We start from the raw sequence: 72089 nt of genomic DNA on the forward strand, positions 1-72089 counted from the left end.
AGCACAAATCTTTCTCAGTGAAAGAAGATGATACCCTAAATCCCAGCACATAGAGAACCTCTAATGTGTGGGCACCACCTTGCCCATCCAAAATCAACTATATATCACATTTGCCTTTGATCGAGATAAAAGGGCTTGTCACCTATGAGAAATTGCCCATGCATTGAACACATATGAGCAATACCATGTGAAGGAGTCATTTGGCAAGAAGCGCCACTATCCACTATCCACTCATGAGACTATAGGGCTAACATTGCTCCATCACTTTTGGCCATCAAAGGAACATCCTCTATCAATTCCAAATGGAGGAAGGCCATAGACGAAGGAGCAACCACCACTCATAAGTCCTTTGTACCCTTCTTCTTCTTGGTGTCCTTGTCCTTGTCAGGGAAATCCTTCTTCCAATGACCTATCTTACCACAAATGTGGAAACTAGACTTCTTAGCTTTGTCTTACTTGTTCTTTTCATCCTTCTTCTTCTAGTTGGTGTTCTTCCCTTCAGTTGGAAGACTAATTGGTCAAATCCTCCGACTTGGGAGAATTCTAACATTCGAGTTGTTCCTCTTGGTCCAAGACCATCCAAACCAACTCCTCTCATTTAAGGGACTTGGTCCTCCCCTTGAAGCAATCAAGGGAGAATAGAATGCACTAAATCAAGGCACTAAATAAGGAAGAAGAGTTATCACTATGTCCTATGAGGTAATCACCTTACCTAAATTTTGGACATGCATCTGTTGGCATGCTCCCACATAGAGGAAGCCTTGTTGTTGAGACTCAAATTCCTCATCTAAACCTCCACACGCACCGACTTCATCATGATCATCTGATTATACATTTGATCTAACTCCAGCCATATCTCTAGAGCCACGATCAAGTGCTGGATGTGAGCAATAATAGTTGGAGTGCAAGAGAGAAACTAGAAAGAAAATATGCATGCATTCAATTTGTCCCAATGTGCCTATACCTTCATCAACTTGGCTTTCTCATCAAAAAAAATCTTGGCAAAATCACGAGCTATAGAATGGTTTATAGCCTCGATCACCAGATGCAGTAATGCTTCCCATCAAGCTTTTGATATGAAGGAAGAGTCAGTAACATGAGGACCTTACGGTTCATAATAGCCAAAAACTCCACATCAAGTTCAATAGACATTGTCAATGGAATAACTTGCAAAAAAACAAGGGTAGTCCCCCTCTGACTTCCCACATGGTGCTAATGCCTGCTAGGGCTTCCTCCACTCATTGTCAATGAGTTCCAATTTGTTGGAGGCAATGAAAACTCAAAATCTGCTCTAAAAGGCTAGAAATGTAGCCTTTTCTCCTTCATTAATAGCAGAAACCTACAAAAAACAATTTTCCTCCTTCCCTCCGCTTCACCTATTTGCCTCATCCTCTCGAAATGCTAAAAACACAAACTTTTTGTCCACGATCGATTAGCCCTTCTACATAGATTTGATACCATGTTAGAGTGCAATGAATGTGGAAGTGTAGGGATAATACTAAAAGACAATGAACATGAGAGAAGGGAGAGAGAGAAAAGAGGCAGAAGAATGTAGAAATATGTAGTCAATGAGTGCTAAAATGATGACAGCATATATACAAACAAGCTATCAAAGTATCTCCTCAAGCCGATCTCTCTCACCACCTAAAAACAACAAGGGAGATGGGCAATGCTAAATGCTAGCTATAAATAGCAAGAAAAATAGCTATAAAATGATCAAGGCAGCCATACAAATTTGGCCAACTAATAGCCAGATTTGGCCGAGTGGTTGCAATAAGTGCCCAAACTAGCAATCAACTATCGTACTACCACATGCCACTGTTGTCCTTGTCCGACCTACCTACAAGTGCTCACTCCCAGTGAGTGCTAAATGCCCAAAACTAACAGCAAATGTGTAACTGTGCTCGAAAGAACTAACTATGCCAACTATAGCCTTACATACCAATCCAGGGGTTGTTGACCAAATCTCTAATAGATCTTCCTTCTCACTTGGCACCAAGTAGGACAATGACTCAATCTCCCTCTTTGTATTTTGTAAATCCCTTTGGGAGATTGTACTTTTTTTTAAACTCTTGGTTTCAGATTCATTGTCTGCTAGGATGTGTCCATCTAGATTTACTCTATTGATCAACCATTGGTGTCGTAGTCAATGGAGTCAATACCAAATTACTCTTCATTTCCATTTCATGTTGGTTATTCCTCATCTAGTTTGCTTTCCTCCTTGACATCGACATATTGCTCTCGCATTAGGGAGACTAAAAGGTCATTATGGTAACCAAACAAGACTTGGTGGATTTTATCCATTGCCAATTGGGTTCATTAAGCAATTCATCAAAAATTTGGATGCTTGCTTTGGGCTTACCACACAAGCATAGTCTCCATTAGCTCATTATCTTACATACTTCAAGTCTATTCATGGAATGGGATAGCCCTTAGTGCAATTTGGTAGTGTTGAGTCAATGACAATCATGAAGAGAGACACTAAGACACAATCCATTTGAGGATTGGTCATCTATACTGTGGGTTCTCATGCTCCCTACTAACTATGCATTCATATGGCTCTTGATACTCTGACTCCTCCATGAATAGAAATTCAAGGGTAGTGAGTATATGCATCCAATCTTGCTTGTCCTTGGGGCATAAGACATATCTAGTGCAAGGTTGTTGGGTAGAAGGGTAGGTGGTATCTCCATGCAACACGCTAGAGATTGCATCAAGATTGAATGGAAAGGCTCTCCAAGTCTCCATTTCAACTTATATTGCTTCTTTCTTGTTCCCAAGGAAAACTAGACCATTTCCCCAATCCTCAATTAAGATGCCATTTCACATCCGGGAAAATCTAAGATGGTAGTCCACTCCTTTCATAACAACAAAGTTATCTAAAAATTGCGCTCCCAAAATCTTGACTAGCTAGTTCTTGAGCATATCCTATGGATAGACCTTGAATCCATTAGCAGCAATCAATTTTGAAATGTATTGATTCCCCGCGCAACACATAGCACATCCTCGTTAACTATGCTTACTCTAGCTTCTGTATCAAAAATTCTGTCTCTTATGGATTCATGGAAGACCTCCACTAGGAGGATAGCATAACGCTCTACTAGTTCCCCAAGTTGCTCAATCTATGGCTTCTAGAGTTGAAGATGCTAAGAAGCTAGGTTTTTTTTTGTGTGGTATTCTTGGGAGTTCTATTTTATCCATCGAATGTTTGAACACTTGCCATATGGAATTGCTTTGCTTCAAGAATATTCCTAGGGGATAGAGATGTTCGTGGATGCAAGGCTAGGTTCAATCTCATGATACTAAAATTATGAATGCCTTGCATCGTGCTTAGTCATATTTTCCTATTCCTATGGGTGTTGGCCAAAGAAACGCAACTCAATGGTGGATTCTCCAAGGCTTGGGGGTCTAATAGGAGTAGGTGCATGCAATGTACGAGAGGCTCTAGAAAGGCTAATATTCATAGCCAACTCTAGAGATAGTTCCTCTTACGTTGCCTTAACCCATTCCTTGACCTTATCGCATTGCAGGCTAATTATTGCTAGGAATTCGAATACTCTCCCATTTTTGTTGTAGCAGCTTTCTCACTTGGCATGTTGTGGTGGCACTTCTCTACACTAGAAATAGGTGAGTACATTGAAGGGAAGTAAAGTCTTTGCTTTTTAGCTTAATGTTAGCACTCTTCCACCTTTTCTTAGCATTCTTTTTGTCTACCATCAATCCTTCATCATTATTGGTCCCTCAATGTTAATCCCACCTTTCTTGCTTTGTGCTTAGGTAATAGTATTGACTAGACTTGGAATGACATCTTCGTTCTTAATCGTTTCAACAATAAAGAGACTTAAGTTGATCAAGAGTACAATTTCCTTGCGCTAATAGTGGCCTTCCATCTTGGGTGATCCTAATAGATGTGAATGATTCACTCTTAGGGAACCATTGGTCCAGTTTGTTTTCTTTAGGTTGCTTTTGTTTTAAGGACAAGGTGAGGATACTTATCATGGTTGTCCATAGTTCAAGCAAGCTATTGTCTCCTATGGTTAGATCATTCCACACCCTCATCCTCGTCCCAACATGATTGGCATTGTTTGATAATCCATTAGGATAAGATGGATTTCTTCATCATAGCAAACAAAGTGATTTGTATACTCCTCATCCACTATTGCTAGTTCTTCAACATAACATAATGAATAGGACCATCACTAGAAGGGTGACTAACAATCAGGTCTAGGGGTCTAGGGATTCTTGAGGGATTGATTTCAACTCTTTGCACTATTTATCTTTGCTCCTATGGAGTTGTAAAGGCTAATGGTGGTGCTAGTTATGGCTCTCTTGGTGGATAGTTGAGACCACAATTAAATTGATAATAGTTGTGCTTTGGGTTAGGGCCTATGAGCCTTTAAGAAGCTCTACAATAACTAGCTTCATGCCCAATGTGTCCATAATATTAGTAGAAGTGCATGTTGGCCATGAGCACTCCGAGGGGAGATGGTCTCTACTACAATATATGCATTGTATGTTCCAACAATAAGATCGCAGCGGCTTCAAGGTTTCGATCATCTTCAAGAGCTCTCATTGTTACTTCTTTACATCTAGCATAAGGTCTTGTGTCATTCGTCTCAACCTTGCAACTCAATTGAGGCTCTTGTTAGTTACTTATGGATTTTTGTCCCTTCTTCTCTCCTTATATAGATCATTAATGCAAATAATCTCATCTAGTATATCATTGATGTTGGAGAAATTAAGACATGAATTTCCTACCATGGGCTCTTAAATCATTTCATCACAAATGCCCTTTATAAATGCATTAGTCAAAGCCTTGTTAGTGGGTCGTTTTGTTGAATTTGCTTAAAAAGTATTGCCACTTTTGAGACATAATCTCACATACTTTCCTCTTCTTGTTGCTCAATATTCATTTACTAGATGATGAGGTGTCTTCTCCAAAGTGCTTAACAAAAATATCTTTGAGCGATGTGAATGAGCCTTTTTTAAGTGACATCAAGCCTAGTAAACCAATTTCGTCTCTTTTCACTCCAGCATAATCCAAATGTTTGCACCTATCTAGCATCAATCTCATAAGATTGTTCATTCAGAAACCTTCTCAAACAGTTCAAGAAGCCATATATATGGTCTCTCCTCGACCCTATACTTTTCCAATTGCTTGGCTCGGAGAGGGATCTTTGCTTGGTCCTAAGTCCCTAGTATATTCCCCATCCTAATCAAGAGGGTTTAAGCGATGTGAGTTCCTACTTAAAGCATGTCAATAATATGAGACAGGCATCATTGCATGAGATTTGATAACAAATCTTGCAAGAAACTTGCAGCTCCAACATACAATAGCATTGTTCGGATGCTCTCCATCTCTACTTGCATATTCCTAAGATATTGTATGGCATCATTGTCGATTTTCATCAAGCTAAAGAGTGTTTGCACCCTAGACTTGGAGCTCTATGAGCTTCCTTTCCATGGTTTCAAGGATTATATTTGACACATCGAAGTTGACAGTGCATTGAAAGGTGTTAATGATAGCCTGCAAATCATCTGAGGCTCCTCCAGAATTTTCAATTCTATCCATTGTGTTAGGTATAGTCCCCTTGGTCTCTATGTTGACTAATTCAATGACTTGCTTTATGAGATCTCAAACAAGAGTGTTCTCAATGTTAGTCAACCTACTAGGACTAGGGTCTCTCCTTGTGGGAGACAAAAGCTCAAGTCCACTTTTCAAATAGATGCATCCATACCAAGGTTTTTTAAGTCTTAGGTCCTTCCCTTGATGATTTATGGTTTTCTAGAGTGGCAATCTTTTCTCTAGGTTTCATCTTGCCATGTGATCAAGTTCTTATGGTTTCACCCAATGTTTTTCTATTGACTATTTACGCAAAGAATGCATGTCTTCTTAATTTCAAGTTGTGTTCAAGTGAATTTAAGTGCATGATGCATAAGCAAGCTCTCTCTTTCTAAACAATTTGTGCATTCATTGAACCACTACCTTGAAATGCTTTTGGACAATGAATATTCAAGTTAATGACATTTCAATTTTGGCTTCAATGGATTTGGTTGATTTATCAATAGCGAGTTCCCTTCTGATTCTCATGTTTAATGTGATCCACCTCTTTGGTTTATGCTCAATCTCCAAGGCTTTACCCGCTTGGGTTAGATGTGCCCCTTCCAAAGTAGTTTGTACCAAGAGGTGGTGTGGTTTTGGGCTCTCCTACACTAACTGTGCACACAAAAGTGTGCATGCGCATGTGTGCATGAGGATGTGCATAAGCCGTATGCATTAGGGTTGCAACAAATTAGAGGTCCATGGAGCCTATGATAGTGTAATAATGCATGTGCAAATGCACGTGTGGTGCTTGTCTTAAAAATGTGCACAAGGAAGATGCACTAGTGCATGTACATGTGTGCTAGTCCACATAAACTAGAATAGATGGCATTGGATTCTCAATCAAATTTAAGAGTCATAAAAATGACTACATTGAACACAAAATAATCAAACTTCACACGTTTACCACCATTGGCAACTATAGGTCTCAATGCATGGCAAGAAGTTTTATCTTCTCGTCAATTTAAACATTCCCACTCTCACCAAGTCAATTGTAAATATGAGTATTTCAAAATCACACAAGATACGACTAAACCAATATTTTATGGAGTACCATAAAGCGATGAGGAACCAAATCCGTACATGGCAAGTTGTCACAAGTGCTCTACCAATTTAAACCCTCTCACATTGGCCAACCTAAATGAACTGGAGCTTAAGCTTTACTAACCTAGACCAAAAGCCCAACCATAGAGCTCTTTGACACCAATAACTAGTTTGTACATGTTAAACCAAACTCAAAACAATAGCTTCCACAATCAAATGCCAATTAAAAAACTGATGAGAACCATGCTATGCAAATTTTTCTAGTCAAATGTTGCCTTAACTTCCTACATGCAAACAAGATAGTTCACATGCCAAATGAACAAACCTTGTTGGACTAGGACCCCCATCCCTAACAATCCTACCAAAGACTACGTGTCCAATAGCTTCTAGTGTGAAAAGTGATTTTAAAAACTAATGATAAACAAGATTTGTGACTATCTATTGTTATCTCAAGCCAACCTCCTTTTATTTTCAAAAGACAAGATACACACCCAAACACTCACAATAGTCTCCCCATTGATTATTAGTCAAGAGAGTAGAAAAAAAGCTAAATTGGCTTTTCTTCCCATGTGAAACAAGATGGCTCACATGCCAAATGAATAGACTTGGTCACACTAGGACCCTCACCCCTAACGATGCTACCAAGGAGGTCCAAGTGTCTAAAGCCAAGACAAACACACCATGCAAGCATAGGTGTCAACCACAAGGTGCCCAACAAGACGTGAACCCACAACCTCATGATTGAGAGCTCACATGCTATTTACTCGGCCATCTGCCTTTGGGACTTCAAGTCAACCTCCTTGACTACATTTTTTTACAAACAATAATCATTATTCAATGTATTAAATTCCTTGAAAAGCTTGATAGAGTTGGCTATACTCCACATCATTTAAAAGCCAAGTGTCAACCTGATGATTTTCAAAGTACAAATAATTCTTAGAAACCTTAAAACATATGATGCGACAACTTGTAAGCACTTGTAGTCAATAGCATATACCCACTATCAATACAGAGATATGCATATGTAACACATCCATAAATAATGAACTGATACAATGCCTATTAATATCCAGTTTTTGATTATGTTAATGCCTCAAATAATGAATGCATTGCCTAGAACATATAAGGCAGTAAACTAGGACATGCACTGGTAGACCCACACCTTAATACATATCCATGTAGGCAACTGATAAGGGACCTGAGGGCCATGAATGTTGCTCCCATGGCCACCATTGAGTTTAACCAGGGGCTTATTATCTGAAGTTGGAGTAGCAGCAACTGTTTCCAACCCATTTCTTTGACCGTACAACAGGAACCAGGCCCATGGCAGAGGCTGAGAAAACGCAAAACATAGGGATCAAACCGCTAAATGTGCTCAAGGAAGATAAGCTGAAGGCAGTGGAATCAGGCACAAGGTAGAGCCATGGAAGGTTAGATCCATGAGGGAGGACTGCCAAAGCCGCTCAAGGAATATTCAGGGAGCCCAAGGATGCATTCATTTCATGCCACACTGATCTGAAAGATATCGACCCAATGGTCTGCCAAACAAAGTTCTCCGAAAACTTGGATGGATTAAAGGTGAAGAAGAAGTGTTTTAAGCCTAGTAAAGATGCAAAACAAACAAGGATGCAATGCAGGCGGCAAGAGTATGAAGTGTCCAAAATTGAATAGAGAAGGCTTACCCACTATTAATTTCTTCTGAAACATGGAAGATGCCTAGAAGATCTTTTAATTCAAAATCTTTCAATGTCCAAGATTTTGATTAGGGTAGCACATAGAGAACAATGGCCTTTCTTTAGTTGAATATTTCACATCCTCCTATTCAACTCCCCTGCAAGGGAGTAACATCAAGCACTTTAAACACAACATAGAGTTACACTAGCATGAGACTATTTCTAATCAGGAGACCCTTAGGTCTAACCATATCATAGAGTCACATGAGGATGCAGATCGACTGTAAATCATCACACCTATTTCTACTCAAGAGACCCTCCAATCTAAGCAATGATGAATCATACCTACAAAGGTAGATGGGATAGGCTGCATACATTATGCAGAGGAATTAAAGGCCTCCTTGAGCAGCCTTGGATTCCAGTATCTTCTTCCATACATTTCCTTACATGCCTCCACAGTTTACTTGCAGATATTGGATCCTTACTGAACCCTGTACAGGACCTCTCTTGAGAGGGGAAAGCCTCGGAGGTTATCTTATCCTTTACTTGCGGAGGCTATCTTATCCTTTCACATTCATTTTTTTGGTCGCATTCTGCATCAAAGATACTGATTTTTTACTCGAGATAATCTTATTACAATTTTCTTTTGTTGGAATGAAGAGTTTGGTATGCTTTAAGAACAGGGATATCTACAAATAGTGTCTGCTTTGCTAATTTAGACATGCAGGACACTACATTGTGTATTGAGATTGCAAACTTACATGATACATGCAGGGCCTTCGAATCAAAATACAGGAGCTCAGGCCCAACAAATTAACAAGGTTCTCCCATTGTCTTACATGTCTCAAAATGCAAGTTTATTCACCAATGGAATGGAGAAAAATCGAATCTAAGAATTTGACCTCTTACTCTTGCCTGGAAGACTTATTGGTAATGACAATCGCATAATACATGCTTTGAAAACGCAAAGCCATTTGAGAATGGCAGGATTTGCTCACTTGATATGTATATATATAGCATACTTCATACTCATCTATCCTGCAAGGTTGATAGTCAGAGAAACATAGGGATATATATCTACATCAGCACCAGGTATTGCCACCATCCCAATGTCATCGTCACCTTTCCAGTAAGAGCTGTATAACAAATCCTCAGGTTATCAAATGCAAATCACCTCTGCCATGCTGCATGTATCTTCATTCAATGTTAAAAAAAGAAGAGAGGAAAAGCACCTGTTTTTCTCTCCCATAAGAGTCTCTAGAATAGCGCGCACCTTTTTCTCACTTTTTGGAGGTGGAGCCAAAACCACAGCCTGTATTTATAACAATTTATACAAACAGTAAAATATGCTGGCATAGAGCAAGAGGGTTGAAGGAGAGGAAATACAAACAAAGCAGTTGAAGATACCACAAAACAAGGAGGCAGTCCATATCTCAGAATACTCTCTGTGAATATCCGAACAGCACAGATATGTGTCCAAGCGCTAAAAACCTGGACAAGCACAAAAAGTTATGTGATAAATTAAGTTTTGGAGGGGATTTAAGTCATAAAAATGAGATTTTATACACACTAAGTAACCAGAACAAGCTCTAATAAAAGTTCAACTCTTGCAAAAGCACATGATCCTGGTTGTCTCGATCCTGACCCTTTCGAAATAATTCATCACTTCATATTAGCAGATTCTGGGGGATTTTGCGGCAGGCAAGAGGTGGGTCACTTGCGGAACAAAGATTTTGTAATACATGACATGCATGAAGGCCAGATAATCAGATCAGATGACATCAAATAAAGACACAAAATTTCCATTCAATGTAAGGGTAACCAACTCCACTTGACCATTCATGAATGGCAGATGGAACACTTGCTGAAAAAAGATTTTGTAAGACAAGACAAGCATGAAGGCCAGATATTTAGATCACATAACATCAACTAAAGATGTGTACAAACTTGCCATTCAATGTAGGGTAGCCAATTTCTCTTGACCATTCATGAATGGCTTGCTATTTCTGGTCCAACATATTTCTAATCCTCCATCCAACAAGAGACTGACAACGTTATAAATAAATAATAACCACTTTTTCCATCCCCTTATTGACACAAAACACAATTTTTGCCACAAACCTCATGGCCTAGAGATACACCAATTCAAAGTAGCCTAATTACACTGTCAGTGATAAAGTACTAAGACAAACGAAAACATCACCAATACCTCTCCATAGCTGGCATAGCACCACTGTAGCAGTGCATTGCGCATGTTCTCTTGATCAGTTGTTAGCCGTCTGAGGTCTTCAGCTATTCTTTGTTGGGCTTCAGGATCATACTCAACTTCACGAACCTGTGTATGATTTGTTTTTGACAAACATTTCAAACAAAAGGCAAGACAGATTAGAAGTCTCACAGAAAAAAACTAGCACTTAGAGATTTCACACAGTGCTTAACTCAGATATACCACAATGAAAAATGAGAGTAATGACTAAATGGCATATAGACACCTTCCCTCCCTTTCTCAGTCCATCCTCTTCCTCCTCTCCTCAACTCTCTCTGTCTCTGCAACCTTGAAGAGGTTAAAAAGCCTCAAAAGAGGATGTAGGTTGTGAAGATTTATTATCAACAAACAGCCAAAAGTCCATCTCTGCCACTGGTGACCAGTGGACCGACAGTTTACCTTTGCAAAACACATGCAAAGTCCAGAGGTTACCTTTTGTCAAAGCACAAGGAGTGGGGAAAGACCCCAATGGAAGGGCACCTCACCTTGAAATTTTGACACTAATTATCAAAGGTGGACTTTTAGAAAAAATGATCCCAACCAAAAGACAAAGAAATAGATAATTGTTTCAACATGCATGTGGAGGCCTAAAGTTGCAAACATCAAAGCCAAGAACACCCTTACATAAGGATAATCAAGTAACCTTGAGGGAGAGAGGACCCCCCATGCTAGAGGTGTTGAGCTAAAAACGAATTAGCTTGATTTAAACAGCCTCAAAACATGCATAATTAATGAGGGAAACCTCTCATTTTAAAAAGAAACACAATCCTAGAGAGTTACTGTGTCCCACATGCAAAACCCTAATTTTGGTGCCCCAAACTTTCTACAAATATGCATGCAGTCCTATCTGGAGCCTAACTCTAGTCTTCCTCACATGTTTGCAGCTGTTGCCTACAGTTGGGTGCTGTATTTTCATCTCTCGATCTTCACATTTTCTTTTTGCACTCTCTCTTAATGATATTTCTTTTTTTTACCTCTCTTTCCCCCAACATTTCCTCCCGCCTCCCTTTCTCTCTAAATAGATTCACATGCCACAAATATTTTGTGCTTTGGGTTGCAAGCTTTTCTTCAAAATACACAGCTAGATTATTGGTGGTTGGGAAACCCCCTACCTTATTCACCAATGGGTACATGCATCCCCAAGGATAAGACACTAATGAGCCTCTCCATTGTGGATTTTGAACCCACAATAGGACTCACACTCAATGACAACCTTTGTAGGTTGCTAGCATTGCCGAAATTTGAAGCTTTCACTAGGGAGCTGTTCTCATGAGGGGGTTTTCTAGAAACCAAATTTTTGATTGGTTTCTGGTTTCCAAGAAACCTCTTTTGGTAATGGGGAACTCTCTTGAAAATGGTTTCCTATTGAAAATCCACGTGTGAATAGCTCCCTTTTGTTCACATGAGAGATAGTTTGGAAAACTTGTACATTCAAATATACAAGAAAGTGAGATCTTAACCTAAAATAATGTTTAACTAAGGTTTTATTTTAGGACCTTTCGTAAAGCAAGATGTGGTTTTCTAGTTAGAAACCACCCAAGCTAGGTTCTCTTTTGCCTACAGTCAACGTTGTCGCCATCAGCTGGCAATTGTTGCCATCATCTTCTCTCTCCTCTGAATGCTGCGCTTTGGGTTTCTGGCTGCCACCCTCACATTCTCTCACCACTATCCGATGCATTTGTACCTAACAGCTGTTGTGCAGATTTTCTCTCTCCTCACATACCTACATTTTTACTCTCTCTCTCTCTCTCTCTCTCTCTCTCTCTCTCTCTCTCTCTCTCTCTGCCGTCTGCATCAAATCTAGCCTTCCTTGGCTGCATTTGCTGGTGTTCGACACTCAAAGGCTACCTTTGCTCCAATTCGGAATCCGTTCAGAGTACGACACACTCTACAGCTCATAATCTCTAGCTTGATTCCAAAGATACAAGAGTTCGAGGTTCAATATTCACTACATAGTGTGTTTGCTACATGAGCACTGTATATTAATTATTCATTCACTTTATTATTCATTGTGTTCATTGTCTCTAAGTTACCCTGACCCTAACCCTAACTATGTTCTAAGTTTATCAATCTATGCTTTGTCATTCAATTGGTTTTGTACTTTTTGTGTTTAGAGCATTTCTCCACAAGAGGTACTCTCAAATGTCAATCCCAATCCTCTCCTTAGATGCATAGTAAGCTGTGGAGACCACACCGGCTATGCAAGAAAAGATGGACAGTGAGCCCCTCTCGTAGCACACTGCAGACTAGCCCCCCAACTGATACCCCCTGCCTCTCATTGCTAGAGTCTAGCTGCCCTAATCATCGCCGCATCATGCCCCTCCCCCACCTCCACCCCCGCTTTGCCCTGCAGCTGCTTTGTGCAGCACCTCAGCCTTGTCACCACCTCCTGTTCACACCACTGCCCAATCTTTCAATCTTGTCCATACACTTCCATATTCGCTACACTCTGATAGCTTGATTCGTAATGCCATGCTCAAGCAAAAATGTTTCAAATGCACGAGACATATACTCCCCCCTGTCAAAAGATGACGTATCAGCGAGACAGTAGGGTTTGCGGGGAGAAACACAGAGTGAACTCAACAAACATGGAGAAAATAAGAGAAGAGAGAAGAAACTCTGATGAATGGAATGATATCCTGTAGACCTTCTCACGAAGGGTCTTCCAACAGAGCAGTTTGCTCATTGCCGATAGATGATGGGAGTTGGATAGATATATGTATTTCAGCTTTGTACATACCTAAACTTAGCTGATTCTTTTCTCCTCTTAAGGCACATTTCCTTTAGGTGGGAGGTTGTTGGGAATAAAGGCCCTCATGCCTTTTAATGTGCCCGGGTGTGAACACACCCTTAGCACTTGTACTTTCATATATATATATATATCTAAAAACCTAAAGTGGTACACTCGTCATTGTACCCAAAAAGATCGTGCTCACTCTCTCTTTCTCTGTCTCTCTCTCTGCTGCTAACAATCCCTTCATGTCTCGATCCTCACGCTTGCCCGTCACTACATGATGAAGACAGCCACGAACCACGAATAGCAATGTCCTCCTGAAGGGGTGTGAGGGTAGTGGAGAGACTGGAGAGAAGAGGTAACGGACTGAATGAATCAGCCGTGAGGAATGAATGAGAGAGTGGCCTGTAAATAGGCACAGTCAATCTAGAATGATGCCCCTTTTTGGGGCTGCAAACCCTAAATGCAAAAACACAAACTGCGGGTGAAGAGCTTCTCAACACCCCCCTCTCAAGCCCAAAAAGGGAAACAAGTGAACAGTGAGGTGGAGATACAATGCTACATGCTGAAGAATGCTCGTGTGGCACCTTTGGACAGTGTTCCTCGTGGGGAAATTGTTCACTTGCCCAAGTGCCCTAGTACAAAGATGAAAACATACAATGCATGGGAGGAATGTCGAACTTTGTGTGGTGCCAAAAACCATAAGGATATGCTCATACTCGATCTCGAGAGGTGGCTCCATGCTGACCAAGGGACGAAGATTCACCCTATAATCTGAGAATACCACCTGAAAGGAGACCTTCGAAGACAATTAGGAGACTGGATGAGGTGTAGAACCCGAAATTCAACCTCAGGAGAGAAGCCACTAGCTCCGTGAATCCACGTTGAAAGGAATACGAAGGCCTAGCCACCAAGTCACTATTGAAGACCCAACGGCCCCAATCTAGGTAGATCCTCTAGATCATAGCTATGAGCAGAGGAAATGATTGCTCAAAGGAGAGACACTCCTCAAAAGTGAAAGGTGGTGGTGTGTGAAGAACTTCATGGCACATAGGGTCCCTCTCTGAATATGAAGGAGTAGAAATAGGAGCCCCCTCTAAAGCCGAAGAATAACTAGAAGCCCCCTCTGAGGGCGAAGTAAGAAAATCCCCTCTGAATCCTAGTCTGAAAGAGAAAGGAAATCCAACCACTCATGGCTCACGGATTACAAAGCATCTGATGACGAAGGAAGTGCCACCGGTTATGCCGAAGAAGGTATCTGGGACTTGGAAGAAGAAGCCGGAAAGCACCCAGAAGTGGCCTCTCAAACCTTAGTGAAAAAGGGTGGGGAAGAAGGAGGCTCAAGATGAGCCAAGGGTGGGGAACAGTCATGGGCTCTCAAGAGAGTGGACTATGGAGGAGATATGAGTCGTGGAAGCCACTATACTCGGAAGTAGGTGGGGGAAGTAAGTTTTGGCTAGATGTGATTCATATAGATCTCTGTGGCCTAGAAAGGAGAGGTGGCACAAGGAGTGCTTGGTGGAAGACGCATATACTCCGCAGGGGTGGGGATCAAAGGTCGATGTCAACAGTCTTTGATCGTGGAGATATGGGTCGTGGAAGCCACTGTACCCGGAAGTAAGTGGGTCGTGGAAGCCACAGAGATCTATATGAATCACATCTAGCCAAAACTTATCTCATAAAGACTTTCCTTTAAGCATAGATCTCACCATCTCCATAAGATATCTACTCTTGTGCTCAACAAGACCATTCTATTAAAGTGCATAATGCATAATGCACTAATGAATAATGCCCCTAGAACAAAGAAATGCTATAAATTCCTTTGACATGTACTCCCCTCTTCTACTAATGCAGAGAGTAACCAATTTGCAGCCACTACAGCTTTCAAACATGGCAATAAAATATTGGAAGCATAAGAGTAACTAATTTGCAGCCACTAGAGTTTTCAACCATGGCAATAAAATGCTAAAAGCATTAGATACCTCTGACTTGACCTTAAAGCCAACTATCCAAGTGTGACGTATATTTATATAGTTCTTACAATCCTCTCTTCATAGATTACATACAAGAATTGAACTTCAAGAGGACCTTTTTCATGGTCAACAAACTAAACTCTATCTTCTTCATGATCTTTACCAAAATGTTGTGGAGAAGTTTTTTTTTTTTTTTTTTTTTTTTTAAGAGACAAAAGTTGAAACTTGTGTATCTTGCATTGAAGTACTAAGAGAGTCTAAAAAAAAGAGGCATATTCCAGATCTCTTTCTCCAACAATGGAACCCATTCTTGATGGAGGTCTCAACATCCCTACAACACCATTAGATTTATACACAACATCTAAAAAGAAAGAATTATAGATACCTTCATTTAGTAACTGTTATCAAACTACTATTTTTTAGTTAAGCTCTTTGATCTTCTTTGCTCTACAAGCAATGATTAGCTTCAGTTCCTCGTTTGTTATAGTATGAGATATTGTTTCTCCTAGATAGTCAAAAGTATCTCTACCAATGTTAGAACCTTGCAGGGTAGGTTGTAGAACCCACTCCTACTCAATTCTTGGCATAGGCTCCTTTGGAGACTAAGTTGATGTACAAGTGCTCAATGTCATCTTATCCCTATAATTCTTGTTTCTAAAGAAAAGCTTTCCAATCAAGGGCCTATGTTTCTTCAATGAGTACCTAGCTCCAATAGCATGTAAAAAAAAAAGCTCGACTCCGATACAAAGACAATCATACGATAAATACACAAACGAATAAGAAACACAATTAGGATTAGTAGGGCATAGAGACAATGAACAAGAAAGATGAATAAATTTAAATAATCAATAAATATCATGCTCAATGCAACAGACACACTATGTAAGATGAATATTAACCTTGGCTTTCATGTCTCAAGGACCAAGGTAGAGAATATGAGTTGAAGAGTGTGTCACTACTCTAACAAACCCCGAAATATAGCAAGCAACCTCCAAGAATGTCTAGTAGAAGCAAACACAAGTTTATGATAGCCAGATCAGTGTCAAGCGGGCAAGAAATGTAGGGAACACCAAAAAGCAACAGTTATTGATAACATACCACAAAGTTGAGTGAGTTGAACAGCAAAATGCAACTCTCACAATAACATGCAGCACAAATGATGTTGCAAACAGCAAAATGCATCCTTTCAGCTGGTCATACGGCATAAACACAGCAGATTGTGGCACGTGGCAGCAAGCAACATGTCTTGCCAGAGGTATAGGCAGTAGCATGAACAAGCCAAAAACTAATTGCCAACAGCAACAAAGGGTTGGATAGCAAGTGTCTAATGGTTTACAGCAGTGGACAATAGCTCGAAATGAAATATCCTTTGTGTACAAGGTGTGATCAGCAAAGATAAGACACTTGCAAGCTGCAAAAACGAGATTAACGCTGAGAGGTGGGCAGCCTATTGATTTATGGATGGTTGGGTCCTCCCAAATTAGGGTTTGGCTTATGGGACACATACACTCTCTAAGAATGCATTTCTTTTAATCAAATTTTTGTAATTTAATTAATTCAGTTTGTTTTGGGGCTGTTTGATATGGCTAACCAGCATGTAATGCATTTTTAGCTCAACAGAGTAGAGCCCAGTCTCAAATGCATTACCTAGGCACCTTTTACTAATAGTTAGTCAATCAAGAACCCCACCCACTCTATGAAGCAAAGAGATATGCCACAATTTCCATCATTAACGCTCGCCTATGTGCAATGATGGTTGCTCAACCAAAAAATACTAAACTACAACGTTACATTTAAAGGTGTGGAGCTACTTAGGAAGCTCATAAGTAGTGTATTTGAAAGGCTTGCTAGCACCTAGATTTGGCAGAGAGTATTTTGGTATATTGGCGCTCTATTGAATATTTGGTTATCCATCATTCATTTGCCAGAAGTGGAGCAGTCAATGGAAACATAAACATATGCTGTAATAAACTGCTGAAACAAAAGACAAAAGAGAAAGGGAAAGAAAGAACACTAAAGAACACAATACACATGAGAACTCAGATGTATGCTCAGGAAATGGAATCCATATATCCAACACAAGACAGTCGTATACAACAGTGAGTCACTGGCTGCGTGGATACCAACATTGGCTCCTCTCCCCAATAGAAAATCCACAAGTGATGATGAGTGACTGACTAACTGACTAAGAAGGAACAGCCTGAATAAGTAAGACAAAAATATGTCCACAAGTCCAATAAGATGAGCCTCTAGAAGGGCAAACTACATTTGCCGAAGCCGGTCTTGGATTTGGGTCACATGAAGTAGAAAAGAGTGGATAGTATCTTTGGCCTCAAACGAACTTTGCTGGAGCTGTCCATAAAGAGTAACTGCCCTTATGGTGAAAGGCACCACGTATATCAACTACAACTTCGTCCATACTTCAGAAGATGTCCTGCAAGAGGTAACTGCTGATAGAACAACTTTGGAAATACACCAAAGCAAGACCGAGTAAGCGCGTGCATCGTCTGAATCCCATATAAGCACTGCTTCCTCATGGTTGTCTTCATCAAAATCAGCTAGAACAGGAGAATGCTGTTGAGGACGTTCAATAGCTCCACAAACCACGTACCATAACCGCTTCTATATAAACCAAGCCTTCATCACAACACTCCATGTGAGATAATCAAGTCCATGTAACTTATCACCAATGGATGTGCACAAAGGAGCCATATGAGAAGATTTAGAAGAGAAGTAGAGAAAAGAAGGTATTTGGAGAGGGAACACAATCAAACCACAAGTATAGATTGCAAGAAATGAGAGTTCACATGCAGTATTCACCAAAATCCGACCAAAACAAGAAGGAAATTGCTGCGAGAAGTCAAAAAATCAGCCAAAAACTGCCTGAAATAGCAAAAACGGCCTTATAATGCAATCGCCCAACCAAGAGAAGTGAACTGACATACAGGCAGTAGAAAGGCTGACACAGGCTATCACCGATGAGAAATGGTCAAAACAGTCTTGAAATCAGCAAAGAAAAAACAATAAGAGCATAGAACCTAAAATCTAATATCATATCAAAAGTGGAGCAGTCAATGGAAGCGTAAACATATGCTGTAATAAACTGTTGAAACACAAGACAAAAGAGAAAGGGAAAGACAGAACATTGAAGAACACAATACAGATGAGAACTCAAATGTATGCTAGGGAAATGGAATCTATATATCCAACAGGAGATAGTCGCATACAATAGTGAGTCACTGGCTAAGTGGGCACCGGCACTGGCTCCTCTCCCTAGCAGAAGATCCACAAGTGATGATGAGTAACTAACTAACTGAGTAGGAAAAACCTAAATAAATAGGACAAAAATATGTCCTCAAAATGATCAAGTCGGCCAGCATTTAATGCTGGTCGGCCAGCAATAAATGCTCAATATAACCATAAAATGACACAAATAAAAATGCCTAAATATCTTAAATAATGTCCCCAGAATCTGCATGCACAGACTCACATGAGCTGACACGTCTGCTAACAACATTTCCTTCAAGGCCAATGGGAGTAGCTTTAGGGCAACTCATGGTATCGATGGGAATTTTCTTTCACACTTGAGGCGTCCATAGCCCTTTTTGACCTTACAGGGATGGCCCTTACTGGTGTTATACACTTCCATTATCATTCTCTTGTCAAAGTGCAGCGGTGCGGAAGCGTAGGACTGAGAGAGAGAGAACGCAGAGAAAGAGAAGAGAGAGAAAGACACTGGAAGATGAAGATCTGTTGTATAAAGTGTGTTGTATACAAAGATATGCAGATATATACACGGGCGCCATGCGCTGGACTGCGTGTCTCCATCTCGACGATGCAATCTGTTGTTCACCTCGAAGTCCGCTGCAATCTACACAGTCTCCTGTTTGAAATCTGCGAACAGAGACGGAATCTACGCGAGCCTCCAGCCTATAATCTGCGAGCAAAAGAATGTGGGCAGAAGACTGAAAACTCGGCTATAAATAGCCAAAAACCTGGGCGCCAAAATATGCAGGTCGGTCGGCTGCATTAAATGCAGCCGACTGTACTGCAGCAGGTCGAGTGGCAGTCCGACTGGCTGCAGTCCTGGCTCTAATCGCTAACACCCCCTCTCAGAGCCTGGGCGGGGCAGAAGCCTAAGGGATCTGGAATGTCTCTGAAGTAGGGCCTGGGAAAGCGCCTTTGTAAACAAATCTGCAAGATTGTCCTCCGTCTTGCAGTACTCCACAGTGATGGTCTCATCCAGAAGCTTCTCTCTGATGAAGTGGTACTGGATCTCTATGTGCTTCGTCCGGGCATGAAAAACAGGATTCCGTGCCAAGGCAATGCAAATCTCATTGCCGCATTGCAGTAAAGTAGGACAAGTCTGGGGGCAACCAAGCTCCTCCAACAATCTCCGAAGCCACACAGCCTCACATGTGGTGGAAGATGCGGCCCAATACTCCGACTTAGTAGACGAAAGGGCTATCGTGGGCTGCTTCTTGCTACTCCATGAGATAACACCTGCACCCAAGGTAAAATAGTAGCCTGTAGTAGACCGCCTGTGGTCCACATCACCGGCCCAATCCGAGTCGCTCCAATCTGCAAGAAGAAGATCTAAACCACCTGTGCCTACTGGATAATAAATCCCTAAATCAGACGTCCCCCTCAAATACCGAAGTATCCTCTGGGCAGGCTGCCAATGCACCGTCTAAGGTTCACTCATGAACCCTGCCAAAAGCCAACAGCAAAACAAAGATCAGCACGAGTGTTGAGGAGCCAAATCAATGATCCAATCAACTGACGATAGCGGGAAGTATCCGCCATGGGAGAAGCTGAATGGGAAGTGGCCTTCCAGTTCGGATCCATAGGAGTTGAAAGGGTCCGACAATCCTCCATCGCAAAAGAAACCAAGAGCTCCTGTACATATCTCTACTGAGAGATGAAAATCCCCCTCTGAGACTGATAAATCTCATGGCCCAAGAAGAAATGGAGTAGACCCAAATCCGTCATCTCGAACGTCTAATGTAAAGCTGCCTTCGTCTCTTTGACCTTCTGTGCACGATCACCTGTGACAATCAAATCATCAACATACAACACAAAAAGCACACAACCATCCTCGGAAGTGTGGACATAAAGTTGCGGATCGGCCTTAGAACGCCGATATCCCAACTGTGACTGAAGGAACAAATCAATCTTCTCATTCCATGCACGTGGAACCTGCTTGAGGCCATACAAGGCCTTCTTCAACCTGTAGACTTTCCCATCTGAAGAGCCAAAGCCAGGAGGCTGCTCTACATAGATCTCCTCCTTCAGATCACCATTGAGGAAGGCTGACTTTACATCCAACTGGTAGACAGGCCATCTCCTATGGCCAGCCAAGGCAAGAACAGCTCGAATAGTCGCCATACGAGCAGTGGGGGCAAAAGTATCATGACAATCAATCCCTGGGCGCTATGCAAAACCTTTAGCAACAAGGCGAGCCTTGTACTTGCCCAAAGAACCATCGCTAAGGTACTTGGTCTTGAAGACCCATTTGACGCCAATCGCCTTCTTATTCAGGGGGCGAGGCACGAGTGACCAAGTGCCATTCCTCTCAATAGCCTCCAACTTGGCTTCCATAGCTTTCTTCCATGGTGCGGACTCTAAAGCCTCCTTCACAGAGGTGGGCTCTCGATCCTGCATAACACGGATCATCAAACAATAGTTAGAGCAAACAAGCTCCGTAGAATGTGTCTGGTGCCTCTGTGACTGCCGCGGACCATCCTGCGGTCCCCACTCCTCAGGGACCTCCTCGATCCATGAGTCACGGAGTGTGTCACGGGCCCAACGAGGAGGAGGCCAGACCTCTCCTCGTCTCTCTCCATCAGCTGAAGACTCTGGGATATCCACCGGTGGTAACTCCTCGGGAATGACCGGTGGAACAGTAGACTTTGTATCAGAGACAGAATCTGAATCAAAAGGCGCGGGCTCCAAAGAAACTGTCGCGGGAGCCCAACTCTCCCCTGGATCTCCAAGAACGGGATGCTCCTCACCCGCTGCTATGGCCGGAACCTCCACAAACTGCACATCTCGACTCGTGTACACATCCCACTTGACGGGATCATACAAACGATAGCCTTGGGACTGGGAGGTGTAGCCAACAAATACCTGTTTTCGGGAAGCTGCTTCAAATTTATCACGATGAGCCTTGGGAATGAGAACATAGGCATCACACCCAAAGACCCTGAAATAAGAAACATCGGGCTTCGTCCCAAATTAAGCCTTAAAAGGTGTCATCCCATCAACGGCCGAAGTGGGGGATCGGTTAAGGATGTGGACTACAGTAGCCACAGCCTTGGCCCACAGAAATTGAGGTGTCTGTCGGTGCTCCATCATGGTGCGCGCCATCTCGATCACACTTCGCTTCTTCCGTTCAAGAATTCCATTTTCTTGAGGAGTGTTGGTATTAGCAAACTCCTGGTCAATACCTTTATATGCACAAAAACGAGCAAACTCATTAAAAACAAATTCACCACCCTTGTCGGATCGCAAGGTCTTCAATCTCCGGCCCGATCGGTTCTCCTCAAAGAGAAGCCAATCCTTGAAGAGGGAGAAAGCTTCTGACTTCAACGCCAAGAAATAGGCCCATGTCATCCTGCTGTAGTCATCTACGATCAACATGAAGTACGAGCTTCCTCTCAAGGACTCGTTCCTCATAGGGCCACATAGATCCGTAGATACAAGCTCCATCGGTAAAATAGACCGCCGCGAAGCTTTGTGGGGAATGGCATCTCTATGCTGCTTCCCACGAATGCAAGAGACACATGGCTGCTGGCTCACCACTATATCCGGCAACCCTCGAACAAGCTGTCCACGTGACGCCCTCCAAAGATAATCATAATTAAGGTGACCAAACCGAGCATGCCATAGTTCTGACTGTGTCTGAGAGGTAACAAGAAGAGTAGAGAGGGCGGTAGAAGACTTCAGTTTGTAGATGCCGTTCTCCTCATATCCTGATGAGAGAACCTTCCTTGACCCACGATCAAGGACGCGCACCGAATCACTGTCAAACTCCACCATAAGGCCAAGGGAACAAATCTTATGAACTGACAGAAGATGATACCCTAAACCTGGTACATGCAAGACCTCTAAGGTATAGGTACCACCACGTCCATCTGGAATAAGCTGCATCTCACCCCGTCCTGCAATAAACACCGAAGAGCTATCTCCAATGAGAATCTGCCCACACGAAAGTCGCAACTGGGCAACACCATCTGATGAGGGAGTCATGTGTCGGGAGGCACCACTGTCAACGATCCACTCTCGAGCCTAGGAAGCTGTCATCGCAGCATCGAAAGCATTCGGTATAGAGTCCTCAATGACAGCTAGATGAAGAAACGCAGCTGATGAGGGTGCAGCCACCGCTCCAAAATCCTTCGTGTCCTTATTGGTGTCCTTCTTGTCTTTGTCAGGGCAATCCTTTTTCCAATGGCCAGTCTTTCCACAAATATGGCATGTGGATTCTTTGTCCTTGTCCTTGTCCTTCTTTGACTTGTTATCCCCCTTCTTCTTCTTTTGGTCCTTCCCCTTCTTCTGAGAGACTTGACCTGTCAGTGCCTCCGACTTGGAAGCATTATGTCCCTTTAGTTGTTCCTCTTGGTCCAAGACCATAGGAACCAACTCTTCCCACCGAAGAGTGGACTCTTGCCCTGAAGCAATAAGGGCGGAGTAGAAAGCACCGAATCGTGGCGGCAACTGGGACAAGAGTGTAATCGCCATGTCTTCGGAGGAAATCGGCTTCCTCGCATTCTGAACCTGCATCTGAAGCTGTCTAAGCTTGTTTATGTGCTCCCGCAACGAAGAAGACTTGTTCACGGACAAGATCCGCATCTGCACCTCCAAAGAAACCCGCTTCATAAGGGTCATCCGGTTATACATCTAGTCAAGCTCCAGCCATATCTCCCGAGCCACCTTCAAGTGCTCGATGTGAGCTATCACGGCTGTAGTACAAGACAGAAAAAGAAAGGAACGAATCCTGGCATTCAGTTTGTCCCAGTGAGACTGTGCCTTGGCCAACTCCGCACAAGCATCGGAAGAGAGTTTGGACTCATCTCTCACCGAGGGCAAGTCGATCTCCTCCTATACAAGCTCCGCCAAATCATAGGACTCTAGGATGGCTAACATCATCACGCACCAGATGCGGTAGTTGTCGCCATTGAGCTTCTGATCTGCGGGAAGAGCCGGTAAGACAGGCATCTTCCGGTCCATAATCGTCTGGAACTCCAAGTCAATCTCTGTAGACATCTTCACATGTAATGCCTTCACAAAAGCAAAAGCAGCCCCCTCTGACTGTGAAAACGCAGCCTGCTAGGGCTCTTCCGCGTCCCGAAACTTCTTCATCCGCCGGAGGCGATGAAAAAGCAAAACCTGCACTTGAAAGCTGAAAACTCAAACTTCCTCCTCGTCAAATAGCAGCAAATCCACCACCTGGACTCCTTTCCTGCGGGCCCACACTCACTTCAGCCTTGTTCCGAGGCGCAGCCCTCCTACCTGCTCTCAAACACTGAAAACGCAGCCTTGTGTCGCGATAGAAACTCCTCTTCAGGTTGGTTCTGCACTCAATCAGCCCTTCTACACTGCTCTGATACCATGTCAGAGTGCAGCGGTGCGGAAGCGTAGGACTGAGAGAGAGAACGCAGAGAAAGAGAAGAGAGAGAAAGAGACAGTGCAAGATGAAGATCTGCTGTATAAAGTGTGTTGTATACAAAGATATGCAGATATATATCACGGGCGCAGTGCGCTGGCCTGCGTGTCTCCACCTCGACGATGCAACCTGCTGTTCACCTCGAAGTCCGCTACAGTCTGCACGGTCTCCTGTCTGAAATCTGCAAACAGAGACGGAATCTGCGCGAGCCTCCAGCCTGTAATCTGTGAGCAGAAGAATGTGGGCAGAAGACGTAAAACTCGGCTATAAATAGCCAAAAACCTGGGTGCCAAAATATGCAGGTCGGCTGCATTAAATGCAGCCGACTGTACTGCAGCAGGTCGGACTGCCACGTGGCAGTCCGACTGGCTGCAGTCCTGGCTCTGATCGCTAACATCTCTCCCATTCCCCACAAACCACCATGAGAGGTCTCGTACAATTTTGATTTGTTTGGCATTCAACTAAATTACTGAGTACTTATATTTCGTTGTATTTTTTGTCCAAGTAATATAATTACCCATACATTTACACACCCACACACACACACATGAAAGCCTTGCACAATGCATACATTTGTTGCCACATATGCCAATCCTGGATAAGTGTCACACTCAACAACATCCACTTTAGTAACATCCTCTATGAATTGTTCCCACTACTACGAAACTTACAACAGTGGTTGTGCACACATATGAAAACCACTTTGTGAAAGCTACTTAAATTATGCAGCCATTATTATCATTAATGCATACTAACTCCCTATGCTGCTTCTCACACCAATTCATAGCAATAATAGTAAGACAAGAAAAGACCTTCTAACCTCTTAACAAAATCATTAGGGGGCCATTACCACAATTGCATATTGAATCCCTACAATGCTTACCTCAGCTATTTTGTAGCAATAACAATAGAGAAAAACAGAGGCAAGATGAACATCAAGGCAAAACCAATCACCAGCATACCTGAAATCCTCGCTCTCGAGCAGTTGTTCTAAATGTATCAGCTACTTTTTTGAAAAGAACAACTGTGTACAATGCGTACTCATTATCCTCAATCAATTTCTTGGAAGATCGCGGCACCTGCACCAAAATACACAAAACAAACTTACACCAACAGACATCTAACTACTAGCACAAACTCACTTAAAAGCATCAATGACTAATCCATATTAGGCAGCTGCAACTAATATTTATTAACAATAAAGCAAGATTTTGTTACTAACATAAACTCACTCAAAGGAGAGCTGAACAAGAATTGCTCTAGCACAAACACAATATAAGATCATACACACAAAAAAATGTATTTAATGCTAGAGTGACCTAACAGCAATGCCAATTATCAAAACAGCATTCTAAACTACATAATAGGAATACCAGGTGATACCACAATTCATCAACAAGGAAGGTGGTAGTGGCTAACAATGTGTACCATGTGGCATATTACCTCTTGATGGGCATAGAATGTTATTATTCAGCCCAAATCTTTGGTTGCATTGATAAAACACAGAATGTACAAACACAACTAAAACACTAACTCAAATAGTAACGCAATAAATGCAAACCCTACACGCAAAGCACAAACTCAAAACTCGAGGAGAACTCTAAAGTGATCAATGCAATAAATGAATATAAGAGTGTACAGAATGCTCAAGGGCAAAGCAATGAATGATGTTGGAGGGTGACATCCACTGAAGACGGATCTCGAGTATTGTAACCAATAATTGGAGCTAAAAGAGTGTTGATTAATGAAGGGCAGTAAGCTGGTCACCAAAACACAATAGTCTAGAAGCTGAAATCTGGTAAATCCAATAGTGTACCACTGATCGGAAGCTGAAAAGTGCACCCAAGACTGTAAATGGTAGGGCAACAATTGGAGGAGGGTGTACTAATGAAAGGCACCCTGCTAGATAGCCAAACACAGCTGCAGCAAGTGTTAAGAGAGAAGTAGCAACCAATCGACCAACAATAGGAGGTGTAAACACAAGCTACAAAGAGAGGAAAGCAATTGGCGATGGCAGCAAGAATACAAATGCAACTAAGAGGAAGGTCCATACAACAAGGCAACAACTGGAATCAAGGCATCGAGTGCTAGAGAGGGTCATGTGTTGAGAAACCCTTCACTTGCAATTTGCGTTTTTGCATTTCTGTGTTTTGTGTTTTGCATTTAGGGTTTGCAGCCCCAAAAAGAGGCGCCATCCTAGACTGACTACGCTTATTTATGGGCCACTCTCTCATTCATTCCTCAGACCCTCACACCCCTTCAGGAGGACATTGTGGTTCGTGGTTCGTGGTTCGTGACTGTCTTCATCATCTTCCTTGTGCTACGATACCCTTGTTCCCTTGTATCACATTCACTCCATGATTCAGACTTTCATCATTCCATTCATCAGAGTTTCTTCTCTCATCTCTTCTCTTCTCTTCTCCATGTTTGCCAAGTTCACTCCATGTTCCTCCCTGCAAACCCTACCGTCTCACTAGTATGTCATCTTTTGACATGGTATCAGAGCTGGATCTGCTCAAACAGCAGAAAAGATCCTCCACTCTAGTGACGGCAAAGATTAGTGTGGCGGGTTTGGCACCCACTTCTCTTCTTCTTCTGCTGCATCAAAACCTTGTTTTTACAGGTTTCAGGTGTTTTCAGCTTGCTACCCACACCCCTTTTGTAGAGGACATCGTAGTCTTAGCGGTCCCTTGCTATTATCTACAGTCTGGCGCTTGCTTCCAGCCTTCCACCCGCAGTTTGCAACTGTTTACAGCAGAGCGACTGTTGTTGATCACTCTCCATTAAGAAAACAGTCTCGTTTTTGCAGATTTCAAGTATTTCAGCTTGCTGCCCACACCCCGAACACAGAGGACACCGCAGTCCAAGCTGGCCATTGCTGTCTACAACAATCTAGCACCTATTTCCAACCTATCGCAGACTATTCGAAGCTGATTTTAGCATGTTGACTGCTACTATTGGTTTTTCCCGCGTTTTAAGTCTTTCTCTCTCTTGCAGCTGCATTTTTAATCTTTCTCTCTCCTCACTTGCATTTTTCTACTAGTTGCAACCTCTTACTACTAGTAGCATCCTTCTCCCACTAGCAACTCGCTTCTAGCCCTTTCACTACCCTCCTACCCCTTGCGGCAGACATTGCAATTCTTTTCACACTACCCTCACACCCCTTGAGGCGAATATTGCGGTTTGTGGTTCGTGGTTGACCTCTTCCTTCTTCAGCAAGGCACTCTGGTACCCACAGCTTCTTTACCAACAGATGACCAGACTACTGGGTGCTTCTACTGTGGCATCACCGAACACACCACCGATGCTTGCAGACTTCAACCTTTGCTCCCCACCCCCCGGAGTATATGCGTCTTCCACTAAGCACTTCTTGTGCCACCTCTCCTTTTTGAGCCACAAAGATAATTTTGCGTCAGCTATCGAAGTATTATGCTCAAGGCAATAAGCCGCAACCGACGCACACTAAGTCCTTTCGAGCACACGGAGGCTCTAAGACATTCCGAGGCAATAAGCCCTCCTGGAGACCACCCCACTGCGCAGAGGTTTCCCCCATCCACTTCCAGATACAGTGGCTTCCACGGCCCACATCTCCTCCACAATCCACTCTCCTGAGAGCCCATGACTGTTTCCCACCCTTGGCTCATCCTGAGCCTCCTTCTTCCCCACCCTCTTTCACTCGGGTTCGAGAGGCCATTTCTGGGTGCTTTTCAGCTTATTCTTCCAAGCCCCAGATACCTTCATCTATACGATCGGCAGCACTTCCTTCGTCATCAAATGTTTCATAGTCCGTAAGCCATGAGTGGTTGGATTCCCTCTCTCTCTCTTAGATTGGGATTCAGAGGGGGATTTTCTTACTTCGCCCTCAAAGGGGTTCCAGTTCTTCTTCAGTTTCAAAGAGGGCTCCTACTTCTACTCCTTCAAATTCAAAAAGGGATCCTATGTGCCATGAAGTTCTTCACACACCACCACTTTTCACTTTCGAGGAGTGGCTCTCCTTTGAGCAGTCATTTCCTCTCCTCATACCCAGGATCTATCCAACATGGAGTCACGAGCTAATGGCTTCTGTCCCAAGGTTGAGTTTTGGGTTCTACAACTCATCCTGTCTCTTGATTATCTTTAAAGATCTCCTTTCAGGTGGTATTGTCAAATTACAAGGTGGATCTTCTTCATCCTTTGGTCAGCATGGAGCCACCTCCCGAGATCGAGTACAAGCATATCCTTATGGTTCTTGGCACCACCCAAAGTCCGACATTCCTATTACGCATTGCATGTTTTCATCATCTTTATTCTAGGGCGCTTGGGCAAGTGAACAATTTCTCCACAAGGGACACTGTCTAAGTGGCACCTGTTGCATGAGCATTCTTCAACATGTAGAATTCCATCTCCACCTCACTCTTCTCTTCTTTCCCTTTTTAGGCCTGAGAGGAGGTGTTGAGAAACCCTTCACCCGCAATTTGCGTTTTTGCATTTCTACGTTTTGCATTTTGCATTTAGGGTTTGCAGCCCCAAAAAGGGGCGCCATCCTAGACTAATTATGCCTAATTATAGGCCACTCTCTCATTCATTCCTCACGGCTGATTCATTAAATCCATCACCTTTTCTCTCCAACCTCTCCACCCCCCTCATACCCCTTCAGGAGGACATTGTGGTTTGTGGTTCGTGGCTGTCTTCATCATCTTCCTTGTGCTCCAGCACCCTTGTTCCCTTGTATCACATTCACTCCATGATTTAGACTTTCATCATTCCATTCATCAAAGATTCTTCTCTCCTCTCTTCTCTTCTCTTCTCCATGTTTGCCAAGTTCACTCTGTGTTCCTCCCCGCAAACCCTATCGTCTCGCTAGTACATCATCTTTTGACATCATGCTACAATCAATAAGACCTGGATAACAGATGATAGGTGGCTGATGGCTGAAATATACACAATAGGGTGAGAAATCTGCACACAACGATGGGGTTGAATGGTGGACAATCTATCTACTTTCTAGATGCAGAAGGTGTGAAGTTATGCTAGGTTTTGCATTGAGGAAACACGGCATGTAGACCAAGATTGAAACACAAAGACTCAGACAAAGCAAGAAAAACTCTAACCCTAAACGCAAAACACAAAAACTCAAACACAAAGACAAACACAAAGAGAAGAAACTCTGAAGTGAATGAATGTTGTAAATGAATGTAAGAGTGCAAAGAATGCCCAAGGGCAAAGCAATGCAGTGTTGGAGAAAGACCTCCACCGAAGATGGATCCCAAGTGTTGTGACTACCAGTTGAAGTGTCGGAGAGAGGAAGACTATCAAATGCAGATCCCAACAAATGTTGGAGATGCTAGCGACAGCTATGGATGATGCCTAATGATGTGGGCGGCAGCAGAAAGCTGCAAACACAGCAGTAGAAGGGCCGCTTGGAGAAAGAGGAAGGTCACCAGCTCTGCCGCTATATAGGGTGAAAGCCAAACACAAGCAGCAAGAGGTCATCGGAAGGTGTGGGAGATCACTACCAATTGTCGTCTGGTGGAGAAGTGTCCAAATGCGAGCTGGAGGAGGCAAACTATATGCTAGTGATAGCAAAAAAGTCCAAATGCAATAGGGAGAAGGGCGCCAGACAATGGGCAACAGCCAAGGACTTTAGAGGAAGGCGCCAAAGGCACTACAAGAGCTGATGGAGGAGTGGCAACAATCATGAAGGATAGACCGCCACATGGGTGAAGGTTGATGGCTAAAATCTGCACTAAAAGAATAAGATTGAATGGTGGACAACCTATCTATTTATAGATGTTGAAGGGTGTCCCAAAAAATTAGGGTTTTTGGGGACCACTGAACCACGCACCAAATTTGTGTTTTCATTAATAAAGCATGTTTTGGGACTGTTTAAATATGCTAATCAGCTATAAAACATGTTTTAGCTCAATCGAAGGATCCTCCCAAATTAGGGCTTTGCATATGGGGCACAGAAACGTATTATTGGTCATGATTGTCATGCCTTGTCATCTCCTACATCTAAGCCTCAATCTAAGTGAAACAAGGACTTGGAGCTCTGACTTGTCTGTCACTTATTTTGACGGAGGAGGTAGCTCATTCTAGAGCAGCCATTTCATTGCAAGTATATGCATTTTCTCTTCTAGTTGGATTTTTGTGTACATTTCCCATGCAGTTTCTACATTTACCAATCTACCATCAACTACCAGATTTTATATATCCCTGTTGGGACTTTTTTCTACCACATCATCATTTGCAACTGCATTTAATGCAATCGTACTAGCATTAAATGTTATTCGGCCCATATTTAGGGGTCTCAAGTATAGATCAACTAGTTTTCGAGGTGTTTAGCTATATATAGCTCCCAATTGGCTAGTCCTTGGCATTCTTCTATCTTCCACTTGGCAAGTGCACACTCCAACTTCGGTCTCTCCTTCGTCTCTAGTGTTGCCATCATCATCAACCTCATCTAGCACCTTCACTGATGTTGTGGGCTACATGCAGGGACTAATTAATCCTCCTTCTATATTCAACATATATTCCTTATTCAATGTAGATTTATTTTCTTCTTTTCTCACAAACTCTATGTGTGTGTATGTGTGTGTGTCACAAGGACGTGAAATTATGCGATGCTTTAATCTTGTTGATAATATTTGATTAAGTTATTAATCAAATGTGCAAGATTATTTAGCACATGTGATGCACATGGCAATCATTTCATGGTAATAAGTCAAGGACCCCAACTCGAGGATGTAGTGGGTGTCAAAGGCAAAAGTTGTGATAAGTTATGTTGATTGGGTTCTATTGGTCAGTTAGTATCAGATTGGGCCCTAGAGCTGTGGTTTGGCTAATAAGTGTTAGTGGTGATATTAGGAACTAGCATTAATTAATTAATTAATGTCAGTCTAAGGGTAAACAGAGGTTGGGAACCACTCCAGGTTGGAAATGGCCTAGCCAATTTAATTATGGATGGGCACATTTAATTTTGGGCACAGTCTCAAGGGCTGAAATTAATTTTTAAGATTATTTAATTCTGAAAATTAATTAAATGACTGGATGATGCTAAAAAATGGGTTTAGAAGGCTGCCACTTGGCAAAAATGCCCATGCAAACTAAAAAAACGTTTTTGGGGGCTGGGTCTCAACCATTCAATCATTTTACAACTTTAGATGGGGGGGTGTCATAAGGACATGTATTTTTGAAACCTCAATTAACACGTGGATTAATTTTTAATCACATGATTAAGTAAATGATGCACATGTGAGGTGCAACTAGGATTAAAGTAAATTTACGAGCCCGCGATCCAAAGAAATCACGGGATGTCAAAGGGAAAAGTTATTATAAGTTATGTTGTACGGGTACTTGGTGGTATCTGGTGCCAGTTGGCCTAGGTCATCCATTTGGCCATAAGCATCAGTTGGTGACACTAGAGAAGTGACGTTTAATGGTACCTAACGCCCATTTGATGGTCAAAGATGGCGCAAAGACACTCAAGAATGGAAGTTGCCTAGCCAATTTAATTATTGGTCAGTTAGATTATTTTTCAGGACACTAAAAAATTTATTAGATTAATTTTCAGTATTTTAAGGCTGAAAATTAATATTTAATTATAAAAAATGCTGAAAAAACCATTTGGGAAGACTGCCACTTATCCAAAATGCCCGTGCAAGACTGAAAACGTCTTTAGAGACTGGAGAGAAGCATTTCTATAAATTCAGCCTGCAATCTTTCCTCTTTATGAGCTAACAAGATTCTATCCTAGTGCATGTGTACAGGTTGTGAAAAGCACTAGAGGTGTGGACAAAGCTTGCTTCTTTGTACCATTAGAAGATGTTTACCCACCAAATTACTCTTGAGAAGAAATTACGAATGTTGATTATTGATGACTTGCTTTCTCCGCCATGATTCTTTTCACTCACTTGCCATCTCCCTGATTTAATATCTTCTACACTAGCCTTCTTACCTAGAGGACCCGTGAGACACTTCTATGGGAGGAGCTTGCCCCACTAGTTTTGGAGCATGATGAGCGCACCCAAGAGACAACTAGTAGATCCACCTCCATCAAGCTTTTGTTGCAAGTTTGGAGGGAAAAATAAGAAGAAAGGGAAGTCAAAGACTAAACAATAGGAGAGTTCTTTAGGCTTTGACTCTGACTCACGGAACCCTAAATGCCCATACTATTGGAGGGAGACACATCCAGAGGAGAAATGTTGGAAGAAGAACCCTCACCTTCGTCCGAGAGAGAAGGCTAGAGCTAAAGCCTAAAACATTCAAGCCTTCCATCTGTACTCCAACGGTTACCCATGAGTTAGTGTTCCTTCATATTGTCTAGTTGGAGAAGCCTTCTTTAATGGTTATCTCGTCTTCAAAGAGGCCTTGGCTAGTTGATGGTGGAGTTTCTAGTCATATGACTTCACAAGGTGATTTGTTGCAAGACTTATGTCGTTCTAAGGGTTCAATCACAGTAGGTGACATTGTACCGATGCCTATTAGTGGTGTTGGCACTTTGCCTCTATTTCCCAATTGCGCATCACAAGCTCTTTATGTTCCAGACTTGGCATGCCACTCCTCTCCGTTTATGCCTTACTAGGCTTGGTACATGGGTTGTCTTCATTAAGCAAGCAGTTTATATCAAGGATTCTTCTACAAGAGTTGTACAAGAGTTGTTATCGCGACAGATTCGCAGGAGACCAGGCTTTACAAGCTTCATTCCCCTTCTCTTATGCAGGGTCCTCCAAGGGAATTTTCTATTGCTACAGTCGTTCCTTCTTGTGCATAATTTATGCCACATATTCCTTCCCATCTCCCACCATCTGGTGATTCCCTCGCACTCCCCATCCCTTTCAAAGAAGGACAATCTTGGTGATGCGGTTGTGGATTTCTTGGCCCCTAATGTTTCAAAGGGGGTTTCCTAAGATGGTGAGGAGCTTCTTTATCAACAGTCTTCATTGACGAACTTCATCATGTTGGGAATAAAGGATCCTCGTCCCTTTTATATGTGCTCGGGTATGAACGCACCCTTAGCACACTTATACTTATATATATATATATATATATATGTGTGTGTGTGTGTGTGTGTGTGTGTGTGTGTGTGTGTGTGTGTGTAAACCTAAAGAGGTGCACTCTTGTTATTGTACCCACAAGTCCAGCTCTCTCTCTCTCTCTCTCTCTCTCTCTCTCTCTCTCTCTCTCTCTCTCTCTCTCATGTTATCAAGCACTGCGTGTCTTAATCCTTGCGCCACCTCTGAGCTCAACAAATTGATATTAGAGCTTTGGCTAAGGTGTTCGAGCTCCTCAGAGTCTGTGCAAGACATCTCTAGTGTTTCACTCACGCGAAATCATTGGGTCGCCACTAATTTCAAGCACATGTGTGTGCTGCACTGTCAGCCGACAATCCAAAAACCCTAAATCTCCACAAGCGACATGTCGTTTTTGACCGGGCAAGTAGGCGATAAGTTGTTGTGAACCAAGCGACATCAGACGATAGGTTTTTCAGGAGGGATTGGTCACGACTGAAAGCGATTGGCTGGAGAAAGCTTCCATGGCATCACGCGGCAATTTTCTACAAGGCAACAAGTCACGACAGCAAGCGGTTGGTCAACGGGAGTAGATTCATCACTTTCCATGCATTTTTTAGTCAATCTTGTAAAATTTCTGGAATTTTTTCGGTCCCCTTGTTGGGCATTCGCATGCGCATAAGCATAGTTTTCAGATTTGTGCAATCTTGGCTCGAAAATTTGGGGCTTTTCCCGGAATTGGGGATTGTGATATAGAGCAAGACCATTTGTCTCAAAAATTGCAGGAATTTCTGACATTTTGCATCCGACATTTGGGGCTTTTCATCTACATGCGAAAATTGGGCTGAAATTTACCCAATTTCTCGACATTGATGCACATTGGATCCTGTGCAATAAGGGACTTTTGCTGTTTGGGCAAAATTTGTGCGCCATTTGGTCATTTTATGTACATGCGTGTTTAACTCCGTGCAATTTGGACACCTAGCACTTGGAAAATTTTGGGGGTTTTGCTGAAATTGCTCTATTTTGGCAAAATTTGTTTGTTCTATGCATGTTAGAGACAATGCAAATGTATGGTTGATGCTTTGAGCACAAAAATTTTGGGACTTTTGACCGTGCGTGTCAAATTTTATGCCCGTGGGTACATTTACAACAGAAATTGTAGCTAAAATTTGGGACTTCTCATGTAATGTGATGCATTTGCCCTTGGAACAGCTGTAATCAGTTGTGGAGTGCTGTAGCACATAGTTTCGTGCTTTGAAAATTTACTTACAGATCTGAAATTTCTGCTTCTACGTGGTCATTTATTGCTGGTTGGTACTTGTTTGTACCTTGGTCACTTGTGTGACAGTTTGGGCCTGTATTTGCTGAATTTTTTGGTCACATTTGGGCTGAAAATCATGGCTGGCAACAGTGACAGCAGTAATCTCATGCACATTAAGAAGCTTGAAGGATAACATAACTTTGCAGTCTGGCAAAAACAGTGCTACAATATCCTGTTGCAGAAGAAGCAAGCAAAGCCTATTAAGACCAAAGGGGAAAAGCCCACAAACATGGAACGGGAAGATTGGGATAAGTTAAATGAGCTTGCACGCTCAACCATGGAGCTATCGATTTCTGATGCCTTGCTATTTAACATTGAAGGTTTGGATTTTGCATATGCTATTTGGACTCAATTGGAAGCACTATATGCACAAAAGAGTGCCGCAAGCAAGTGTATTGGCTGAAAAAGCTTATGGATTTGCATATCAAAGAGGGTACAACAATGTCTACTCACTTGAATGAGTTTAACTACATTTTCATCCAGTTGGTTGCCTTGAAATCCTTGATTGATGAAGAATTTAAGGCTACGTTCTTGCTTTGCACTCTGCTAGAGAGTTGGGATACAGAAATGAATCGGCAGAACAATGCATCCAGTAAGTCTTCCAGTGCTTTGTATACTAGGGGCAGATCACAGTAGAAAGGCAAATCTGATAGCAAGGGACGCAGTAAATCACGTGGTAAGGATGTTGAATGCCATCGTTGTGGCAAGAAGGGTCACTTTAAAAGTGACTACTACAAATGGAAGAAAGAGAAAGGAAAGGGCAAGAAGACAGATGATAGCAAGAAAGAGAAAAAAGAGAGTCAGCCTAAGAAGAGAAGTGTCAAAATTGAAGAGGTGAATGTAGTCACTCTTGACAGTGACAGTGGGAATGACGTACTCTTGGTCTCTTCACACTTTAGTGCACATGCTTTACTTGCAGATACAGATGATGACATGCATACTTGGATTCTCGATTCAGGTGCTTTCTTTCATGTCACCCCTTATCATGAGTGGTTCTCTAACTATACAAGGGGTCGACATGGTGTTGTCCATCTTGGGGACAACTATGCATGTGACATTGCAAGTATTGGCAGTGTGCAATTGCAGTTTCAGCATGGTTCTGTCTTCACACTTCAACATGTACGGCATGTACCTCAGCTCAAGAAGAGCTTGATTAGCGTAGGGCAGCTAAATGACGATGGATTACATACCACCTTTGGAGATGGAAAATGGAAGATCTGTAAGGGATCTAGAGTAATTGCCAGAAGTTGTAAAAGTGATACCTTGTATCCTCTCCATGTTTCTAGTGTGCGTGACCATGTTGTTGCAGTGACCGAGTAGCCAAGTGTTTCTTTGTGGCATGGCCAGTTGGGACACATGAGTCAAACTGGAATGAAAGTGCTTTCTCGTTTGAGTTACTTGTCTTGTCTTCATTATACTGATTTTGAGCATTGTGATTATTGTGTTTACGGTAAACATGCACAGACATCTCATAAGAAGTCACTTTCGCTAAAATCTTCTCCTCTAGAGTTAGTACATTCCGATGTATATCAAATGCTAGGGTTATCTTTAGGGGAAAAGAAATACTTTGTCACCTTTGTCGATGATGCTACACGGAAGGTATGGGTTTACCCTATTCGTAGCAAGGATGAAATGCTTGACAAGTTTAAAAAATTCTTGGCATTGGTTGAGAATTAAACTGATAAGATACTTAAGTATCTTCGCTCTGACAATGGTGGGGAATATGTGTCCAAGGACTTTTCGGGCATTCTGTGACAGCAAAGGAATAAAGTGGGAGCTCACTGCCCCTCATAATCCACCCCAAGATGGCGTTGCACAGCTTATGAATCGGACCATACAGGATAAGGTCTGTACGATGTTGTCTCATGCTGCATTACCCCATGGTTTTTGGGCAGAGGCTGTTATGACAACCGTCCACTTGATTAATCGGTCACCAAATAGGTCTTTGGGGAGGGGGAGTTCCCCAACAAGTGTTGTCGCGCAAGCCACCTTCATATGCACACTTGAAAGTGTTTGGCTCCGAAGCATTTATGCACATTCGTAATGAAAAATGCAGCAAACTTGAGCCAAAGTCCTGTAAATGCATTTTCCTAGGATATGGTGACAAGGATGAAATGGGGTATAGATTATGGGATCCTGAGAAAAGGAATGTAGTACACAGCAATAATGTAATCTTCCGGGAAGATCGCATGCATAAACAGCCCAAAAAGACTGAGGAGGTCCGTAGGGTTGTACTCGGGAAGAAATACCTTTTGGGCAGCAAAATGTACCCGCTGTACAACCGCAAATACCTGCTGTAAATGAACATATAAATGCAGAAAATAATGCTGGAAATGATCAGCCAGCTATTGCCCATGATAATGAGCCACTACATGTGCAAGAACAGCCAGGACAACAAGCTGTTAATGCTGATTTGCAGGCTGAAATGCCAGGATAGCAAGCTGAAAATGCTCAACGGCCAACAAACAATGATCATTGGTTTAGGAGATCATCTAGGGCTACTAGACAACCTGGTAGATTCATTTCTCGTGTAAACAATGTTGCTGATTATGTCATGTTGACAGACTGTGGCGAACCGTCTTGCTTAAGGAAGCAATGGATAGACAGGATGGTAAGAAATGGTATAAAGCCATGTTGTCAAAGATGGAATCTCTTGAGAAAAATGGCACTTGGGACTTTGTGTAGTTGCCTAAAGGGCAGAAAACCCTTCCATGTAAATGGGTTAACAAGATGAAGGTCACTTCAGGTTTCTCGCCAAAGTACAAAGCACGATTGATTGCGAAGGGGTACAAGCAGGAACATGGAGTTGACTTCGATGAAATCTTCTCTCCTGTAGTCGAGATGACTACATTGAGAACCATTTTGGGCTTGGTTGCAGCTGAAGATATGGAGCTCGTACAGATGGATATAAAGACTATTTTCTTACATGGTGATTTACATAAAGACATATATATGCAGCAACCTAAAGGGTTTGTGAAAAAAGAAAAAGAGAAGATGATATGTAACCTCAAAAGGAGTTTGTATGGGTTGAAACAAGCACCAAGAGAATGGTATTATAAGTTTGATACATTTATGCAGTCTCAAGGTTTTCTTAGAAGTCAAGTGGATCACTGCTTGTACACCAAGAAGACAACAGATGGCAGCCTAATTATCTTGGTTCTGTATGTTGATGACATGCTGATTGTTGGCAGGGATACTCATGCCTTGGACTGACTAAAGCAAAGCCTTCATGGCAGCTTTGGCATGACGGATCTTGGTGATACAAATCACATTCTTGGCATGAGAATACTCAGAGATAGGTCAAAAGGATTACTCTATCTATCTCAGCAAGAGTATATCTGCAAGGTTTTGCAATGTTTCAATATGGAGGGGGGCAAAACAATTGGGGTTCCATTGCCTCCATATGTGAAACTCAATGCAGAGGACAGCCCTACATCTGATGATAAGAAGGCTGAAATGGCCAAGTTACCATATGCTTCAGCTGTTGGCAATTTGATGTATGCTATGGTTGCTACACGTCCTAACATTGCCTTTGCGGTTGGGGTGGTTAGCGGATACATGGAAAACCCTGATAAAAAGCATTGGGAAGTAGTGAAAGGTATTATGAGATATCTCAAAGGCACAAAGGAGTTGTACATCTGCTTTGGAAAGCAGAAGGCATCTGTTGTTGGCTTTACGGATGCAGACTATACTGGTCATGCGGATTGCAGAAAGTCCACTTCTGGGTATGTGTTTACCTTCACAAGAGGAGCAGTCTCTTGGATCTCCAAGTTACAAAAGTGTGTTGCATTGTCTACTACAGAGGTAGAGTATGTGGTTGCCACTAAGGCATGCAAAGGCATGCAATGAGGCTTCATGGCTCTCACGTCTGGTGGGAGAGCTTGGAATTACAAAGTTACATGTTCTCCATTGTGATAGTCAGAGTACTATCATGCTAGCATGGAATCCCGTCTTTCATGCAAAGACGAAGCACATACAGGTGAAGTACCACTTCATTAGAGATATACTTGACAACAAGAGCATTGAGCTTGTCAAAGTGCATACAGATGATAATCCTGCAAACCTTCTCACAAAGGGTCTTCCAACAGAGCGGTTTATTCATTGCCGACACATGATGGGAGTTGGATAGATATATGTATTTCAGCTTTGTACATACCTAGACTTAGCTGAGTCTTTTCTCCTCTTAAGGCACATTTCCTTTAGGTGGGAGGTTGTTGAGAATAAAGGGCCCTCGTACCTTTTATATATGCTTAGAAAGAAATGGAAAGCAATGTCTCCCTCCTCTCTTTATCTCACACTTTCCCTCCATCTATTTTTCCCTCTCCCTCCCCCTCTTTCTCTCGTTATTTTTTTTCTCTCCATCTCTCTATAACTCGCTCTCCCCCTTCTCTCTCTATTTTTCTCTTTCCCTCTATCTCTCTATTTGTCACTCCCTCCCTCTCCCTTCCTTTCTCTCCCTCTTTGTTCTCTTTCTGTTCCTTTCTCTCTCCCTTCCTTTCCCTCTCTTTCTCTCTCATTGTTTATCTCTCTACCTCATTGTTTCTCTCCCTCTCTCTACCTTTGAGCTCAACACATCAATATTGGCGTTCCTCTTGTCGCCCCAGGATTTATTTCTTCCTTGGCCTTCTGCCACATCCAAGATCTGAGAGGGGGTATTAGTAGTCATGATTGTCATGCCTTCTCATCTCCTACCTCTGAGCCTCAGTTTGAGTTAGACGAGGACTTTTGGAGCCATGACCTGTCTACCACTTGTTTTAAAGGAGCAATAGCTCATTCTAGAGCAGTCATTTCAGTCCTTATCTGTGAATTTTCTCCCCCAATCCGATTTTTGGGTGCATTTTCCAAGCCACTTCTGCATTTACCAATTTGCCATCACCTGCTAGATGGGGATTTTTTTCCTGCCATGTCATCATTTGTGACTACATTTAATGCAGTCAGACCAGCATCAAATGCTGGAACATATTTTGGTCCCTCGAGTGCAGGTCAGCCAGTTTTTTAGGTGTTTGGCTATATATAGCCCCTAATTGGCTGGTGCTTGGCATTCTTTTGTCTTCCACTTGATAGGTGCACGCTCCAACTTCGATCTTCTCCTCCATCTCTAGTGTTGCCATCATCATTAGCCTAACCTAGTGCCCTCACTAATACTGTGGGCTATGTGCAAGAACTGATCAATCCTCCTGTATTCAGCATTTGTTCCTTGTTCAGTGCAGATTTAGATTCTCTCTCTCTCTCTCTCTCTCTCTCTCTCTCTCTCTCTCTCTCTCTCTCTCTCTCTCTCTCTGTGTATGTTCCTTGTTTCGTTGCGCTCTCACACAACTCTTTAGAACCGTGTCAAGAAACGATTGAGCAACCAAAGATAAAGTAGGTTTTGTGCAAAGAAACATAGAGTGTATACAGCAACACTGAGAAGAGAAGAGAAAAACTCATGTGAACAAGATGAAGGAGGACTGAAATAATGAATTGAATCTGATACAAGGGTGCCATAGCATGAAAGATACCCTAGAGCAGGCAGAATGCTGAAGAAGCCTCTGAATTTGCAAACACAAGGAGGATGAGGTGTCACCTAAAGCAGGGAGACTACTGAAGAAGAGGCACCTCTAAATCTTTAACGTAAAGATAAAGACTGGTACCTAAAGCAAGGAGACAGCCGAAGAAGCCTCTGAGTCTCCAAACATAGGCTTGATGAGTTGATGCTAGCTGTTGCATGTGATCCCAGGTGGTAAGGATGAGCAAGAAGCTGAAAACGCAAGTGTCAACAGCCTCTGATACTAATGCCTGGTGGAGGAGGGGGTTGCCAACTAAAGTGAAGATCCGAAAGCAACAAATGCAAATGGGTGGAGCCTCCTGATGTCAGAGTGAAGCAATGCGGAAGCAACTAACCAAAACAAAGAGTGAACAGAGAGAGAAGAGAGAGAGTGGTGAAACGCAAAAAATCTACAGTGAAGAATGTTGTATAAGGATGCAGAAATATACACGGGTGAAGAGAGAATATATGTCTATGTCTCCACCTCAAAGATCTCAATCTCCATCAGCCTAGAGAATAGTCTCCACGGTCTGCAACCTAAAATCTGTGAAAACAGCTGTTGAAGACTGTTGAAATCAAGGCCAATAAATAGGCCAAGAAAAATGCCAAAAATAATGCAAGTCGGCTGCATATATTGCAACCGACTGGACAGCAACCGTCCAATCTGCATTGTCTGACTGCAAGAAACCTGACCGACTGTGCAGTGACCTATTTTGCCACAAATGTGACAAGTAGACTCCTTTTCTTTGTCCTTCTTAGATTCGTCCTCCTTCTTCTTCTTTTGGTCCTTTCCCTTCTTCGACCAACCAAGGCCTCAGATTTAAAAGCATCGGTCCCTTTCAATTGCTCCTCTTAGTCAAGGGCCATAGGAACCAACTCTTCCCAACAAAGAGTCTTAGACCGCCCTAAAGCAATCAAGGTTAAATAAAAACCACTGAAATGGGGCGGTAACTATGAAAGAAGAGTTATCGCCATGTCTTCAGAAGTAATCGCCTTCCTTGTGTTTTGAACTTGCATTTGAAGCTGCCTCAGCTTGTTGATATGCTCCCGCATAGAAGATGACTTATTGACACTCATGGTCCACATCTATACTTTCAAAGAAACTCGCTTCATGACAATCATCCGATTGTACATCTAATCAACCTCCAACCATATCTCCCTGGCCACCGTCAAATGCTCAATATGAGAGATAACAACTATAGTACATGAGAGAAATAAAAAGGAGCGAATGCGAGCATTGAGTTTATCCCAATATGCCTAAGCCTTTACAAACTCCACCTTATCACTGGAAGAGAGTCTGGACTTGTCTTGTGAAGAAGGACGATAAATAACCTCTGTAACAAACTCCGCCAAATCATAGGACTCTAGAATGGCAAGCATCGTGACCCGCCAAATGCGGTAAATCTCGCCATCGAGCTTTTGATCTAATGGAAGAGCATGTAAGACGGGCACCTTTCAGTCCATGATTGCCTGAAACTCTGTCTCAACCTCAAAAGACATCTTCACCTACAATGCCTGCACAAAACATAGAGCAGCCCCCTCTAACTATGAGAATACAGCCCACTAGGGCTCTTGTTCACTCGTCTCACTCCCCTTTCACCCGCCAAAGGCGATGAAAAGGTAAAATCTGCACTTGAAGGCCCAAAACGCAGCCTCCTTCCTTCTCTAATAGCAAAAACCAACAACAACTTCAGCAAATCTTCTCCTTTCTCGCACGCCCACACTCATCTCGGCCTAGTTCTGATGCACAGCCCTCTTTGCTCGCACTTGAACGCTGAAAACATAGCCTTGTGTCGCGCTGAAATCTCCTCTTCAGATGGGTCCAATCCTTCAATGCTCTGATACCATGTCACAATGAAGCAATGCGGAAGTGAATGACCAAGACAAAGTGAACAAAGAGAGGAGAAATGAAATGAAATGAAATGATATATTGACGTCTACAAAAGGTCAAAATGACCTATGAGACCATGAGTTACAATCATGTTCTGATGGTACAACTGTCTGGGCAAAATATGTATGTAGCACGAAGCAAAATAAGAAAGGAAACTAACTATGGCTATGTGTAAAACATAGAGCTCTATCTAGTAACAATGAGCTCCAAATGGTACAATCTCATGTGGGTATGGAGGACCTAGCTCTAGCCCGAGCAATAATCCCCTGTATCCGCCTATGAAGGTGTCGTCGATGTCTGTGCCAAGGCCTAGGACGTCTGGATTGGCTAAGCTGAACGGCTCGATCAATCAGTACTCCTTGTATGTGTGTGGACTGTGGTGGTGAGAGAGACTCTCATGTAGACTGTGGCTGTAACTGTACTCCTGAGGCGCATGTCACAAAGCTGTCATATCTCAAGAAGAAAGAGGCCAAGGCACCACTGATCCGTAAAATCCATGACTCTGGATAATGGTCCAAATCCGTCTCTAAAGAGACAGTGGAAATGACCACAAACCTCATAATACACTGGGCAGCGGCAAATATAATGCTCCTATCTCTAGCTCTAATTGGCATATCTAGCATATGCGCTCCTTTGGCGGGATGGATCTATATTTGCCAGTCTCAATCTCTAGCTGATGTGAGGAGGTGGGCAATTGGCCAATAGTACATTTGATCCCATGGGAAAGGTGGGTGTCCATGTATCTCGGAGAGATAATGGGTGACTAACAGAATGAGTCAACCGGAGGTGCAATGAATGACAGAAGAAGCCTATAAATAGGCAAAATCAATCTAGGGTGGTGTCTAAGATGAGGGTGCTATCTAGGGTAGCGCCTAAAAATGGGCCCTACGCCCCTTTTTGGGGTTGTCCACTATGCGAAACCCTAAAATGCAGAGGGAAAAGTGAACTATGTGAACTGAGAAAATGGGTTTCTCAACACCCCCTCTCAGGCCAAAAAGGAGCACAAAAAGAGGTGTGAGGTGAAGAGAAGAAGATCCACCCTGTAATCTAAGATTACCACCTAAAAGGAGACCTATTAAGATAGTCAAGAGACCTATTGAGCAGTAGAACCTGAAACACAACCTTATGTGAGAAGCCACTGGCTCCATTACACCATGCTACAAGGAATATGAAGACCTAGTGCTGGTGAAGTTCCAAGGGCCCCAATCGAAGATAGGTCCTCTAGATGTTGGGCTTTAGTGGAGGTAAAACTGGTTGAAAGAGAGCCAAACCTCAAAAGTAAAAGATTTTGTGTAAGGAACTTCAAGAGTAGTAGGATCCCCCTTTGAAACTAGAGTAGGAGCCCCCTCTAAAGCTGAAGAAGGATTCCCCTCTGTATCCCCCTTTGTGAGAGAGAGGGACACCAACTCATGGATCACAGACTCCAAAACATTAGATGACAAAGGAAGTGCCATCGGTCATGCTGAAGAAGGTATCTGGGGCTCCGAAGGAGAAGAAGCTAGAGGGTACCCAAAGGTGTCTTCTCAAACCTCAGTAGAAGAAACTGGGGAACAAGCACGGACTCTCAATAGAGTGGAATGTGAAGGAGAGGTGGGCCCTGGTAGCCATTGAACCTGAAAATGGGTGGGGGGAAACCTCTGCACAATGTGGTGGTCTCCAGGAGGACTTATTGCCTTGTGAGGTCTTAGGGCCTCTGTTTTCTTGTGAAGCACTTAGTGCACGCCAAACGCTTCTTATTGCCTAGAGCATAGTAAGCTAAGAGCCGAGACAAAACGATCTCTATGGCCTAGAAAGAAGAGGTAGCACAAGGAGTACCTGGTGGAAGACGCATATACCCCGGTGGAGTAGGGAGCAAAGGTCAATGTCAACAATCTACGGCGGGGTGACCGATCTTGCCGTAATAGGAACACCTAGTAAACAAGCAATCTATCAATGGAGAGATCATGGTACCAAAGTGGCAACATGTAAAAAAAGGATATCTCCGAGTGACGCAACAGAAGTAGAGTAATAATAAGATGTCGATACTAAAACCGCAATCTGTATTTGCCTACTCTAATTCAGAGAATCTTCGCAGCTCACTCAGCACCTCTGGCTTTGATACCATGTCAACAAATGACTCAGCACCTCTGGCTTTGATCAAGCCACCACTAAGGTGGCTCAGAGAAAACCTAATGTCGAGGTCGATCGTACTAGCACCGAAAAATAGAGAAGATCATAGCATATCTTTGTGTTTGTCCCAATGTCTCTCAATAGCATACATGACCATCCTGTCAAAAATGCCTCTGGAACATATGTGACCATGGATTCCTTACCTTTGGCCAAACCGCCAAAGTGTCCCTCATGTGAGCTCAAGACTAGGAACCAATCCTGCTCTCTGTCGAATAAACAACCCATCATCAACCGGAGTGTCAATCCTAACTCCAGGATTTGAACCTGCCAGACTTCAATCGATGTATTAGGAAAGTCCCTCTCTGGATCCTATGCATGTGTATAGATCTATAGATGAGGTATAGTTGCCCCATCTCACCACCCCCTCACACTCCCTCTTTGGCATTGGAGAGTCATGAGGGATGCCATCATCACCATCACTAGAAAGCAACTGAGGAAGGGGCCATTAATCCCTTCCCGTGATCCTAAGATGACCCTTTCCGCACCTCAGACTTCTCCTTGGTCGGAGGATCAGAGTTGGAGTCTGAGGCAGATGATGACTTGTCAAAGAAGTTCACATGCAGTATTCACCAAAATCTGACCAAATCAAAAAGAAATCTGCTGCGAAAAGTCAAAAAATCAGCCAAAAACTACCTAAAACAGCAAAAACGGCTTGATAATGTAGTTGCCTAGCTAGAAGGAGATGCAAAGACACCAAAACGCAGGCTCGAACTAGCACACAAGCAGTAGAGGGGCTGATGCAAGCAATACGGATGCTGATGTCAGCAAAAAATGCGAGAAAAACAGGTCGCCTGCTTGGAGCAGCAGCCGCCCAATTAGCTATGGTGGTTAGGTAATCTACATGTTTTGGGGCTATTTAAAAAGCTAATCAGTATGTAATGAATCTTTAACTCAGCGTATGGGGATCAGTGACCTAGAAGGTGTTACAACCTCCTAGAGACCACCACAATGCGTTACAAAGGTTTTCCCTACCCACTTTCAGATGTAATGGCTTTCCTGACCATTGGTTCTACGCTTTGCTCCACCAAGAGACTGTGGCTGTTGGGTACTATCTCATCAATCTGCTCCTTTGAGAGACAAAGGCTGTTCGACTCCTTCGGCTCCACAATCCACTCCATTGAGAGACACTGTGGTTGTTATCTACCCATGGCTCCACAGAAGCTACCTATTTCCTCACCTCCCCTATCTTGCTCCATAGACACCAACTCCGATGCGGGCGTCGAGGAGACTTTGTATGATACCCCTCCCTCCACTCCCTCCTACTCATGTTCAAGAGGCCACCTCTAGGAGCTACCTTGCTACCATTTTGCTTCCCTCTCTCTCTCTCAGCAAGATTCCAAGGGGGCTCCTCTTTCTTCTTCTTCCAAGGGGGATCCCATTCCTTTGGCTTCAAAGGGGAACCCTTCTCATCCTACAATTTTTCACACCTTGTCAACAACCCTTTACCTTGGGGTGGTTGACATCTCCATGCTATTTTACCCATTGATTCCCAGCGATACCTAGGATATACAAGTTCTTCCTAGTTCAAGGCTTTGGATGTTTCCATCATGGCTTGGTGACTAGGCCTTCGTACATCTTTTAACATGGAGTAATGGAGCTTGTGGCTTCTCTCCAGAGATTGAGTTTCGGGTACTATTAGCTCATCATGTCTATTGTTCTTCGCTATAGGTCACCTTACCGGTGGAATACTGGGATTTCAAGGTTGATCTCCTCTCTCCCCCCTCTTTTTCACTCCTTTTTGGGCTTGAGAGGGGATGTTCAAAAACCAAGTCATTCAATACATTTCTTCTCCTTCATTCCTATTTTGGTTTCCATTAATATCCCAAAAAGGCTTTATTTGGATCACTAGTTAGTGTCCAGGCACCACCCAAGAGACTTCAATGGGTGCCACTCGAGAGAGTCGAGGCACCACTCGAGATAGTCTGTGCCTACAAATACGGCACTAACTTCCCTCATTCTTCATCCCACACATTCATTCCTTCTAACACTCTCACACACTCTTCCATATTCTTTTCTCCTTTCTCCATCCTCTCCACTGTCCTTCACACCTTACGAGGACATTTGTTGAGAGAGACATGTGAGCCCTATGTATGCAACAATGGATGAGGGTAGCTGGGTGTGAATGAACTAGAGAGCAAGAGGAAACCCTAACCCTAGCCATCCAAAGGCTATTTAAATAGCCTAGAGATCACTCTCAATATAGAGGAGAGTGTACCAGTTGTACTTGCGAACAACTCATTAAGCAAGATCTTCTTCTTGCACTTAAGCTCTCTCTCTCTCTCCCTCATGTGCACACTTACTCTCACTCTGATATTCCAACATGGTATCAGAGCCTTCTCTGATCCAACGAGCTTCCTTCAACTCCATTTCCCACCAAGTGCACATGAGCATGTCATTTTCTTACTATACCTCTTCACCTCCATAGCTGCCTGCCATACCCACCTTTGTTGGAGGACCTAGGGAGAACAAAAGAGAGCATATTTTGCCATACTTTCTTTTGGAGAGTTGCTTCCCAACTCAAGGCGCTTCAGCACGCCACAACAAACTCCAACATTGGGCAACGAAGAAGGCGGCATTGCTCAAGATGCAGATCTAGCACAGTTTTTTACAGCGTGGACAGCAAAGGGCACAATCCCTTGAGCCCTCATAGGGCATTTGTAGTCCCCCCAAGTGGGCTATCCTACCCTAAAAGGGTTTGGCATAATTCCTTCCCTACTGCTCATACAAAGCAAAACCCTAGTTGGTGGTTGTCTAGCAGCTATAGCCAAAAAGCTTCAAGCTTTCTTCATTCAACATTAATCACCCCGTTTGACACTAATAGTGATTCTAATCACTGATTTAAGTCCTGTGGAGTCTCTTGCAGATCTAGAAGCTCCATCTCAGGTTCAAAGACACTCGGTGAACATCATTAAGCTCGTAAGAAAGCTAACTCGTAGACAATACTATGAGATGAGTGCTTGTAAGCACTAATGCTACATCACGTACTCATGATCCTATTTCTAATCAACATGTGAAAAATGTTCTACGCTAAATCTTAGCCTTGAGAAGTTTAGTCTCTATCTTAAGCATATGTATTAAGTGCTTAACTGTCAGTGTGAGGGTACGTGTAGGTTATAAACACATAGACCATTGTCCTCATCCCTGATCTCATCTTGTAACACATCACGATTGAGTTTGCTACGTATTAATCATCTCTTTTTTTTTGCCTCCGCACTTATTGGCCATTGTGTAAATGACTAGACACTGCCATTGCCTAGAGCAATCAATAAGACCTTCCTATCACGGCCATGGCCTATACCGATATTAGGCCTAAAATCTGCAAGTTTCATGGAAAATACTTTCATCCATGGCAGATATTAGTGAAGTATAAAATGATGGAACACGGCTATTGGTCCTTCATCAAAGGAACCAAGGTTATTGATCCATCAAACCCACTTGATATAGAAGATGATGAAAGAGCCCAAGCCATAATCATATTTCATCTAGATGAATCCTTAATTCATCACATTGACCAACTCTCCTCTGCCAAGGAAAAATGGGATGAGATTAAAGAACTTTATGGGGCTAAAGGAAAAAACTCTAAAATTTTCCTTAAAATCGAATTTTTTAGCTTGGAGTATAAGCAAAGCGAAGACCTAGGTAAGTTCATTTCTCACATAAAAGGGCTCATGGCACAGCTATCCTTAGTTCAAGCTCCAATTTATGATGAAGATGCCATTGCAATTCTCTCAAAAGTTGTAAAGAAGATATTTCCAGCCCTTGTAACTACTCTTACAAATCTCCCAAATCCAACCTTGGAAAGCACCATCTAATCTTGTTTAGATGAGGCGAAAAGAAATCAAAAAGAATGCAACACTAGTCAAGGATCTACTTCAACAACTCATGATTAGCAATTCTTGCTTCATACTGTCTCCACCAAATGCTCCTTTTGCAATAAGAAGGAACATCTCGTCAATAACTGTTGGAAAAAATATCCTTTAAAAAATGAAGTGTGACAAATGTAAGAAGACAAGGCATAGTACTAGTAAATGTCCTACAATTCTTGAAGTACCAAAAGAATTGGAGACCAACTTTGTCTCCAAAACATCTAATGATCGACTTTTCTAAATCTATAAATCCTCTACTTGTAAGCACTCTTATAGCATGATTTATAAAGGCATCCCATTTTGTTTAAGAGGGGACATTAACATGTCTTGTAGTTCAATGCCACTCTGGCATTGAGAAGGGTTGTTGAGAGAGGCATGTAAACCCTATGTATGCAAGGGTGGATAAGGGTAGCTGGGTGTGAATGAACTAGAGGGCAAGAGAAAACCCTAACCATAGTCATCCAAATGTGAGAGTGCGCTGCGGAAGGAATACGAACACGGAGGGAGAGAGAGAGAGAGAAAGCAAAAAATAAGGAAGAGAAATCTGCACTGACTGAAATGAATGTTGAATACAAACGGGAAGGCGGAAGGAGACTAATCAGTCCCTGCACGCGGCCCACAGCGTCAGTGAGGGCACCAGATCAAGCTGATGATGATGGCAGCACCACCACGGGGGAGAAGGAGTCTCGGAATCTACAAGAAGACAAGTGATCAGTGACCAAAAAAGTGGCCAGGCAGCCAATGGCTGCCCACTAAAAGAGGCCAAAAAGAAATGCACATCCTAAGACAGCCAGTCGAGAGTGACTAGCCTCCCCCATCATAACACATGACAAACGTGTCAGAGCTCCTAATGTCCTCGTCTGACTCAGAATGAGGCTCACAGGCAGGAGATGACAAGGCATGACAAACATGACTGCTAACACCCTCTCTCAGATCCTGGATGTGACTGAAGGCCGAAGAAGAAATAGATCCTAGGGTGGCAAGAGGAATGCCAATGTCGATGAAGTCCGTCGATGTAGACTGGCACTGAAGGAGCTCCTCACGATCCTGGGAATCCCCCTCTAAAACACTGGGGGCCAGGGAATCCACAGCCGCATCACCGAGATCGTCCCTCGCTAAAAGGGATGGGGGGTACGAGGGAACCACCGAAGGAGAGGGTGGGGGATGGGAAGGAACCTGTGGAAAAGAAGGTGCACAAGTGGGAACGGGTGTAGCAATAGACTGCCTCGCAGGACCCTGCATCAAAGAAGGGTAATGGAGCCTGTAAAGCCCGCTCTCCTGCCAACCTGTAGATAAGACAGCTCCTGTAAAAGAATCCTCAATAACAACGGCATGCTTGGTAAAGATCACTCGTGTGCCAAGCCTCGTAAGGCCATAAACTGAGAGGAGGGGAAGGCCCAAATCCGGAACATGTAGGGCCTGTGAAAAGGAGCTCGAAGGTCGATCGGTAAACAAAGACAATGTGCCAACACCACTAATAGGCACCGATAAAATGTCACCAACAGTGACTGAACCCTCTGATGGACGGAGATCCTGTAACAAATCATCTCGGGGAGTCATATGACTCGAAGCACCACTGTCCACTAACCAAGGCTGCACAGAAGACACTGCAGCCACGGAAGAAAGATCCTCCTCCAAAGCATGGATATGAAGGAACACTGACTCATGGGTAACAGCTGGTGTAGAGGTAGAAGAAGGCTCCGATGTAGATCCACCCTTCGCTCCCGGACGAAGGTGAGGGTACTTCTTCTAGCATTTCTCCTCGGGATGTGTCCCTTTCCCACAGTGTGGGCACTTCGGTCTCTCTGAATCTGAGTCAGAGCCTGAAGAACTGTCCTTCTTCTTAGCCTTTGACTTCTTCTTCTTCTTCTGTTCTCCCGAACCTGCAACAAAGGCTCTAGTGGAGTCGGATCCACTAGCACTGACCTCTCTAAGTCGCTCGTCATGCTCCAAGACAAGCGGGGATAGCTCCTCCCATAGAAGCTTGGCACGGGTCCTCGAAGTAAGAAGGCTAGTGTAGAAGACATCAAACCGAGGCGATGGCAACTGAGTCAAGAGAATCATAGCCATGTCTTCAGAAGATATCGTCCGACCGAGGGATGCAAGCTCATCCCTCATATCATGTAATCTGTTGATGTGGTCCTTCATGGAAGGATTATCATCAATAGCGAGCATCCGCAACTTTTTTTCAAGAGATATCCGGTGGGCAAACGTCTTCTGTTGATAGAGAGACGCGAGCTTTCTCCACACGTCTGCTGCAGTCTTCAACCTGTGAACATGAACAAGGACAGAATCCTACAAACTCAGAAAGAGGAAAGATCTGGCTCTAGAATTGAGCCGATCCCATAAGGCTGCACGATCCATAGATGTCCCATCTGCGGGATCCACCTTAGGCCGGGGAATAGGAACAGAAACAAGCTCCCAAAGATCGAAGGAGTCCAAGATACACTCCACCTTGCAGGACCATAGAGAAAAGTTGGAGCCATCCAACCGGTCCTCTTTGGGCAGCTGAGGAAGTACAAGTACCTGTACAGGGGATACCAAAGGCTACATCTTCGGCCCATTGGAAGGGGCTCGCCGAGATACATGAATAGAAGGGGGACGGGAAAGAGGAATAGACTCCGGACGATGGTCCTCGTGATAGAAATCACGCCTCCGTTCAGATGAGTATCGAGACAAAAGCTCGTCATCTAAGTCATCAAAGCCCGTAAACTGATGATAAGACATCTTCAATATCTGCAAACACCAAAACACAACAAGGGAAGGTTGCCGGTGCCGAAACACAAACACCAAAAGCTTCTGAGCTGGCCGCCTTGCATAGAACGCAAGGATAATGTCAAACGCAAGTGTTAACGATGCAATCACCACAAAAAACAACCTCCTGCCTCAAAACGCAAATAGAAATGAGGTCGCCAGCTTGGAGGAGTGCCGCCAGAGGTTGAACGCAACCACAGAAGCTGAAAACGCAGCTTGGTGAAGTATCGCCCAGCTAGAGAAGGGCCGCCCAGGCTGAAAACGCAAATTTGGGGATGACGCCAATAGCAAACGCAAGTAGGTTGACACCAAAACAGGCCGCCTTGATCAAGAAGATGGTGCAGAAGGTGACACCTCAGCTGTTGGAGACGTCTTGACCAGCAAACGTAGGGTTGTGGGTGTTCTCCCGCGTAGATCTCAGCTCCGTGTACTCTCCTTTGGCTCTGATACCATGTAAGAGTGCGCTGTGGAAGAAGGAATACGAACACAGAGGGGGAGAGAGAGAGAGAGAGAGAAAGCAGAAAATAAGGAAGAGAAATCTGCACTGATTGAAATGAATGCTGAATACAAACGGGAAGGCGGAAGGAGACTAATCAGTCCCTGCACGCAGCCCACAGCGTCAGTGAGGGCACTAGATCAGGCTGATGATGATGGCAGCACCACCAATGGGGAGAAGGAGTGTCGGAATCTACAAGAAGACAAGTAATCAAGTGGGGAGGGGAGCTGCCTATAAATAGACAAAAGGACAAACCCTAAAAATGCCCTAAAATGGGCGCCCCACATCAGTGACCAAAAAAGTGGCCGGGCAGCCAGTGGCTGCCCACTAAAAGAGGCCAAAAAGAAATGCACATCCTAAGACAGCCGGTCGAGAGTGACTAGCCTCCCCCATCATAACACATGGCAGACATGTCAGAGCTCCTAATGTCCTCGTCTGACTCAGACTGAGGCTCACAGGCAGGAGATGACAAGGCATGACAAACATGACTGCTAACACCAAAGGCTATTTAAACAGCCTAAAGGTCATTCTCAACGTAGAGGAGAGTGTACCAGTTGTACTTATGAATACTCATTAAGCAAGATCTTCTTCTTGTACTTGAGCTCTCTCTCCCTCTTGTGCACACTTTCTCTTGCTCTCATCTGATATTCCAACAACATTATGGTTCATGGCTTTTGCATCCATCTCCACCTGGTGTTTACAGCCCACATCATCTAGCGTCAGCCCTCCTCACCTGGAGCCATCATCAAGCTCATTCGTAGCAAATTTAGGCCGTTTACCAACACATTACATTCTCTTTGTCAGCCCTACATTAGATAATTGTGTTTTTGTGTTTTCTTCACCCTTAAGAACTGTGTTCTACTCCCTACACTGCTATCCTTTATCTTTTCAAGATCTACTTCAATATTCTACTGCCCGAAGGACTTTGTTTCGCTCTCTTCACTATGCAGATTCCCTACAGGTGCTGATACTTGATCAACTAGGATAGTGTGGTCATCTTCGAGCTTCGGCTGCATTGTATCAGCTTGATTCATTCAGCATGATTCAATGATTCATCATTTATCTTCTTCTTCTTCTATGTTTTCTCTAAGTTTCTTATTTTCTCAATGTTTGTCATACACTGTGTTTCTCCCCGCAAACCCCCTATCTCTCTAATATGGTACGAGAGCATGCCGTTCAATCACACTATTTTGACAAAGCAAGGGTCTGAAAAGCTGCCCCTTTTTCTTGTTTTACAAGGCAGCTCCTTGAACTTTTTCAACAATCCTATTATTCACACATGCTGCTGCTGCAGGCATGAGGTGGGCTGAAGGCAGCCTTGTGTTTCTCTTTCCTGCTAATAAAGGCAGTGCTGCTACAAGCTTCAATTAAAAGGAGTAACAACGGACTCTGCACTGCCTTCATTGACCTTCAGATCTCAGGCATCAGTTTCTACCCAGTCTCCCTACAGTGGCATGTAGATTTTTTGGGAATTCCCATCCTCTATTAATGCATTTATAATTCTAGCACTACAAAGCCCAAAAGTTCACAAATTCTCACTTTAGCATTGTTAGTGTATTCCTACTATTACATGGTAATCAAGGCATTCCAGTTTACATACCACAAACTGTGAGAGAGTCTCGTAGCTTGACACCCACTCCTTTTGCGAGTACTTAGGAATCACCACCAGTAGTGTAGTTAAATGTTCAGTAACGATAATGTCTTCAGGCTTTACCACAGAAGATATGTCACGAACTGCCAGACTGAACCACAAATCTATCAGATGTATCTTGCAAATTTGTACTGATTTCAAGTTCTTACACTCCACTCCTTGTGTCTCGCAGAAGACTCGGGCGGCATGCTCTAAATTTTAATCAGGTAAATATTGACAATACCTTCCAGTTTGTTTTCGAAGTATCGCATTCAGCTGACTTTTGACATTGTTGTATTCAGCAACCCTGACCTGAAATCTGTGCCTTGTCAACTTTCAGGCAGCCAGAAATCACCAAAGATGAAGCTGCATTTGCAGAATCTTAAGAACTCTACCTTGAGATCATCTTCGAGCTTTGTAACATTGTCCTGTATTGTATCAACAATCTCCCTTAATGGGGTCATTAGAGGGTATTTGGCCTCATCCCATGTGAACCTACATTGCACGAGAAGAATTCAGACAAGCAAAATACTGGATACCTAGGAGTTGACAGTGTAACTGACCATGTGCAGTTGAAGCAACCTTGTAACATAGGAATCTACGGGAGCTCCCTCCACTGATAATATTCCTCCTTCTGATCCTGAAACGCGTTCAATATCCTCAATTTGACGACGAATCTTGTGAGTAACTCCCTCCACAAAAAGATTGGCCTAAACAAAAAATTCCGATCACGAGGTTACTCGCATAAACCAATGTATAGACAACATCACAACCGATGTAAAAGCTTGTATACAGACAGCTAATGCAAACAGAAACGTAACGGCAGTAGCATCGAAATTTGACAAGTAAAAAGGGGCGAGTTAATGCGATCTCACCTTCACAAGATCGTCGCTGAGGGCCAGCAAGGTATCGAGAGTCCCGACTCGCAAGTTCGGGATATGGAACTGACAATCGAAAGCTGCAATCTTGAGAGATCCAAGAGAAAGAGAGACGATCGAAATAGCACAAGCGCAAGATTTGGATTTTACCTTGTAGGTGGGTGTATCGAAGGCAGACTTGGAGATGCTCTGCTGGAGGGCAGCCCATGTTGCAGCGGGGGAATCCTGCACGGGCAGGGACACAAGATGGTAGCGCGCGGTCATCCTCGTGAGCAAAATAAAAGAAGAAGAAGAAGAGGACGATGAAGAAGAAGAAGAAGAAGAAGAAGAAGAAGAAATAGGGGGAGGAGCAGGAAGAGCCTCTTCCCTGCTGAATAATCAAAAAAGAAATTAAACGAGCTTTGATGTTGGTTCTACGTGTACCAGCCCTCTATTCTTAGGTGGCCTTTGGAAACTTCAGAGTGTGTGTGTGTGTTATTTTTAAACTTTAGGTGGCGTTCCTCTGTGTCTCTTTTAAAGGCACTGGGGTAGGGGCCAACACAGAGGAATGCCCATGCTCGAAAAGATTCAAAGATGCCTTTGATGCATTCCCACGAATCCGAATTCTTGTTTTCTAATGACAAATAGGGAGGGGCTACCACCAAGGAATACTCATTTTCAGTCTAACAACCTCATTAGGTTAGAGACAGTGTGGTAGGAGCGAGATCCCAAGATGCCTTTGAGGCATTCCCACTATCCAAGTTTTTCTTTCTAAGGGCATAAGAAAATGAGCCAACATACTATAATGCCCATTTTCGATCTCACAACCTCATTTATATTAGGGAGAGCGATGTTACATGGTAGGGACAATTCAAAGATGCATTTGAGGCATTCCCATGATCCAAGTTTTGACCCCCTTGGGGACTCAACTTTAAATTTGTTATAAATCTTTCACTAACCATTTTACATATATTATTTCCACCTCAAGGATTAATTAGAGTCTTGCAAGAAAAGTCATCCTCGTGTGGTGTGTTCTTTTGCTTCCATTTTTCCTATTCGTTTTACTCATTAGATTTGAAGAAGGTCTAGCAATGCTATGGTGTAGCACAACCTTTGCGAGTATCTATACACCTCATAGCTTTCGTTGATCAATGTAATTGGGCTGACAAAAGCTCAAGGCCCTTAATTAATGTGTTCCATCTATTAATATAAACTTCAAATTCTTTGCTAGGTCTAAATGAATCATGAGTTGATAAGTAGCAAAATTATGTCGTCTCATGTACAAGTTGAACCTCGTACAAACAGCATAAAAGCCTCCATGGGGTAATGTCATGCCTAGGACTAACTAGACTTTCTTGGAGTTTCACAAGTAAAGCCATCCTCATGTGGTACATTCTTCAACTTTCATTCGAAGTGACAATCATGTTGCATTGTTAGCCATTAATTGCAAAGTGGTTTGTGTTGTGAGGCAATCATGCAATCATCTAGCTACCAAGGGTGGATAGGGAGACACGCTTGAGTATCTATGCAAGAATGTGTGACAAAGAACCAGAAAACTAAAGAACATATTAAACGAGCATCAGAAAGTGTCAAAAGGCCAAACCCCAAGCTTGACCTCAAATTTTGTATTAATATGAAAAATATAAATGGGGTCGTGAAGGCCAAAGAATAAAGGTACAAGGCCAATATATTATATCATTGGGATCAAACTACACACATCAAACAAAATAGACTATAGTGACTATTGCAAGGCCATACAACTGTTATTTGAAGTCTATATTCTATCGTATAGGAATCCCCATGAATTGAATGGGGGACCTTCTATTTGTAGCGCTTCTTTTTATTGTGTTTTCTTCTTTTTCACATTAATCCTTCTTGTCCACTCCATCACTAGCCTACCACAATCAACTCATGGGGGCTGATGATGTTCACGATTGTTTTGCCCCTAACGTTGCTTCTCCTCTTTCTTGAACTCAATATTATGTGCAATTGAAGTTTTTTTATTTGAGTATATAAGATTTTTGAGATTTTTGGAATTTGAGTGACTCCATGAGCAAATTCTAGGTTTGTTCTTTCCAAACCTTGAAGTGCATGGGCCCAAGGCATACTTCCCTAGGGAATCAAAACAACTCTATTAGCTATTCCTTAGTTTAACATATGCTAGCCCCACTATGTCTAGCTACTAGATCCATACGTGCACTCCTCTTGTGCTCCAACTACCAATTCACCACATTGAGCCATGAAGAAGAATAAGAAAAGAAAAGGAGAAGAAGAGGCTTCCACCTCTCAATCCCTCACTCCCTCACACTCCTTCTCTTTGCCAAACGGAGCAACAGCAACTATACGCACATCGCATGGTTGCAAAGATGATGATGATGATGATGTTGATGATGGGAGTGAGAGAAGCTTCTCCTTGATGGTCCCTCACTCTCTCATGCAAATAAGCAAGCAAGCTACGATGGAAGCAAAAGGTAGAGATAGAAGCTTGAACTCAGAAATTGCATACGCGAGAATGAGATATTCTATTTATCTATACACATTATACTCATAAGGTATCATAGGTGGGTAGCCTCAACCCTTGAGCTTTCTATTTCAATTCTAGCCATCTATTTAACATGCATTTGACTCTTTAGTGGAAAGCAAGTTGTCTTATGTGCATACTTGAATAGAAAATTACATTATACAAAATATGACTTAAGGATCTATTATAAAGTCTACGAATTAAGCTTGAGTCTCGCTTTTCTGACAAACTGATTGCATAGCATAATATTGACTCTTGTTTTTTTAACATTGCAATTAGATAAAATGAGATCTCATTGTTGATTTAAATGTTCAACCTATGGGCTTTTGGTGCTTGTGCTTTTTCCATATTTTCCAAAAAATATGGTCTTCATTTTTGCACCCTCTTAAGGTGCAACCAAATTTGACTTCCTCTCCATGTTTGTTAACTAATCTCTATTAACTCCTTTGACTACATTGACCAACCCCTTGACTTTGACATTTGACAAACATTTTCATTGTCCTTCTATAGGTTTCTTTGATTGGGACAACGATGTCGCAGCGCGTAGGGTTGAAGGTCACCACTGGGGTTTGGCAAGAGAAGAATGTACGGGGGTTCAAGAGCTTAGACTTCACAGATGGTAGAGATAAGAGAAGGGTTGAAGGTTTCAAGTCAAGTTCTTGAAGATAAGAGACAGCAGGGTATAGGTAGATTCAAGGAGAGGAGTAGACGGAAGAGAAGGGGTTCGAAGAGATTGAAGATGTAGAAGAATACTCCCAAAAAGAATTAGAAAATATAGAAGAATACTAATAGAGCTGAAGTTTGTCAGTTTTTTTCAGCATTATGAGAAAATACAACTCTAATAGACAAAAACGTGTACAAAATAATACCTTTCTCTATGTTGCTCAGATCGCCAATTTGATGCTTCCAATGGCTTTGAAAGGGGGGTTAAATGCCAGGACACCTAGCCAGAATCCTGCCAGATCACTCCTTCTTCATCTCCCACTTTCAGAGTGCGTTCACTGCCTGAAAACAGCGATCGCGCGTCACGCGATTTTGCTAATCTCTTTTTTTACATAAAATCCTCTCAAATTGGCTGAAAACTGTATGCTTTCTTTTACATGTCCTCCTAATCTAGAAGTTATCTATAGTTTTATGGATTTTTACAAGAGATAATATCTAGAATATCAAAAATTAACTAAAAACTTGTCCAAAAAAAGCTAATATTTTAAACCATGGCCACTAATACCAATGCCTAAAGTGGCATTGGCTCTCTAAATCTAAAAGGAAGCCACACTCTAGATTTTTTTTACACGGTGTGCGTGTAGCAGCACGACATCCAACCCCTCCTAACCTGCACATCCTCTAGCATGTGCCAAAGTCTTACGGATTTGCAGTGTCAGAATAAGTATATTCTGCCATGTCAATGGCTTCATCTTCTGCCTCTTCTTCTTCCTCTATGTCTTCATGCTCTTGAATTATATTCAAGTCTTCTAGCTCATATGTTGAACTTTCTCTTTGTTTGAAGAGTTTGATTATTTTTCTAGCTATGGGTATCTTGATGCTTGTTCCATCCAATTCAACCAATGAATATGTGGCATTGTCATGAACGACCTTTACCACATATGGGCCAAACCAATACTTTACCATCTTCCTAGAAGCACTGTATTGATTGTCTAGGCTACTGTCATAGACAAGCACCCAGTCATTTTCTTGCATTGCTCTTAGCCGAAGTCGATGTCGCTTATCAAATCTTAAGTTGTTCTTTAGTCTTGCTGTCTTTAGCTTCTCAATAGCTACTTGAACATCTTCAGACCTTCTTTCTAGCTGCCATATGCATAAAGTTAGCAACTCTTCTCTACTGATGCCTTCGTCCCAAGGTAGAAGACTCCATGTGAGAATAGATTTTTCACTTGGCATAATTGGTTGTTGTCCATGCATAAGTTCAGCCGGCAAATACCCAGTCACTGAATTGTGAGTAATCCGGTTAGCCCATAATGCAAAAGGTAGCATTTTAGGCCATTCTTTGATCTTTCCTCTACAAGACTTTGCTAGAGCTTTGAGAATAGGTTGATGACCTCTCTCACTCTTTCTATTGCCTTCAAGGTTATAGGATAATGTTAAAGCCAACTTAATACCCAATTGAGCAAAGAAGTTGCGTGCCTCATCAGCATCCAACTCTCCTCTATCTGCAATTACTTTACCCACATAACCATATCTACAAAACACTTCTTCAATCAAAAAATGACAAACAAATTGAGTGGATTTGGTTGTTTAGGATTTGCCTTCAACTTGATTGGTTAGATCTCTCTTGCAAGTACTAAATATCGCATATTCCATATTCCTGCAGGCATGGTTACAAGATCAATAACCCATCTATAATGTATAGACAAAGGATAAGTTGGTTGTAACCCATCTCGATGCTTGACCATAGAATACATTTGACACACATAATAAGTTTCAACAAAATGTGCTATGTCCCGATACATGTTTTGCCACCAATATTTTTCTTTGACTTTACTAAAGGTTCCCCATATGCCTCTATGGCCAGCCCACAGGCTTTCATGAATTTCCTTCATTACCAGTTGTTGCAATCTTTTGTTACCTAAAACTCGGACATGCGCTCCTTTCTTATTCTTTGCGAGCTTCCATAGATGTCCTTCTTTAAGAAAAAAGCCACAAGCTTTCCTCTTGATATGCTTGAACTCCTCATCAGTCCAAGTCTCCTTCTTCTTCATTGTGCTCAAATATTGGCCGATCTTTAACCAATCTTCTTCATAATCTTCTTCAAAGAAATGAATTAGAACTTGAGCAATGCAATGAGCATGCTGGCTTCTAGTTGACCATCCTATTGTTTTCAGCTTTGGACCAGTATATGCAGTAACTGAAAAGGTATTTTCAGCAGCCATGGAATGAAATTTAGCAAGTATAGATTCTTCAACTTCATCTTCTTCCATCAACTCTTCTTCATTGTCATATCTTGCACATGATAGCATGTCAGCAACTGGATTTGCCTTTCCTGCGATATGCTTTAATTCGGGGTTGAGAGACTTAATATATGCAATCCATCTTAGCATAGCAATGTCGGGTATAGAGCAATTGGCAACCATGCCCAAGATTGGAAGACAATCAATTTCTACCACTACAGAAGCACTTATAAAATATTCACGATCACACTTTAATGCTGTTACAACTCCCCACAATTCCCCTTTTACTTACGCATACCTTCTTTGACGTTCATTGAGAACTTTTGCTCCAAAACGAATTGCATACCTGCTATCTTCAAGATCCTCTTGGCAAATAGCCCATCCTATCCCAATGGGATTTGTATCCATAGTAAGGATGATGGGTTGACCATTTGAATAGTCAGCCCTTTTGAGAGTGGGGGCTGAAATTAATAGCTTCTTTAATTTACTCATAGTGAGAGTATGCTCTTTATTCCAAGAGAATCTTTGGCCTTTTCTTAATAATTGATAAAGATTTTCGGCTACATGAGAAAAATGTGGTATCCATATGAGATAGAATACACATGCACCAAGAAATCTTCTCACCTCTGAAACATTTGTGCATTTTTCTCGCATTCTACTGATGGCATCTATCTTGATGGGAGAAGGTTTGCGTCCATAGGGGCCACATAGATGACCCCGACGACTAGGACTTCTTCTACTTCAAAAATCGACTTAGCTCCAAAAAGGGTAAGATGTACTTTTCTAGCCTTGTCAAAATCCTGTCACAATCATGATTATGGTTAACTACAAATGTCTTGTAACCATCTTCGTCAAGCTCCTCATTCTTTTCATTGACTTCACATCCCTTGATAGGTACATCATTAATGAAAGAGTAAGTTGTGGAATAAAGTCCCTTAAGACTTTGTGCATGGCATTTATCATATGGGCTACCGAGTTTGTTACGCCTTGTGGTAAAGTGCACATGCGGACCAATCCAAGAGGTGTCTTCATTGTGGTAATGTCTCGGCCTTCTAATGAAAGCTGAAATTGGTCATATCCTGAATATAGGTCGCCCATATAATAAATTGCTCTACTTGCAAAAGCTTCAGCAAACTCATCAACAATTGGACCCGAACCAACATTTCGGATTGTGATATGATTGACATGCTGTAGATCTTAAATGAATCATAAAGATCCATTTTTGTTAGGCACAGTAAACCATCAGTTTGAGTAAGGTGCTAAAGAAGGTTCTAAAATCTTCATTCTGATCTTCTCATTTAGAAGTTCCAATAATTTGGCCAGATACGCCCTTGGAACGGGAATGGGCTTGAGGTTTCAAGGCACAAGTGGGATTGTAAAAATGACCATAAGAGCCACAATATTTGGATCCACACATCCTATTTCACTTGGTTGAAATGCAAAAGCTTTTCCATGTTTCATTAGCATTTGCATAAAAGAGTGTTTTTCACCTGGTGAAAGGAAATAATTTTCACCTATTTTGAGCTCTTTTATGCCTTCAGATGTGAACTTGTGACCAATGTTGGAAGGATCACGAAGACTTGGCTGATTTGCTACCCTATCAGCGAGCCCTTCACTTTTAGGAGGTAGTGGGACTGCCACAAGTTTGACTTTCTTATCCACTGTCTTGTATTTTGTCTCCACTTGTGCTTCAGCCTTGTTGAGTAAACCATTGTCTTCCTCTTCAACAAGCCCTTCACTTTCAGGAGGTAGTGGGACTGCCACAAGTTTGACTTTCTTATCTACTGTCTTGTATTTTGTCTCCACTTGTGCTTCAGCCTTGTTGAGTAAACCATTGTCTTCCTCTTCAACAAATTCTTGAATTGTTTGATAAAAATCCAATGTACATACTTCTAGGGACCAATTTTCAGCTTGATTTTCTACATGAGCAACTGCATATATTTCAGCCAACGTGTCAGTAGCAATCAGTCCAAAAAAAATGCCCAAAATATCTTCATTTTTAGCCATCATGTCATGAGTTTTTAGCTCCCTTTTTACATGACAAATATTTTATTTCAGCCTTATTCATGGTTGGAAGAGACTTATAACAGCCCATACTATTGGTTGTACATACATACAAATTTGTCAGAGACGCATTTTCTATAGCATAAGGAGATTCAATCTTTTTACATAACGCACTACCATAGCCTCCCTTTATAGTAGTGCAGCCCGAAAACCCTTGCATTCTCGGGCATTAGAAGGCACATGATAATTACGCAGTTGATCTCTGTTTCGATGATGGTTAACACACACAGTAAGAAATTGGACAGCTCGTTCATTATTCTTACTTCGGATTCGAGCATAGGAAGAACCATCATCAAGAGCTTTTGTTTCCAAGCGGGCTTTAGAAATGTAAGGTTGTCCAAGAATGATAGGGTAACTACAAGAGTCTTGAACAAAAAAGTGAAAATTATCTTTTATGTCTCCAATAGTTACCTGCACATTAGGACATGCAACATATAACTCTCTAGAAGAGTTGTTTGCAGCTCTCATTCGCCAACTTGGACCAACATCTATGGGCCATCTGCTACTTTCATAAAGACTCCTTGCCATGACATTTATCTCCGAGCCATGGTCTAAGAGTGCAACACATGGTGTTTCTTTTTCTCCAATTTTGACAACAGTCTCCGTTGTTGCTCTTGCCCAATGCGTACGGGAGTAGTGACTGCTTGGAATGAACCAAGTCTCTTTTTCCTCATGCGTGTGTTGTAGACGGCCTTCTTTTTGAGAGGTGGGCTACCCAAATGGTTTGGACCAGCCTAGATCAACATCTATGGGCCATCTGCCACTTTCATAGAGACTCCTTGCCATGACGTTTATCTCCGAGCCATGGTCTAAGAGTGTAATACATGGTGTTTCTTTTTCTCCAATTTTGACGACTGTCTCCATTGTTGCTCTTGCCCAATGCATACGGGAGTAGTGACTACTTGGAATGAACTGAGCCTCTTCTTCCTCATGCATATGCTGTATGCATGTGCTATAGACGGCCTTCTTTTTGAGAGGTGGGCTACCCAAATGGTTTGGACCAGCCAACCATTACATTTTTCAACTTTCACTTCTTTAATTTTTGCATTCATGTTTTATTTATCTTCAGCTTCAGTTGCTGCAATTAATTCTTTAACTGCTTCAAGTTGAATTCCTTGTGAAGTTAGCTTCTCTTCATCCTGCACAAAAACTCAAAGAACTTGCAAAAAAGCATGCATTGTTTCTTCAGCTTCATCACCAACATATTGTCTTTTCCTTTTGATTACATTAATAATTACATCATGGAATTCACGTTTGGCAATTCCAAGAATTTCGCCTAAGTTGAATTCAATTTTGCTTCCAAGAATTCGTTCTTCTAGGACTCGTTTGAGATTGGTTGCAGATTTTATGTCAGACTGCAATTTGTAGCCTGGCTGCTTGCCTTTCTTCTTTCATTCAGTCTTCTTTGTTTGTGGCACATCTTCCATCTCTTGATCTGGGGTTATATTTTCAGCAAGCTTTGGTTGTTCATGCGTTCTTCTCGTTACCTGTTTCGGAGGGCGAGAAGAGGAAGGCCTTGGTTCATCTTCTCTTCTTTTCTTTTCTTCAATCAAGACTTCTTTATGATTGACGTCAGCCAAATGTCCAAAGGCAGAAAAAGAATCTACCGGTTCTTTCCAACCAGTTATTCCTCAAATATACTGACTGGCGTTAGCCAAATCTTCTTTGGCTGCTTTACACGTTCCATTTGATCTAGTGTCTGCATCCATACTTTAGATTGCACATTAGCTTTACATGCTTTCAAACTTGATTTAATTGGCTCAATTTACAGCCCATAGGTAGCTGCATCAATTGGTACATAGGCATTCTTTACAGCTAAATCTTCTAATCTTTTCTGCATTCCACCATTGCCAAAATTTGGCTCCAGTGGAAGACCAGTTTTAGTTGCATGAATTTTTCCGTCTTTCCAAAAGACAAGCTTCTATACTTCAGCCTCATGGAAGGCAGAACACTCCCTCTTGTCATGTTGTTGGCTATCACACTAAATATAGCGCCTCTTAAAGCCTTCTCTCATGGGTCTTTGAGTTGATGCTTGTCCTCGCTCTTCGACTTTGATATCCAGCTTCTCTACTTTGGAACTAATTTCTATAAGATTCAGATGAAGGTCACGCATTCCCAATCTTAGTCGCATCCGCTCTCTTCGAGCAATCATGTTAACTGCATCAGTAACATCTGTCCATGCAGTCTTGACTCCTGATTCAGAGGTATACTACTACTACTCATGGAATAAACCTTAAAATAGTTAATATGCTCAAATATATGCTTGTTAGAGCAGAAATTTGTTCCTAAGACTATTCTAAGGAAGAAAAAGGGTTAATGATAAAAGAGTGTCCTTCCTTGCAAGTGATTTTATATCATATTTATTAATTAAAATTGATAGTTGAGGATGAGTTTCCTAAGAGATCTTGTGGTGATGCTGTTTTAGTTTTGCGAAGCATATGAATGATGTTATTTTAGTTTTTTGTATTTGTCTTTTTAAGAAGAGATTGATTTTTATGGAATATCCAAAGTTATTTTTGGATTTACGTTATGAAAAATGAATGTTTTTCATACTGATAGGCTGATTGCCTTCGTTATATACTTGCGTGGTGGAGGCTAGGACAAGCCCCATGTATGAGAGGTCTCTTTGCAGGAAGAACATTATGCTAGGAGACAAAAGTATGCTAGGGCTCTCTAGCCATATATCCCTTAGGTTTGTTGAGGATCGGCCTAACCCCTGTGAGCCTAGGATGAGCTTATTGTAAGGTCTTATTTACTTTTCTATCTTTCTCTCCCTCTCTCATTTCCTCTCCCTCCCTCACCCTTACCCTCTCTTTCTCTCTTTCCCTATTAGGTTTAATGGTTTTTCTCTATTTTTCTCTCTCCTCACCCTCTCTCATTTTTTCTCTCTCCTCACCCTCTCTCATTTCCTTTTCTCTCTTTCTCTCCCTCCCTCACCCTGACCCTCTCTTTCTCTCTTTCCTTATTAGGTTTAATGATTTTTCTCTCTTTTTCTCTCTCCTCTCTCTCTCTCTCATTTCCTCTCCCTCCCTCACCCTCACCATCTCTTTCTCTCTTTCCCTATTATGTTTAACATCTTTTCTCTCTTTTTCTCTCTCCTCTCATTCTCTCTTTTTTCTCTCTCCTCTCTCTCTCTCTCATTTCCCTATTATGTTTAATGTCTCCCTCTCCCTTCCCCTCTTTCTTTCCCATTTCCTCCCCCTCTCCCTCTCCCTCTCTTTCTCTCTCTCTCCCTCCCTCTCCCTCTCTCTCATTTTCCTATTATGTTTAATGTCTCCCTCCCTCTCCCTCTCCCTCTCTCATTTCCCTATTATATTTAATGTCTCCCTCTCACTCTCTCATTTCCTCTCACTCCCTCTCCCTCTCTCATTTCCTCCCCCTCCCTCTCCCCCTCCCCCTCTCCCTCTCCCTCTCTTTCTCTCTCATTTCCTCTCCCTCTCTCAATATACACAAATTATATGAAAAAAAGTAAAAGAGAGAGAGAATGCACTCTCCCTCCCTCTCCCTCTCTCATTTCCTCCCCCTCTCTCTCCCATTTCCTCCCTCTCCCTCTCCCTCTCCCTCTCCCTCTCCCTCTCTTTCTCTTTCTCTCCCTTCCTCTCCCTCTCTCATTTCCTCCCCCTCCTCCCTCTCTCAATATACACAAATTAAACCCTAAACAAGTAAAAGAGAGATAGAATGGACTCACCGTAAAGATTCGAAGAAGGGTTTGGCAGCTTCTCTTCGCGATGGCGCCTCCTCCTTTTCTTCACGAACGACGGCGGCGGCGGCGGCGGCGGTGAGGAGCCTTCTTTCTCTCTCTCTCTCCCTCTAAGCAAAATGGTCGCTCTCTCTCTCGCTTTCCCTCTCGAAAACTTTCGTGAATGTGCGAAATGAAACGTGCTCGGGTTTCAGCCCGCGTTTTTTTTCTCTGTGGAGTGTCGCTATTTGCGTCTATTGCGACGCAAATAGCGACGCCACTATTTATCGTCGCTAATCGGCGTCCCTATGGCCTGATATCCTTGTAGTGAATTAGGTCCAATTTTTGCTCCATCATTGATTCTGATAAATCACATTCGGCCATAAAATGTTCCATATTTTGATCGATCATCCTACAAAATTTCAAACGGCGAGATGAGCGTATCTCAAAGTCGGTTTACAAGGCTTGCTCTCTTTTTTTTTATAAAAAAAATGGCTTTTAGCAATCTTTCTTCTTTGTGGATACAGAAGTTGTTGAAATCCTTCTTCGACGAATTCTTTGCCCGTAAAGACTGCGTATAGCAATCTACTTATTGGAAATTATCACTGTCACAGCACGGGTGTGAATAGAGGCTTGCAGGGAGGTGTAAAATTGATTCGGGAGTATGACAATAAGAACATCCGCTATGTAGAAGATTTTTAATAAAACTTTTAAGCTTTACTTAAGCTTAGTATTAAGCTTTTGAACTTAAAGCTTATTCAAGTTGTCAGCAAACAGCCGGGACGAGAGGATGTTGACGCCACTTTTAACACCATTCAGAACATGCTGCCACCGCAGATTATCAAATCGTCGAGCTTAAGCTTTTTATAAAGCTTATTAACCTTTGTAATCTCCAAACTAATGAAAATTGACTTATCTTCTTCTCTAAGAAAAACGTCTTGATGAAGAAGCTTGGGAAGTGGTTCTCCACTGTTAGAGATTGGTCCTTCGCGATCCAACAGCACAGCAGGGGATTCTTCGTTGCTAGGAACATGCTGGTATTGACAGATTGTCGCGCCACCGATTGTAGAGCCTGTTCGTTCCAGGAGCTTCGCCTTCGCACGAAATGGTAAGCGATTGAAAGCCCTTGAACTCAGCTTCGCTCTTATACCATTGGTGCGCAAATCAGATGCTGTATGCGTATGTAACAAGCACCGGAAGGTCCCCAAGAACAAAGTACTCTACTTTAAGCTCAAAAATCAAGAGAATAGACTTGCATGACATGAGGCAAAAAGACCAATTAGGTACAATCTCCCCCATGCCTTGTGTGAGCACTCCACAAAGTATGTATTTAATAATTTATTCATCTAAAAGCTCAAAAGATAGCCCCATTTTTACCATTAGTATGCTTTAGCTTTTGTGTTTGCTTTTGTCCAAATAAAGAAAATAAAGTGGTTGGGCAGCCCAAGAGTCGAGCAGTGCTCAAATATAATGTCCAAAAATGAATATTTAAATCATGCGCCTATACGCATATAAAATAATAGATATATGTCAAGCGCTTCAATAAATAAGCTCACCTAAATAAATATTAGCGCTACACCTAAGACGCGTGTCTGTAAAAAATGATAATTTTTTCTAAATAGCTTGAATACACGCTATCGCCCAATGCTTCCCAGCACCACTGCCGCCTGCTCTACACAACAACTAAAGCATTCACAATTATTAGAAAATAATAAAATTAAACTGATAAAAGTGAATACCTAGCAGTCTTCAGCTACAAAATAAATAAATAGGTTGGAACTTTGTCCTACCCTTAATTTAATACGAGTGTGCACTCTAAACTCATAAACATCCATTAATTTAAATATGTATTTTACGGAATCACCCACTTACACATTAAATTAACTTGACACCCAAAAAGGACAAGCGTTCGTGTCAACTTTTCGCACAAAGAATCCACCTTGTGTATGAGCCCTGGCAAATAAATATAGTTTTACGGAATCCACTACAAAACCTCACAGAATCCACCGTGGTCTCACGAAATCCGGCGTGGTCTTACGGAATCTACCGTGGAATATGCCTCTTGGCATCATACCCCTGGGGTGGGATAGCAATTGTCCTAAATTGCCATTAGCTCAATGTGGAGCGAGCAGTGAGGGGTAAGCACTTAGGTCGCGAGTGTGCATCCATTGGGCCTCTTCAACAGATGATTTTTAAACATAACCAGATATCTAGAGTATCTACGACCAGTTCTAGTAGTCATAAAGTTAGTATCTATAATAGTTTCTGGTTTAAGGATTTCAGATTCTTCTTCTAACAAAGGAGGGTTTTCATAGACAGGATGAACAGGTAATTGACCTCTAAAAGGTCGTAACAAACTGATATGAAAAGTATTGTGGATTTTCCAATGTTGGGGTAGTTCTAATTTAAATGCATTGTCATTGATTTTGTGAATGATCTTGAAAGGCCCATAAAATCTAGGGGCTAACTTAACAACAAGGTGTCTCTCAACACTTTGCAATCTTCTCTTTTCAATGCGTAACCAAACATAATCATCAGCTTTGAAACTCATAGCTTTTCTTTTCTTATTAGCTTGTTTAGTGTATGATTGCTAGGCTTTCGCAATCATGTCTTTGATGTCAGTAAAAATAGTAGCATGCATATTAGCAATATCATTAGCATCGTTAACTTTGTTTGATAATGATGTAACAGGTGTAGACAATTTATGTCCATAAATGATTTTAAAAGGTGCTCTGTGTAGCTATGTACAGTGCTATGTATGGTGTATTATTGTATGCAAATTAAAGTAAATGCAAATGTGTACCCAGATCTAAAATTGTATTGTTAGTAGCTTCTGTATGCCCATTTGTTTCAAGATGAAATGCAAATGAAAAATCAATATTTGTACCTAAATTAGCAAACAAAGTAGTCCAAAAATTATTACAAAATCTAGAATCACGATCAGAAATAATAACTTTTGGTAAACCATGGTTAGTGAAAACAATCTTAAAAAACAATTGTGCAGCTTGAGATGCAGTTAATGTTTTCTTGCATGGAATAAAATATGCTTGTTTGTTAAATCAATCTATAATATAGTCCAAATCATATCATGATTAGCTTGGGTGTTAGGCAAACCCGTTATAAAATCCATTGAAATATGTTCCCATGGTCATTTAGAAATTGGTAAAGGCATTAATAAACCATATTGCTTACCATGGTGTCGCTTAACTCTTTGACAAATTAAACATTCAAATACAAAGTTAGAAACATCAGATTCCATCTATGGCCAGTAAAAATCTTCAACTAATGTACGTAAAGTAGAAATAATATCTCTATGGCCTTGATATGGGAGACAATGAATTTCGTGCAACACAAATGTTCTAAATGGAACAGTTACACACAACCTTTTCTCATAAAATATGAATCCATCAGAATAAGACAATGAATCTATTACAATCCAGTCACAAGCAACTAATTTATTCCAATCATGTTGAAAACTGGGGTGTTGGTCATATGTATCTTTCATAGGGATAAGGGAATAAAAATATATAACAGAGATATTATGGATACTTGGTCTTCTACTCAAGACACCGGCAACAACACTTTCTTTTCCGGATTGATATTGGATAAGTGGATGAGAACTTTGAATAAAAGTAGCCCATTTAATATGAAATTCAGAGATTTGTGGCTAACTAAGGAGATGTTTGATACTTTGTTGGTTAGTTTTGATCATGAATTCAGATCCCATAAAATTGGGTTTTCTATTGATGTAAAGCTTGTACTACAGCTAACAATTCCTTATCATAGGTAGAATACTTTAGCTCAGAGGGTTTAAGTTTGCAACTAGAATACATCTAAGAAAGAATGTAACTCATGCACATTTTTAGGGATCGGCCAATTCAAAATTACTTCTATCTTTTTAGGATCAACTTTAATACCATCATAAGAAACAATATGTCCTAAATATTCAATGTGGGTTTGGAAAAATTCACTCTTTTCAGGGTTAGTATATAATTGATTTTCTTTTAATAATTTAAAAACCAAAGATAAATATTCATAATACTCGTTCTCATTCTTACTGGAAACCAATACGTCATCAAAGAAAACAATGACACAATGCTGATGCTTTAAAAATATGCGATTTATCATACGATTAAATGTGGTTGATGCATTAGTCAAACCAAAAGGCATAACAAGGAATTCATAATGTCCAATTTGAGTCCTAAATGCAGTTTTTAAAATATCAGATGTGTCCAGTTGTACTTGATGGTATCCAAATTTAAGATCTATTTTACTAAATATTGTAGCCCCTTGTAGTTTATCCATGAGGTCATCTACCCTAGGGATTAGATATCTATTATTGATAGTGATCTTATTTGATGATCAATGCACATCCTATAGGTGTTATTTTTCTTATTGACTAACAGGATAGGTGCACCAAAAGGAGAACTACTGGGCCTAATGAGTCCTCAGGTTTACAATTCTTCAATTTGTGCTTGGATTTCTTTTTGTTCAATTTGATTGTGTCTATAAGGTGCTTTACATGGTGGTTGTGAACTAGGAATTAATTCTATTTTATGATCTTCAGGACGTGTAGATGGTAAGCCAGGTGGTAAGTCAACAGCAAAACAATCTTTAAATTGTGAAAGAAATTGTGTGTACCTAGGATGCATCTGCTTTTCCTTAGCTTTAATTTCATTTACCCATACTAGGTATGATTTTCTACCTTTTCTTAATGCACGTTTAGCTTATGTGTGACTAAGCAAAGGAAAATTATCTAAAGTGTGCATACTATGTAATGTGATTTGTTTTTCGTTAGAATGAATTTTCATTGAATGTGTGGAACAATCTATATCGGGATTGTATATATGACGCCAAGGCATTCCTAAGATAATGTCACTACCTTGTAAAGGCACAACCAAGAAATTTCTACGCTCAACATAATCGCCAATTTTAATTTCTAAATCATTAACTTTTTGTGTACCATTGTATCTAATGCCTAAGAATGTAACTTTTATGCAATAACGAGTTGAAACAGTATGTAAATTCAATTCTCTGACCAATTTTACAGAAATAAAATCATGTGTGCCTCCATCATCGTGCAAAACAATCTTTTTGTGACCATACACGAAATTTCATCGTTAATAATAAATGAGGATTTGGAAGTACCTGGTAAAATATATGATGTAGTACCGATATCATCGTCATCTTCCGTGAAATTTGGCATTTCTTCATGGTTTTCATCTTCAGTTGCTCCCAAGTAGTTGATATGAACAGTTGGCTTCTTGGATTGATAATTCACCATTAGGTGTCCAAGTTGGTGACACTTGTAGCAAACTATAGCCTTGGCTTTGAAAACATTATTGGTAATGGCTAGGAGTTTAGGTATGTTGCGATTTGGTTGGAAAGATGGCTTAGGATTTGGATTTGTGTTTGATGGTAAAGCAAGGGGTCGTGTCCAGGATTTACGGAAAAAAGAAGGAACAAAGCAATTTTGATTGAATCTTTGAAAGTTAGAATTGAATTGCTTTGTACCGAAGTTACTGTTAGTTGAAAATTAATGCGGTTGTGTCTCTCGTCCATAAGTTTTGTCTTCAGTATCATGGGCCAAAGAAATCGCATCCTCCAGAGTCGTTGGCTTTAACATGTTCACCTCCGCATAGAAGTGACCAAGCAAACTAGATATAAACTTGCGCTTGTGGATCGTCTCAGGTACGTCTTTAAGAATTCGAAGTTGCAATAAGGCATTCCAGAAACGCTCAGTGTATTGCGAAATAGGCTCACAATCTCTTTGTTTATAGAAGATCCCACTGTTTGATTGCTTTTTCATGGAATTGAGGTGGAAGAAAATTCTGAAAAAATTTCTTTTGAATAACCTCCCAAGTAGTAGGACAATCAATATTCTTGCAGACAACAGTCCACCATAACGATGCTCTGTCCATTAAATGGTTAGTGACACACTTGAGTTTTTCTTTTTCAGCATACTATTCTTCATGGAAATAATCATCAAATTGACTGATAAAAGTGAGAATAGTTTTTTCGTCATGTAGTCCATTAAAAGTATAAAATTTGAAATTTCTTTTACTTATATTGGCTCATTTCCTAATAGATTGTGCTTTGAGTGTCGCATCGATCATACGTCGTATAACATCTTTGGATTGCAATCCATCTTGATCGACAATGAGTCATTGAAGAGTAGCCAGTTGAGCTTGTAAAGTTTGACATACTCTTCGTTCCTCTTGAAGCTACACCATAATTAGATCTAATTTTTGCTCCACCGTTGGTTCCGACAAATCACCTTCGGCCATAAAATCTTCCATAGTTTGATCGGACATCTTGCAAAATCTCAAACAACCTCACATACTCGAAATCTTGTTAGCGGGATGAGCGTAGCTAAAGTTTTGGGTTTACAAGGCTTGCTTTAAAAAAAAAAATGGCTTTTTGCAATCTTTCTTCTTTGTGGATATGGAAACCGATGAAGTCATTCTTCCAAGGAATACTTTGTCCGTGTAGATCGTTCGTGTAGACTGTGTATAACAATCTGCTTGCTGGAAATCGGCTCTGTTGCAAAACCGGTTCGGGGTTAGTTCAGTGTGAACAGATGCTAGCTAGGAGATTAAAGATTGAAATCTTTGAGCTTTACTAAGCCTTAAAGCATTAAGCTTTAAAAAAGCTTAATCGAATTTAACTTAACGATCAAGACGGTGGCATGTATTGGCTATGATCGTCACCAGTGAGGACATCCTATTGCTGCGGACGATTGAAATTAGAGGTTAAGCTTTTTTTAATCTTAAACAATAAGCTTTCTAATCCCAAACTTAATGAACTATTCTCTGTTAATAAGACTAGTTTGCAAAAGAGCTTGGAAGGTGGTCCTCTGCCACTAAGAGTGGTCCTCCGCCACCATAGAGTGGTCCTTTGCAATCCAATAGCACAGCAGGGGATTCTTCACCACTAGGAACACACTGGTATTAATGGTTCATCGCGAGACCTGACTGTAGAGCCTGTTCGTTCTAGGAGCTTCGCCTTCGCGCGAGATAGTAAGCGATTGGAAGCCTTGATCTCAACTTTGCTGTGATACCATTGGTGCACAAATTGGATGCTGGATGCATATGTAGCGAGCGTTGAAAGGTCCCCAAGAACAAAATAACTCTACTTAAGCTCAAAAAGCAAGAGGATAGATTTGCACGACATAAAGAAAAGAGACAAATTGGGTACAATCTCCCCCCATGCCTTATGTGAGTGCTTCACAAGGTATGCATTTATAAATTTATTCATCTCAAATCTCGAAAATAGCCCAATTTTACAATTAGCGTACTTTGGATTTTGTGTTTGCTTTTGTCCAAAAAAAGAATAAAGTGGTTGGGAGGCTCAAAAGTCGGACTATGCCCAAATGCAATATCCAATAATGAAATATTTAAACCGAGCGCCCATGCACATACAAAATAATAAATATTTGTCAAGCGCTTCAATAAATAAGTC

General features: G+C 41.9%; 1 protein-coding gene across 1 annotated transcript; it reads right to left on the minus strand.

Annotated features, from left to right (window-relative positions):
* Positions 1 to 9098: 9098 nt before the first annotated feature.
* DET3 (vacuolar ATP synthase subunit C (VATC) / V-ATPase C subunit / vacuolar proton pump C subunit (DET3)) lies at positions 9099 to 53879 on the minus strand. Its single transcript, XM_087683815.1, has 11 exons — positions 53630 to 53879; positions 53477 to 53545; positions 53184 to 53311; positions 52997 to 53096; positions 52846 to 52913; positions 52572 to 52713; positions 24920 to 25036; positions 10529 to 10654; positions 9727 to 9810; positions 9552 to 9631; positions 9099 to 9455 (listed from the first exon to the last, which is right to left on the minus strand). The coding sequence occupies exons 1-11, from the start codon at positions 53741 to 53743 to the stop codon at positions 9353 to 9355; spliced, it is 1131 nt and encodes a 376-aa protein (XP_087539941.1). The 5' UTR covers positions 53744 to 53879; the 3' UTR covers positions 9099 to 9352.
* Between the last annotated feature and the right edge of the window lie 18210 nt (positions 53880 to 72089).

The sequence above is a fragment of the Lygodium microphyllum genome, chromosome 8 (genome assembly GCF_053477565.2).
Source record: "Lygodium microphyllum isolate KBCC chromosome 8, Lygodium_microphyllum_v1.1.10, whole genome shotgun sequence".
Classification (NCBI taxonomy): domain Eukaryota; kingdom Viridiplantae; phylum Streptophyta; class Polypodiopsida; order Schizaeales; family Lygodiaceae; genus Lygodium; species Lygodium microphyllum.

Coding starts and splice junctions, on each gene's coding strand:
- DET3 (XM_087683815.1), bottom strand. CDS start 53,743: ATGACCGCGCGCTACCATCTTGTGTCCCTGCCCGTGCAGGATTCCCCC. Junction 53,097..53,183: donor GTAGATTCCTATGTTACAAG/GTTGCTTCAACT, acceptor CGTGCAATGTAG/GTTCACATGGGATGAGGCCA. Junction 25,037..52,571: donor AGACTCTCTCACAGTTTGTG/GTATGTAAACTG, acceptor ATTTTGGTGCAG/GTGCCGCGATCTTCCAAGAA.